The sequence below is a fragment of the Ruditapes philippinarum genome, unplaced genomic scaffold (genome assembly GCF_026571515.1).
Source record: "Ruditapes philippinarum isolate M1 unplaced genomic scaffold, ASM2657151v2 ctg89_1_1_1_1, whole genome shotgun sequence".
Taxonomy (NCBI): Eukaryota; Metazoa; Mollusca; class Bivalvia; order Venerida; family Veneridae; genus Ruditapes; species Ruditapes philippinarum.
In genome coordinates, this window is record NW_026856592.1 from 433,795 (window position 1) to 505,883 (window position 72,089).

The window sequence follows — 72,089 nt, forward strand, 5'->3', positions numbered from 1 at the left end:
CTGGCCCGCCAGCCCGCTCAGTTCACACAGCTAGCCCGTTACACTGTTAGCCCGCCCACTTCACACTGCTAGGTAATTTATCATAACGTTTTCATGTCGAATCAGTTAAGTTTTAGTGTTTAGCCCGCTGGCCCGCCAGCCAGCCCAGTTCACACTGCTAGGCCGCTACACTGTTAGCCCGCCCACTTCACACTGCTAGGATATGTATCGTTTAATCTGTAAAGATTTAGAGTTTAGTCCGCTAGACTGCTAGCCCGCCCAGTTCACACTGTTAGCCCGCTAGACTGCTAGCCCGCCCAGTTCACACTGTTAGCCCGCTAGACTGCTAGTCCGCTCAGTTCACACTGTTAGCCCGCTAGACTGGTAGCCCGTTAGCCCGCGTACTTCACGGACATGTTCTAAGTCACTTTTGACAATGTGGACAAGCACTAGAACATTCAGGATGTTTTAGTTTATTGCTGTCCTTCAACCAGCAAGTTCCACAAATATGTGAAGCCAATCTTTGTCTTCCCTTTACAACCATTAGATGAGAAGTAGATTTATTAAGATATTTTTTCTTCTGATATAACGGACTAAACCAGACTTTTTCGTCAGCAACTACATCTTCCTTAACTTAAAAACACATTCATTTAGAAAAATTGTTGATTTTTTCCAAGAATTTCTGGCTAAAACGCTGGGTTCTACATAATGAAAGTCACCCCCCCACACACACACACACCTTTTGTGTCCTAACTCAATTTCTCTCAAAATAGCTGCGTATAAAGATTTTAAAATAGAAAACTCATATGAACTGTTTAACCCTTTCACTCCAATAAGGACGGCATAAGCCGTCCCTATTACTTTCGGCGTATTTGCCATATTGACGGCTTTTGCCGTTTCTATAATAATAATAATAATAATAATAATAAGAACAATATATAGAGATAATAATACCATCGACAATAATTATTATTATTATACTAGCAGATTTGGAAATATATATAATTATTAGCTCACCAGAGCCGAAGGCTCAGGGTGAGCTATTAGTATCAAAGGGGGATACCCCGGCGTCCATCGTCCGTCGTCATGCGTCAACAATCATCTTCTTCTCTGAAACCGCTGGACAGATTTACTTCAAATTTGGTCTGTAGCATCCTTGTGACAGTCACATCTAAATTTGCTCATATGATTTTAATTGGCCCTTTTTAGGGTCAAAAAAGCTAAAAATAGAGAAACCTTTAGACATCTCCTTGTACAGAACCAATTAGTGGATGATCACCAAACTAGGTCTGTAGCATTCTTAGGTAGTATTTTATCATATTTGCTCATATTAATTTGATTGGCCCCATTTAGTAGTCTCTAGACCTAAAAATAGAAAATCCTTTAGACATCTACTACAGAACCAATTGATGGATGATCAGCTAACTTTGTTTGTAGCATTCTTAGGTGTGTGTGTGTGTGTGTGTGTGTGTGTTGGTGTGTGTGTGTGCGTGTGCGTGTGTGTGTGTGTTGTGTGTGTTGGTGGGTGTGTGTGTTGGTGTGTGTGCGCGTGTGTGTGTGTGTGTGTGTGTGTGTGTGTGTGTGTGTGTGTGTGTGTGTGCGTGTGCGTGTGTGTGCGCGTGTGTGTGCGCGTGTGTGTGTGCGTTGGTGCGTGTGTGTGTGTTTGTGTGTGTGTGTTTCATTTTACGCCTTTTTCCAACAGTATTTCAGTCATATAGGCGGGTAGTTTCCTAACCATCGTTCATGGAGAGTTACACCAGTACAAGACTACCTTCCTCCGCATTTTTAGGTAGTCTTTTATCAAATTTGCTCATATTAATTTGATAGGCCCCTTTTAGGGCTCAAGGGAGCTCAAAATAATATAAACCTTTAGACAGCTTTTTCTACAGAACTAATTGATGGATGATCACCAAACTTTGTTATTAGCATTATTATAGTAATCTTTTATAACAATTGCTCATATTTATTTGATTGGCCCTTTTAAGGACTGCTAAATACCCAAGACCATGTCATTCTTCAAATTATATTATTGCATTTGACGTGGTAATAGTATAGCCGTACGTTAAATAGCATTAATTTCATCAGCTGATCGGTCACATGATTTATCTTAGACGCTTTAGCGATTATTACATGTTAAAAGCGCTCAGACGCTTCAGATTGTGACGTCATTATCCGGGTAAATTCACAATAAATGCTTTGAAAAAAAAACAGCGAAGATTGACTTCATTCTTCAATTAAGACAATTTTAACGTTGATGGGGCAACAGAATCTACCGTAAACATCTCTGAGCCTATACAAAATGAGGTTTCCCAACCAAATCAATCGACGAATGCTGAAACAACTGAGAAATCCAAGCAAAATGATAATGCTCCGAAGCGAGTTTGAGTTTTTCGTACCGAGTGGCTTGGGTGAAAGCAATTTTTTGTTGCGGTATGACTTGCACAGTTTGTATAACTGAAAATAGAGACAATCCATTCGCATCGGGATGCACAAACTTTAGTTTTGTAGTACCGTATGGTACTGGTTACGGAAGTTAGCAGAAGGTTCCGGACCAAACGGAACTAGCGTATTAGGTTTTGACGTTGGGCTAAATTAGTGTAATTTATAACTAGAAGAAGTAGGCAATTCCTAGCTTGCCTACGATTCAGACGTGGAAGGTAGGTCGATTGTTTGTATTGTCAATCTCTTTATAATCAATCGCGACAGTTCTATATTGGTGGCAGCGGTAATTTTTACGAATTCCGTTCCGAAAGATAGACGCTACCGAAGCTCCATAATTTTACCGCTTGTGCACGAATTTGCCCTCAAATAAAAAGTTTGTTGTCCCATACTGTAAACACCTTACATATTTTGCATGTGACATTTTGTGTATTCATTCACAAAAGTTATAAAGAAAAAATGTTCCATCAAAATTAACCCTGCTGTAGTGGTCATTTATTCTGCATTATTTTATTCTACATAGTCTCATGGGAACATAGTCCTATAACATAAGACGTTTCCGTTAGTACTACGTACACTCCAATGTCTTTTCGACTTCTTTATAAGTTCCTTTAGCAAAACGCGCCCACATGTATACAGGTAATATGGCCAAATGTTTATATAAATTGTATTGGATTGGATTTATTTACATTCGAAGGTGAGTCATTTATTTTTTTTGCTGCACATTGATGCAAAAATGTTTAAATTTACTGTCTGCATATCTTTTGTCTCAAAATATTGTTTTTGTAGAAAATTACGATGGTTTATATAGCGCTTCAAAATCGCTGCGCGTTTTGCTAAAGGAACTTATGAAGAAGTCGATAAGACGTTGGAGTGTACGCAGTACTAACGGAAACGTGTTATGTTATAGGACTAATGGGAACACACTTGCAACATAGATATTTTTAACAAAGCATCCAAAATATTAGGGCAATATATTTCAAAAACTAGAAGGGCAAGTAAAAGTTGAGCTGGACTGGTCTTTCAGGAAGTACATTTGAAAAATAACACTGAAAAACAGTTGTTTCTGGTGAGCGAGTAAGGGCCATCATGACCCTCTTGTTTATATTCTTATTTATTATATTTATATTATATTAATATTATAATATAGTAATTTCTTAGAAAACACTCTGGCAAATAATAGGTGATCAATAAATCAATAGCCCTCTGGCAGCGAAAGGGTATACATTCAACGTTTCAATAATTTTAATCTTGCTTTGTTTTCTTTCTTTTTTGATGTTGATTGAGAAATGATATCCAATCCTCCTGCCACAAATACATTCATTTTTAATGACTCAAAATCAACACTTGAAGTTACATGCTCATATCTCAAAAGAGCATGAGGAATGTTTGATGAAATTTAACATAATCCGAAGATTTGGATGAAATACCAGACTTTTTGGAGTATGAATTCTTCTGAAGACTGTAATCTGAAGTATTAGAATCTGTAGAACCATCATAATCATTATACAGTCTGGATGTTTTACCAGATTTCTCTTTTTTCAATTTGTAGCTTTGTTCAGAATCTGAGCTTGAACTTTCGGACTCAGAATCTGACGAAAATTCTAAAAGGCCAGCTTTCTGTCATTCTTCCCTTGCTTTGAACTTTAAATTCTTATTCTTTCTTAAATCTTGTTACGCACAGGACGTTTATTCAGGAGAAAGATCGAAATTCTAACCTCTGAGTTCATTTATGACTTATCTTTTTCTTCACCTTATTTATCCTGGCCTCGTTCTGTTATCATTCTTCGTCCCCTACCAAAGACTCGTACTCTTTTCGAAGTAAAAGAAGTGTTTCGTCACTTTGGCTGGGTTTTCTCTTGAAGAGTGACATCCCTCTTTCGCGTCACAACCAACAACAACCTCCTTGTCCGAAGGGAGTTCTGACTGCTCAAACCGAAACCCTCAGAATTGATCTTACTATAATCATGCCGAAGCGTTCCTCTCCTTGACTTTTTCTCCGACAGTTTTATTTATTATTTATTCAAACAAAAAGTTACCAAAGTTACAAAAAGTAAATACAAAAACTGTTTCAAATATAAGAAAACAGTTTCAAATCCGAAAATCCTTTAACAAAAACTGCATTTTGTTTCAAAAAATAAATAAGCCGAAATGCAATGGAACGAAGGAATTCTGTTTTCGAAACTTCCAAAAAAGACTTGAAACGTGATTACGACTATAAAATAAGTAACAGAATGGCGAGCAAGAGAAAAATAACCTTTATTTAGGTAGTTAAAAAACCTATCAAATTCAATAACACAAATTCAGAAGTCTAAAAATAAACTGTTGGCCAACGAGATAAGCAGATATAACCAGGGGTCAACTTTTTTTCAAATAAAAACTTTATCACTCACATGAATTAATCGATTTTATTTTTTTGTTTGTTTGTTTCATTTTACGCCTTTTTCAACAGTATTTCAGTCATATAGGCGGGTAGTTTCCTAACCATCGTTCCTGGAGAGTTACACCAGTACTAGACTACCTTCCTCCGCGCTAAACTACCAAAGCATCTCCCGGGGATCGAACCCACGCCAGAGAGGTACCTGGATTAGAAGTCATCGACTCTAACCCCTCGACCACGGAGGCGGTTATTTTAATAGGTGTATCAAAATACGCTAGATGTCATATTACAGACATGACACTTTAATATACCTAAATAGCCAACAAAATTATGATGGTAAAAACGGCTTATTTTTCCTTATAGCCTACATTGAACGAGGTTATAAAATGCATATTGCTAATAAAATATGAGAGTACCTTATCAAATAGTACTTTTGAAAAATGAATGCATATAAAAATTGATTCAAGAAGGACATTTAATTCTCTGATTACGTTATTTCATCACAAAATGTCCATTTTGATTATTATACGGAAAAGAATTCCAAATTATAAGACGAGAAAAGATTAATTGCAGCATTGCAATAAAATATCAGCGAAAATAAACATGATGATTTATATTTTTAGAGCTGACGATTGGCAACTGATTAAAAGGGATTTAAATGGAAGTTTGTTGAGTTAGTCTGTACTAAATATCATGTCAAAACATTTTTTAGCGGGAATTGAAATGGTCAGAAACTGAAACGTACAGATCAAAAATGGAATAATAATAACGGTTGTTCTTATACATCGAATTGATATTTGTTCATTTAATTAGGTTTTACTTATCAAATTTTTACAAGAGTAGTGGCTAAGTTCTTAATGTGATTCCCTCTCAAGTCTAGTATATACTGAGGCCAGACTCTGTTCCCTCATATGACACCAGGACTGGTTAGTTAGTTTCAGAGAGTGTGTCTGAGATTGTGCATGTAAGCTATAACCTTTCTCCACAAACCAACTATTATAACTATATGTATGTCAAAATTTTTATGTGTCAAGGAAAGGGTTAGAAGAGACACATAAAGTTTTACATTGTGAACATCAGAATTACAGTAATTTAATTGTTTTCAATCTCCATTGTATTATCATGCAATATTTAAGCGACATTCAACGCATACTTCGTTTTCTGGTACAATTTAATTTCAGTTAGTCCCGGGGAGCGCATGAATTATTTGTTAAATTTCTTGAGGAAAATTAAAGAAAAAACTAAATTCGAATAATTCAATATAATATTCAATAATTTGATCAGCATAATTAAAGAAGCAGCCTCGCAGCAATGAACAGCAACCATGAAGAAATTGTGATTAAAGCTATTTGTTGAAGTATACAGCGCTGACGTTGTCAAACATGAAGCATCGACGTATGAGAGTAGATTGCCTGATATATACCAAATTTGAGAATATTGTTATGTAATGCTATAAAGGATAGGATATAAGAGGCACGAGAAAATAATACCATTATAAACAACGCGATGACGATAAAAACAGTAAAAAAATTACAGGGTAATTTACACATTTGATTATGGATGCACTTGCAGCACAACCTCTTGATTTCATTTTCCAATTATATACTTGGCGTTACTCGTTGTGGAGGCACCAAATAATAATGCAACGAATCTCATGTGTGCATGTATCAATGATGCTTGAATAAACAGAAGTTCCCTTCAAAGTGTTGCCATCTTTAGTCAGATGATCTGATGAAATTCACATTTTTGTCGCCGTAACACAGTATAGGTTATATGGTGACTTGACTTTCCAACTTACTGAATTGTGGAAAACATAACGTTCTCTCCCATGCAAATACGAACAGGCGCCTGAGTAGGAACACCGACGTTCCGTAGGCTAGTTGGAAAACAAAACTGAACAAACTGATACATTGCTAGGTTTTAACCGTCTGAGATTATGACTGGTATATAAATTACATAAGTAAATGATTGAGGTAGCATAAAATGTGACACCGTTATAAAATATATCGTTGAAAGTGTATCATTATTGACATGCGTTCAAAAAATGGACTTTCACTCAACACCTCGAAATATCTTCTTTTTGCCCCAAGGAAGTTTTGTTTCCAGATTTTTTATCTTTACGTCATAATTCGGTGCGTCATTCATAAATGTGCACCATCAGTATTTATGGTTGTTACCCAGTGATTACGGATCAAAAATATTTTGATACTACTATCTGTACAACGTTGTCTAATTTTTCACAAGAAACCTGTTTCATGAACTTTATGCCCCTTTTTGCTCCCCCAATATTGTATTTCTTTTTTTACTTTTCCTATGGATTTACTTCTGTAAACAATAGTTTAATCGGTATTGGATACCAACTGAGACATGAAAGTAAACTATGGTTATTTAACTGTTTTGTAATCATTTATCCTTCTGTATCATTTATGACAATATTTCAGTTAGATATATTTTTGCATATACAGAATATGCATAATTTATACAATAAAAGCAAGAGAAGAATATACACAAACATTTATTATAATAAAAAGAATGTATTGTTCAAAATGTATATATAGTACATACATGTATATGAAAAACAAATGTAAATAAAATTTTACTGTAAAGCACAAGAACAGTTCTCTTTAATTAACACTCTGATTTATTTTCACATGTGTCCATTGCAGTGAAGTTCTTTATTATTTACATGTGAATGCAACATTTTTTCTTGCCTGATCAGTATTCGCTCGTAAACCCTTAAGGTGTTAGACCAAAAAGAGCTATAATGCTATTTACGTTTGACAATTTTAGCTCGCCATAATGTATTACTTCTTTTATGTGCTTATGTTTCATGCATTCGAGTAAGTTATCATATGATATCTATTGATATGGAATACCATAAAAATTGATAATATAATAAACAGCATTTTCCATAAGAGAAACTGATAAATATTAACACACTGGTATATTTACGTGCATTTGTAGACTAAAATGTGTTAATTGATAACAGAAGAGTTCCTTCATGATTAGATTTACATATGGTAAACTTTTATTGTGATAACAAATGTATTCAAGATTTATAACTTGATGATATGCGTCTGCTGTGTATTAAATATATCTAATTTACAATAAAAATACTAGAGATAGAGAAAAGTTAAATGTCTAGGCTTCTGTGGTTTTATATTTATTCATAACAACCTTTTGATCTAGACATCAGTGGGGTCTATTTTTATCTATATGGACATTTGTGTTCGAAATCACAGTATTAAAGTAATGCATTGGATTCATAAGTAATTGAATAGCAACAACCATATTATAATTTGAATTCTAGCGCTAAAAGTAATATTTGGTACAAAATGTCCGCATATTGTATTATTTAACATTGTGTTTTTAAGACCTCTATGTCCAAGAGTCAACGCTACAGATGTTATTCTCCCGGTTAAAGTAATCATTTGAACATTGTGCATGCTTTCAGGTATGAGCGAGCGACTTGCTGTGTGGCAGCTGTAAACCACATACTTCAAATCAGTGTTGTTATATTTTTTCTGGTCCTTCGGGATAATTGATTCCGGTACTTTTTAGTGTTGAAAAATTAAATCAAGAGGTTGCGTTGCTAGTGCACACTTACTCAAATTTGTACAGTGATGTATTAAAATGTCTTTTGATCGTCTCGCCGTTGTTTCAAAAGGTATTATTTTCGCGTGCCTCTAGTACCCTATCCTTTATTGCATAACATAATCATATTCTCAAATTTAGTATATATCAGGCAATCTTTTCTCAAACGTCGATGCACAAAGTTTGACAACATTAGCCCTTTATACTTCAACAAATGCATATCAAAATGTCTTGACGGTTGCTGTTCGTCGTTGCAAGACCGCTTCCTAACTTATACTGATCAAATGATCTTATCTTAAGCTATTCGAATTAAGTTTTTTCTTTAATTTCCCTCAAGCAATTTAACAAATAATTCATGCACTCCCCGGCACTTGAAATTAAATTCTATCAGGAAACGAAGAAACAATGCATTATTCATCGAACTGTGCTTAAATATTGCATTATAATACAATGGCAATGGTGATTGAAAACAAATGGATTTCTGTAACTTCATGTTCACGTGAAAAACATTTCATGTTTCGTTCAGCTTTGAAATCATGTTTCTTTTGAGTGATATCCGGTTTTTTTTTCACTAAAGTTGATAAAAAGTTTTTCCTTCACACTTTTAACACTCAGCACATTTTTGATTAAGTGTTGAGAATTGATTACCGCTTAAGTCGGTGCTAGGGGCGTGAGGGATGTTGCACTTTTTCATTACCCTCATGTACAGAGTCAATTAAATGAGTCTACAATTTTCATGTTTTTTTGTTGTGATTATTGCTTCCGAGGGATCACTTTGTTTCCAGATTTTCATACTTCACAACAGCCGGTGTCAAGTGATGTGTGGCAGATGTAAAAGATTGCCCTGTACTTCACTTTGGTGTTGTTATATTTTTCTGGTCCTTTGGTATCATTGATTCCACTACTATTAAGTGTGCGGCATTGTGTTTAGCTCAAGCCGGTGCTAGGGGCGAGCGGGATGTTGCACGTTTTCATTATCCCTAATGTAAAGACTCAATCAAACCGATTCTGCAATTTTGTTGTGATTAATGCTTCTGAGGGATCACACTTTTTCCAGATTTTTTACTAGAACCAGTCTCAATATATAAGCTTACTTTTAAGTTAAAAACAATAGAGACGAACGGAATCCTTAAAGAACGCCCAAAAATATTGCAGTTTCTGTTTGACTAGCACTGTTCATTGGCAGTAGTTGTAAATGCAAAATGACAAAAATCCGCAGCAACTATAGCGACAACTGATTGTTTAGTCTTTTAGTGTTACTTTCAGTCATATGTAAGATTTTTAATAAGAAACTTTTCTTGTCTTAATCATTACAAATAAAATGTACAGTATTTTACTGAAATTTATTGTAAAGATGTGCACAATCAAATTTGGTCTTTCTTATTGATTGGTTTTAAAGTTGATGCTCAACCAAAAACGTATCCTTGTACTAATAAATGCTTAACGTCATTCGAACTCGAAAACTAAATGGGAGCCGACCTTTTAACTGAACTGATTTCTGACTCATACCATTATGTCGGTTAATTAGCTGAGATGAAGCTTCAATCATCTCCAATGGAATATCATTACTTTAAATGTATAGTCAGGGGATTATTACATTATTACAGTCATTTCAGAATCGCTTTATGTCGTGATAAAGACTATGTTCAGCGTAAATGTATAAAGATGATATAGAGAACTAGAATTTGTTGGATACATATAAAGAAAGGGAAATTAAAATCAGCAAAGGTTGCCCTTAAATAAATGTATCATTAATTCCACAAATATTCTTCAGTAAAGTGCCATATACATACACTGAGACCGTTTAGTTGAAATATTTATCAAATGTTTACCCTTTACCTATATGAGTCACTGAGCTAACCTGTTAAACCTCAAAGAAAGTTAAGTTGTACAAATATTATGTTTACATGGTGTTAAATAAACAATGGTTTGACTTAAATAAAGACACTTAATATTTTGTTTTTGTTGTTGTCGTTGTTGTTTTTGCTGTTTTATTGTTTCTAAGAATTAATTGAATGTGGACGAAAACTTGCTGTACAGAACATATAATCTTTTACTTGAGACTAAGACCAAAACAACTAAAATTTTATAATAACAAAAATAGTTTACAACATTGTCATACAAAACACAACAAAAAGGATAGTATAATTCCCTTATAACACCTCGTCTCCAAAAACAACAACAATCAATAACAAATTTAAATTTAGTGTTTAATTTGTTCAGAGCGCTTGAGAGAGCAAAACAAACTATATATTCATATATAAATGAAATCAATATACATTTCACATTCACATATCACGATGACAAATCATATATTTAAGCATATAATTAATCAAAATGTTTGAAGTATTTAATCACATGGTACTGTTTCAAAATATTTAATTTACAACTATTCCAAATTATACATGCTATTGTTCATAATCAAAACGAACTGGAAATAATTAAATTTGAAAATAAATTTACGTGTTAACTGGTAGGCTCTCTCAACGCTGAATGACTACTATAACCCGCCAAACTGAGAATCCCGTGCAAAATCATACTCCCCCTAGCGGAGACTTATCAATATACAAGGGAAAATAATTCTCTACTAATTCATACTTCAAACGTAGAAAATTATATTTTCCTTATAACACCTCGTCTCCAAAAACAACAACAATCAATAACACATTTAAATTTAGTGTTTAATTTGTTCAGAGCGCTTGAGAGAGCAAAACAAACTATGAAAGTTAAAAGAACGGGACAAATTATCATAAAATTATTTCCAATTCATTTTATTATTCAATTATACGATATTACCAAACATTTACTTAATATGTTTATATTAATAAAATATCTATAGTCCTAATGATTGAGAAACCAATAATCTTTCATTTAAATCATCTTTAATATATCCATCTTTTGCTCTATCACTTAACCAGCGTCCATGACGCTTAAAAAGTCTGTCCTTAACTCCAGTGTTAGCGGCAGCTGAAGCGCCACCTGAACGCAATGAATGTAAACAAAACTTCTCAATGTTATCAACATGAGGTTTCAAAGCATTTTCTAAACAAATCTCTTTAAAGTGGAATACGACATAGGTTTTATTCCGATTTCGTGGCTTAAACCCTTTTGACGTACTACTTAAATTACAAAATATGTAATCATCATCTGCAAAATTGCCCCAATCTATATATTTGTGTAAATTAATAACAGGACACAAAATTGTATCAGTCTTAGAAATCACAATCCAGGCTCCATCTCTATACTTATCAGTCTTACTACTTTCAATAAATATACTCATATACATAATATCAAATTTCACATCAGAACATTTAATGCTTAGTAATTCCGAACTCCTAAGAAAACCGGCAAAAGATAATAAAATTGCGCATAAAATACGTTGATTTTTCAAATTTCAATTTTCATAGAGACGAGAATAAATAGCACAAAAGCATGTCAGGAGTGACAGGTTCTTTCTTTATAATCGGTTTAGAAAGTTTTCGCTTGCCTGCTCAAAAAACATTTTTTAACTAAACTAGAAACTGTGGGAGAAATAAATCCATTTATTTCGTGCATCCATTGAATACTATAGAAAGCAGTACTAACTGACTAGGACTATTTGCACTTTGAATAATAGATGCGAAATACAACGCAACCGGAAAGATTTTGGCGGGTAAAATGTCTCCACTCCCCCAAAACCATTACTTAGAGCCCACCGTTTCCACCTTAAAAAATCCATTATTATACTTAGTAGCCGATGCTTGTCGCCCTTGACTCCTGTAACAGCTCGGAAGAAGAGCCACCTTTCCCGTCAAAACCTCCGGCAACTTGTCAATATCATCCTGATGTGACTGAAAAAACAAATGTGTAAAACACAATTTTAATTTTAAACGTCTGAAACATGCTTGTCCAATAAAGTTAAAATACATTCCTGTAACATTTACTATAGAAGTGCATTGTATATATAAAAATAACATTGCCGAATTTCTATTACATATTCGATAATATGTTACACAAATACAGTCATCATACAACAATCGTGCTACAGTGCCACAAATGTTTAACATTCTTTTCCAGGAATTCATATCCTACGCAGATCTACAACAGACATTTGAAAAAGTTACACCAGGAATTAAAATTCCTGCGCAGATCTAACAAATACTTGAGACAATATAAATCCCAGGAATAAAATTCCTGCGCTGTTTACTTATTTTACTTAAAACAAATGTTAAGAGCCAACATTCTGAATTTTAGATTTTCTACCCCAAATATTCCTGAACCATTTTTACAGCATGAGTAAAAAATTCTTTTCAGTTGGTAAATAAATCCAATCCTTAACACCACTACACATTTCTCCATCTGGACACAATAATGGCCAGAAAACAGCTGATTCCCAATGTGGCACAATAACACACCACAGATTTATCTTCTCTCATTTTATTAAAAACGCTATTTACTAAGCTAATTGGAGGTACAAACAAACCCCTTTTATCTGACCATTTAAATGAAAATGCATCTACACCAGAACATGTTCTGTTCCAAAATTTTGAATAAAAAACAGGAAGTTTAGCATTATGTTCAGAAGCAAACCAATCAACCTCTAATTTTCCCCATCGCCTACAAATTATCTTCAGGATTCAAAAGAAATTCCCCAATCATCTCTCTCTTTTATCTTAGACAAATAATCAGCCCGTTCGTTTTTCTTTTCTAGGTATCCATTCAACTGTCAATGAAATAGAATGCCTCATGCAAAACTAAAAATTGACAAGCAATATACTGTAAATCGGGTTCATAGATCCTTTGTGTACTATCGTAGCTACACTTTGATTGTCTGTAAACCATTTAACATTGTGATTCTCTAAAATATGAACTAAAGAGGACATAACTCTGTTCACTTGCCTGAAGCTCTCTCCAGGCAGAGGATTTTGAAACTTCCTCCCCAGTCCATATCCATGAGAAACTCCATTAAGAGTATTAACTTCATACCCAGCGTAACCACTGGAACTTGCATCGCTGTACACAATGCGTGAAAATGTTTGAGATTCGAAAAGTTTTCTCAAATTTAAAGAATCAATGTTTTGCTCCCAAAATTTTAAACTGGTCCAAACTGCCTAAAGAAAGCTTAATATGATGATCCCATGAAACTGCACTTAAAATATCTAAAACTGCAATTATTTCGTCATAATTAAAGCTATGTCACCTATCACAATTTTCATGGAAATAATTTGACCAATTAAACTAGCTAATTTCCGGACAGGGACCCTTCTATGAAGTTTTAAACTATCCCTTAAAGTACTTAAAGTTTGTTTCATTTTAACTAACCTTTGATCGGGTATACAAATAAAACCTTGAGCTGAATTTATTTCAACCCCCAAAAACGATATATTTTGAACTGGTACCCAAAACGTTTTTTCAGCTTTAGGTACAAAACCAGATTTTTAAAAGATCTTCTTTGATATCCGCTGCCATAACAGAGGTATTGTCAAAATTTGTATTACACCCAAAGCCATCATCAAGGAACATAAGTACCATTTTACCCTCTCCCCTCCACTTCTTAACCAAAGTTCTGGTTACCTTAACAAAAATGTAAGGGGCAGTACTCAGACCAAAAGGGAAAACTAAAAATTTGTAAAACTTTGTATTGCCTTGATTATCTTCCCATGAAAACCCTAAATATTCGGATGTGCCTCAAAAATATCAATAAAATGATAAGCACTTGTGATGTCAAATTTTATCATGAAAAATCCATGTTTCAAAAATGAAAGTGCTATTTTTAAATCATCATATTTTATCGACTGTTTCCACAAGTGTTTATTTACTGAACGAAGATCAAGGATCAATCGTTTCTTACCGTTACTTTGTATTGAAACACTCAATGGATTTACAACAATTGGACGTACTAAGCATGTTTGTATAAGCCCTCTATCTAACAAGTCACTAATAGCCTCACTAACAAAATCATGCTGATTTAATGCCGACTTGTTATTTTTCAAAATACATGACTCAGGAAGTGAATAAAAAGGTATCTATACCCGTTATAAATTGTATCTAACACAAAATCACTGGCATTTATATCTTGCCAAAACTGAAAATTTCTCTTTAATCGGCCTTTAACTAAAATGTTTTTATGCCCTTGTTCGTATTCGTAATAATCGTTTGTAAATTTATGATAATTACAGTCAAAAAACTCATCTTTTAAAGATAAATCAGTAGAATTACTTCTTTCCCTCGTCTGGCTGACTTGCGAAACTTCTCTGATTTGTGATGTACGGGCAGTTTCTCCTGAAGTGTGACATTTCTCCACATGCAAAGCAGGAACCAGGCCCCGTGTAGCTTGCTGGCGTAGAGAAACCTGATCTGTAATTCCCGTTGTAGCCACGAAAATTAGTTGACCTTGAAGACTGACCCTGATCTGGAATTCGAGCGGCACGACCTCCGACGAAACTGCTTCCCGGAAAGAAATTATTTCTGTAACTGCCAACAGCCCCAGAAGAAAAAGAAGAAGTCTTACTTTTATGCTTGAGTTTTTGCTTTTTAATAGCCCGGTTCTCAGCTTTGGATATTTTTGAGTCGTCCTCGGAGTAACTAGCAATCGGATTGGACTCATATTGACGAACTGTATCCCAACCCGCCTCCGACGAATCTGCAATTCTAATGAGTTTGTTACGTTTTCTAAGTTTCTCGGCCGCTTCTTGAAGTAACTCTTTGGCATACTCAACTTTCCCGTGCTCGAGTGCCCGCTGAACTTGATTGTTTATATCTTCTAAGGTAGAATTAAATTCAAATTGAATTCGGTTACCTATGTGTGTCCATTTAATTTCTTTTTCCTACTTGAATTTCTTCACCTCGCTAGAAACGTTGAAAGAATTGCCCTGTACTTCTTCTTTCAAAGCTTTCACCTCTTCTTTTTGACTGCGTATCTCATTTAACAGCAAATCTAACTGTGAATGTATAGCCACGTTGTCATTTTCCTCGCACATGTTTCAATGTAAATTTACGTGTTAACTGGTAGGCTCTCTCAACGCTGAATGACTACTATAACCCGCCAAACTGAAAATCCCGTGCAAAATCATACTCCCCCTAGCGGAGACTTATCAATATACAAGGGAAAATAATTCTCTACTAATTCATACTTCAAACGTAGAAAATTATAATGGATGGTGTTAACATCTTTGTTTGGTCACAAAATAAATTTGACAACTTTTAGAACTCATTAAAATTTATATTATATCGAATACTTTATTGTTATTGAATCTGCTTCTGATAGATAATGAGCATACAATACCTTTAACAACCCCTTGGTATCTATAAATGTATGAACTTGGTGACTAGCACCGAATATTTTAATGAGAAATGTTAATATTCATTTTTTTGTACATCAAACATTATACAGAGATGTTTTTATACATAGACAAGTTTATTCTCAATAGTAACGAAGTGTCTTAAGAACAAATCATCTTTATTTTTATAATAATTGATCATAAAAGTAAACGATTAAACATACAACACGATTAAGAATAATGTACATTTGCCTGCGATTTTGCTTTCATCAGTTCTGTTCATTCCTGACAAATTTAAAAGTATTACACGCATTTATTTTTTTACAAAAATACTTTTATCAATTATATTTTTAATCCGTTCAAATCATTAATTCGGGATTTTTACCATTTATTGTATTTCAAGTATAATTTGCTGAATCTTTATATGCTATATTTATATTACCAATTATAAGCATGTATACATACAATGCTGTTATAGACACACTTTTTCCATTTAATAAGGTTTATTTGGTGTGCAGTATATTGCCTTGTATTTTGAGAGAATCATCAGAAAGTAATTTTATAATTATGTCGACGATATGTTCTTGAAAATGTTCTATTTAAAATTACAAGTAAAGATTATGTTAACAGTTTGATATGTTTTGTTTCTATTATTCTAACTGCTATTTTAAACATTTACAAAAACTGATGTTGTAAGATAATAACAATTAAATATATCATTAAAATAAATTAATGTTGCTATGCATATTTCCTAGTACCTTCAATCTACCTTGATTATTACATACTAATATGAAACGGAATTGCTACCAAATTATCGGAAGGCTGGCTAAAAATTGTGTTTAATTGTGATAGAAATACAATCTAGATATATTAATTTCAAGCTTTAAAGCAGAATCATCTTATTTCGCTTAATATTAACATTAAATTTAATGTTAATTTTAACTGATGAGAGAAAAGCGGGACTCCGATCATTGTTCGTACCACTAATGTTTTACAAAAAAATCTAATTACAAATGTATTTCTCAACAGGTTTTTATAACAAGTGTGTTGTCAAATGAAGACTTTGTCTTCCACACTTATCGTGATTTGTAAGACTTTTTGTAATGTTTCGCATACATTTTGTTGTAAACTTTTAACTGTGGCATGAATGTGAATATTTCCTGTAGAAAGAAAATATGATTAACTGAATGAGGAAATGGAAGAAAATATTCAAATCGGCAGATTTCATTTAATGATAGGACAAAAATCAGTTTGCGCTGTCTTTTACAGATATGAGATTCCAGAACAACATAAGCTATGGTTACATAACACTTAATCCATAAACGCGAGATGTTGAACGCAATATAAAAACTCTGTGTTGGCACTTTGATATCTCTTGTGGTATGAGAGTTAAATAAGATGTCAAAAATGATATAAAAATAAATGAATTCATTTATTTACAAAACACAGTGGAATGCTCTCAAATTTGATGACCAAATGTTATCAATGTCTGTAATTAACATAAATAAACCGTCATTTAGATTATTCTTTTTTTATTTCCCTTTCTGACAGAAACACGAAAACAAAGGGGTTGGTTGGCAAATGGCAGCACAAACATAATTGTAATTAAAAATCCCGAGACGTATATGTATGCTTTATGTTTTTTAAACTTAAGTACTTTATTTCAAAAATCCTTCATGATCTGCGGGAGTAAACCCGTTTCATGCAAATAGTGAATATTGAATTATTTGAATGAATAATGATCTGTTGCTGAAAAAACACAAGCAGTGAAAACGTGCAATCAAGACAGTGAGTTTTGATTTAAACAAATTGAATGTTGGCGCTTGATAACACATTATATCTCTTTCATTTTAAGTAATTTACATAACACAGCGTCTGAGATTTGAAAGTGAAATCTCAAAAACTTTTGAAAAAATATATAGATTTGAAACTAAAATGAAAAAGAAAAACAACATCCGTTGCTCGTAATCTTCAAGACACATTTCAGAGAAACAACAACGTTTGAAGATAAATCTCTTTGGTCTAGATTTTGATTAACCATATTTCTTTCAGCTTTAATACCAGTGTTTGTGTTAAACAATATATTGTCGCATAAATCAAAATCATTACAATTAATAATAAGTCAATAAGACTATCACAGCATTGTAACACTACTTAATTTTATACCTAAAGAGTGCATAATCTTACACATTGTAAGAAAACGTAACAACGTAACATTCACGTTGAGGTACATAATTTGTAGTTAAATGAACGGAATGTATCGGTATTCACATAATAAATCAATAATGATTTCTTTTCAAATTTGAAATAAAATACAAAATATAAATGTACATAAATCTTTGTCACCCTCCTTCAACTGCTTTCATATTTAAATTGTCAGAATATTTGGCACAAAACATATAAATACTTTTGTGTAATATACATATTTACATTTAATGATAGAATAATTTACTAAAATGTGTTTTATGTAAATGTATCTCAGCTTGTAAGCGGTATGATCATAGTATTGTGAGGTGAAATAGTAGTTTTACGTCGCCAGTATTATTATCGTTAATATTTCGTATTAACGTATATTAACCGGCGGATGATAATGGAATATAAACATAAAATACATGAATATGGGAAACGGAAATAGCTTCTATAAATGTATTTGTAAATAAAGCTCGTCTTTGCTAATGTAAGCAACCTCATTCTCATCATATTTGTTCGTCTATATCCCAGTTATTTAAACAGTTATGATGGATAAACATGACATGTTTTGAAACATTTTATTTAGTTTAGCCGTACCATTTTATGCAAATCGATGTTCGAGTCTGTTAAATATTTAATATTTAGCTAATTTTTGCAGCCTTTAGCCTTTTGATACAAATCTGCTTTGAAGAAATAGAAATGATTAGAACATATTTTTACTTTTCTTTCTTTGTTTTCAAAACAACACCTTTTTGTTATATTTTAGATATGTTTCGTCAGTTTTATCACACTTATTTTACATCCGTGATCTTTGGTCTGTCCTGTTGACAGCCATGTTGCATGCAACTTCGTTATTACAAGACAGATTTTTAAAAAAAAACTGTAAACTTTGTAAGCTAATTAGCTTTTATAGGACACGTCTGAAGGGAACAAAACAAATTGCTGCGAGGACCAGATTTGGTATTGCGTGATAATACCTAAATTATATCAATTCACTTAAAAGATAACTTTATCTGTTTTTGTCCTGCATATGCATCTAATATGTCATAAAAAGAGTTTAAATCATACATGCTTTGCCATATAACATGATAACTTTCTTTTTTGCAGCACTAAATGTAAAACAGAACGTTTTCTGATTGTGATGTACAATATAACCTATGTTGTATGACGTAAACAAAATCGAATTGAAATAAATATATTGTATAGTGCACAATAAATGTGATACAAAGATTAGTTTAAAAGAAAAAATGAAGTTAAAAACGGAATTAAAGAGTTAAACATGAACATTTAAAATGCATGTAGACTACACTTATACTAAATTTTGCAAAATTACACAATACACGTTTGTAAAGTTGCTTTTCATAAGAGAATCCTGACATTTAAACAGTTTTATATACATGTCAACTGTCATTTATAGGATAAATGATTTAATCAAAGATGTTATATTTTCGATCCTTGAAGATCGTTCAGCACGACATAATTGTTGTGTATGTATACATGTTATATTCATGTATATGACAAACAGAAATTTGATTAACAGTTTTTGTAAAACACAACAGCAGCATTTTCATGTTTGCGGGAAGCAAATCAAAATTAATGGTAATCTAAACTATTTTTCACTTACTGTCATGAAAACCAAGTTAGGAATATTGAAATGGTAATTCAAATATTGACCTTTTTGAACCCACTTGCTTATATTTTTTTAATTTTCATTAAAAAAATGCATTCTTCTCTGTAGCAAAATCAATAAATTCATTTATTGTGTCATTGTTCTATCAATGATTTCAATTCGCATTTTAAAGTAACTGAAAATGTTTTCAATACACAATATCAATTCTATTTTGCAAAATTTGCTAAATAAACAGATTTATGGTAACATTTACTTAGAGAGACATACTTTGTTATGTGAAAATGAACGGGAGATGTCCATATGTGCTACAGCCAGCATAAAATCATGACACATCTCTAGTTTTGCATCGGTATTCACATAAAATCAATAATTAAATTTGAAATATACAATATAAATAAGCATATATATTTTCACCCTTCATCAACTGCAATCATATTTAAATTGCCAGAATAAAAGGCACAAAACATATTCATATTTCTATGTCATATACATATTTACATTTAATGATAAAATAATTTACTAAAGTGTTGTATATATAAATATCTGTCAGCTTGAAAGCGGAAAAGACACCGAAAAGATCATAGTGTTGTGGGGCTAACTTGTTAATTTACGTCGCAAGTATTATCATCTTTATTTCCTATTAATGTATATTGACCGTCTGATGATAATGGAACATTAACATAACGTATATGACTAAGGGAAACGGAAATAGCTTCTATAAATAAATTTGTAAATAAGGTCCATCTTTGTTAATGTTAGCAACGTCATTCTCATCACATTCGTTCGTCTTTAAACAGTTATGATGAATTCACATGACATGTTTTTTTAACATTTTATTTGGGTTAGCCATGCCTTTCTAAGCCATCTATGTTATCGCGATACAGACGCAATAATGAAAATTATAAGACATTATGATATAATAATATGCATATGAAATCTGATTTTATTGTGAATGTATCCGATACAATTTTATGTCATTATATACTGTAATGAACATTTCAGCTTTTTTTGTAATTGAAGAATTGAATGGTATGGTAGAGTCATATATTAACAACCAAGAACCTCCATATATTAAGTCGGTTGGTAAGCTTGTAAATGAGTATCAGCCTTTTGGTTCTATTTGTACTCATGTAACTGTAACAAGGTTGTTATAAAAATGTTAACTATAAACAAAGAAAGGCAGGATCCGCACGCGTATGTATATATGTTTTATAAATGTATATGACAAAAATGTAATTAACAGTTTACGGTTAAACACAACAGCAGTATTTCTATGTTCACGAGAAGCACATCAAATGGTACATTGAAATTCTTATTACTTCCTTTCATAAAAATCCCTGTTGGGAGACTTTAAATGGAAACTCAGATATTAACCTTTCTGAACCCACTGGCTAATAATTTTCTTTTTTTTTTCAAATGCAGTCTTCTCTGCAGCAATGTCAATAATTTCATTCTTTTCGAGAGTTATTGCTTTTGTCATTGTTCTTCCATTGTGATATCATTCTTATACGATATAATTCTAGTCCAATGATCTAAATATATGTTTTTTTTATTAACAATGTCATTAATACACAAAATTATTTCTTGTCTGCAAAATAGGCTTATTAAACAGAGTTACTATTTAAGATATTATGTAACGCAATACATTCTGAGATTTATACTAATTACAATTATCCCCGTTCACATTTAAAAATCATATTTACCAACATAATGGATTAGAAAAGATAGTACTTGTATTACAATTATGTTCCTTAAATCCGTTTTAGAATATTAAAATCGGAGCAAATAACCAAATAGAATAATAGAAAATAAATATTCTGTGCCATAATTAAACCTACAAATGATCACGAAGGGGCATATTCATTTAAATTTCTAGACAACATTGTTTTCTATTTAACAAAATGTTTATCTACAGCTGTTCCAACATGATTGGATTTGACTGATGGTATAGCGTAAAATATATGAATTAAAGATGTTTTACTATTATATCATAAGTGTCTGGTGTTTGTATTAGAGCTACTTACAATAATAAGTTTAGAAACAGAGGAAAATTAAATATCTGAACAAAACCCTTTTGATCTAGACTTCGTTGAGATCTTATTTATCTAGATTGTCTATCTAAGCGTTTGTGTTAAAATAAAAGTATCGAAGTAACGGAGTGAAATTCATAATTCTGTATCTAAATCGCTACAAATAAATATGCATATGATAATGATTCAAATAAAGTACATTGTATATAAAGCAGTCTTTTACTTAAATCAATAGTATAGATAAACACAATAAATTTTGCTCTTGTTCCCAAAACATATCTTCATATATTTCCAAAGGATTTATCTATCTTCTTTAAACTCAAGGAAATGGAAGCCGACCTTTTTTACTAAACTGGTTATTAATATCATATCATTATGTGGGGTTGAGCTGCAATATCCTGAAGTTAACGTCTCCGGTTGATATCATTACTTTAACTGTATAATAACAGGACAGTATTACAGTCATTTCAAATCGCTCTATGTCGTGAAAAAGGCTATGTTGAGCGTAAATGAATAAAAAAGGAAAATAGAACTAGAATGTGTTGAATACTAAAACAATAAGGAGAATTATAGTCAGTATAAGTTGTTCTTAATGTATTACGAAATTCACAATCTTCTTTATTTGGGTAGTATTCACTTATAATTAAAAAAAACTTACTCTCTTACTACATGGGCCACTCAGCAGACTTTTTCATCTTCATGGTTCCAGATGAGCCAAAATATCAAGGCAATCAAAACTGAGATAAGAAAAAAAAAGTAGAAAGGTTCCAAAATTCAAGTAATAATGTACACAGAACTTGCAATTAATGACTGATTTTGCAGTATTTACCACCATATTTCTTCAGCGTGACTAACTAAATTAGGGCTACTTTTGCATATCTTGACTTTTTTCGGTAATTTACATGGATTGTAAGTGCATAAATTACTTTTTGTTCACTTTATAATGTTTTACTTTAAAAAAAAATCAAATTTTTCATAAAAAATAGTATGAACATGGAAGCATGTTTCATTAAAGACATTTTAGTTGTGCAAATATAAAAATTACATGGAGTTTTATGAGGAAATTTACAAATTAATAAAGTAAGACAAATTATTTTTTTGTTTGTTTCTAAAAGTTTTTTTTTGGATATGAACGAAAATTTGCTGTAGAGAACACATCGTAATATTCCTTCGCTAGAGATAAATTCCACAACAAATAAATTTTGCGATAACAAATGGAATATATCTTACAATGCGTTTATACATAAAAACAGCATTCACATTTTTATGAGAAAGGATAGTGTGATCTCTATCTGCTTGTACGGAACAACTTTTTTACGGTCTCCACACGGCACAAAAAACGTGTCTTGTGATTGGTGTATTTTCCGAACACGTAATACAGATTTGGTTTTTATAGATAGACAAGATTATTATGAATAATTATTTAAGAAGTGTCTAAAGAACAAAACAACTTTATTCCCATAAAAATTCATCATTTATTTATACAATTTAACCATAAAAAATACAGCATGACTATGGAAAATAATGTAAATTTGTCTGTGATTTGCCTTCATAAGTAGAGCTCATTCGTGACAAGTTTACAGAGACGGCATGAATTGGTTGTTACTAAATTTTCTTATATCCAGCAAAACTTTATCATTACTTAATTTTTACCAGTCTTTGTTTCTGAAGTAAAATATCGTGAAACGTTTGTTTGTATTATCAAATTAAACACATGTGCATTAAAGGCTTTTGAAGGCCTTTTTAAAAAATCACTGTTGCTTTACAATCGGTAGTACATTTCTTTATATTTAATGTGAAACAAACGTTAGAAGTACTCGAAATATTTTTATTTAAATGTACACTATGTTTCAGAAACGAAAATTTGCTTCGTTAGAAAGGGCAAACATTAATTAAATAACCTTTTCTAAGCATGTTATATGTTTGAAGTCTGAAAAAATATCGCTTAATGTGAAATAATTTGTCATAAAAATAGCAGAATGTAAACAAAGTAGTATTTTGACTTTCATACAAACATCTGTATCACTTATAACTGTACTAGCTTTCAAACTGTGCAGACGTGTGTTTTTTGCTCTCACTATTCTTTCAAATAAAAATGGATTACCTTTAAAGAAATTGGATATATTTATATGACTCAATTTCCTTTGGGGAAATTCGCATCCTTTTATTTAAAATTAAAAAAATGTTTTTTTGTTTTAAATTCCGGGAAATTTCCCCCCTTTTTTTTTTTGGAAAAAATTGGGGAAAATTTTTCAGTTTCCCCCTGTGTTTTTTTTCATTTTTTTTAATATAAAAGAATATTAATAAATTTTCATTCAAAAAACCTGAAAAATTCCCACTTATCTTGCAAACAAAAGGTGCTTAAAAATGGCTTTTTAAAATTTTTAATTTTACTAAAGTGTTAACAAAAAATTTTGTGATAATTGGGGTCTAATTAATTTAAACAAGGGTATGGAAGGGTTTTTAAGGTTTCAAACTTTTGGTCTGAAAAAAAACAGTTTTATAAACTATTTGATCATTTTCAGGGCCCCAAAAAGTGAAAAAATTTTTAAATTTCATTTTTTTAAAAATAAAAAACATCAAAAAGCATCAAATTTTAAAGTCTATGCATCAATTAAAACCTGCAAAGGACAATACTGGGCTAACAACAACAATAACTCTATCAAACAAGAAAGTTGTTATTACATTATATAACAAGACAATGAAAATGTAGATCCAAAGAACTGGATGCAGAGTATGGTAGGACACTATCCTTGAGCATATAAGATGTTACTTAAAACAGTCTGAATGTAACAATGCAACTACCGATCGAAAAATGCAACCCTTCATGCATCAAACGCCAACAATCTTCAACACCGAATGTAAAGGGCTCAAAACAGCACCATTCACTTCCTCTGACACCATCTCCTATCAGTAGTCCTAATCTGACACCTCAAAAGAACCTCACCAAATCAAAGTCAACTGGTATTTTAAGTTCTGTATCTAGAGCAATCTTTGGTCCATCTATAAACGTGGGGTGCTAAAAATTGGAAAAGATTGAAAAAGGGTAGAAAAAATGGGGAAAAAGGGGGGGGGGAGAAAGGTTTTATACCCAAAATTTTTAAAAGCAATTTTAAATTTTCATCAAGAAAACTGGCAAGGAAAATGAAAAAAAAAGCTTACCCCAAAATTGGGCATCAAAAAGGGGAAAAACACCAATGAAAAACAGAAAACTTAAAAAAAAACAAAAAAAAAGCAGTAAAAAACCCCTCCGTCTTATTTTAATAAAAATTTACTTTTTATTAATAAAAAATTTATTTTCTGTGCAGGTGAATTTCAAAAAACTTAAAAAATAAAAAGCAGGGAAATGTTTTCACAGAAAATAACCCTTTCTCAAAAATGAAAATCAGAATTTAAATCGCCCAAAAAAACTTAAAAAAATTCAAAATGACCAAAATAAAAAATTTACTTCTTGAAGAAGAAATTATGAAACAAAGACAGACAAATCAGTCCTTAAAACAGAAAAATAAAGTATTACGAGAAAAGGCTTCTATAAAACAGCAACAACCAGATACTATTGACACACTTCAGTCAAATTTTGTTTCCATGAAAGAGCAATTTGAGGAATTTGCAAACTCACTTGAACTGGTTAAAAGAAGAACAGAAAACGTTGCAGCTAAATCTGACATATACTCTCTTAAGCATGAGATACAACTTCTAAAAAGTAAAAGTATAACTTAAGGTCATCAGAATGAAACCCAAAATGCAAATCCTGTAAATGAAAACACCTGTCTACCAACACAGAAACCCATGTCACCAACACAGAATATCAGTTGTATAGATAAAAGGAAACAATCTCTTTCAGAAACATGCAGAAGTCCTAATAACACAGAATTATCTACTCCAGACAGAAGTGTGAGCCCAGCGAAGAAAAAACATGAAGTACTCATTCTGGGAGATTCAGTCACTAAAGGACTAATAAGAAAAAAATGAGTACTAATCAGATAAATGTCACCATAAAATCAACTAGTGGTGCAACTGTTCAGGATCTCAAGAAAAAAATTGAAGATGATAGATCACATCAAAAATTAACAGAAGAAGCTGACCTAATCATCTTGCATACAGGCATAAACAATATCTCCAATGCCAACTCTCCGCATACTATCTGTGAAGACTTCAACGAAATAGTTAATTTACTACAGACAGTCCACCAAAAAGTGAGAATTGGAATATCATTTATTCTGCCAAAAAAGAGAGATCTGCTGTCAAGGAAAAACATTGCTGAAACAAATAGTCTAATAGAAGAGCTCTGCAATACCAATGGGTTCCTTTTTATTGACAATTCTAGTGCATTTCTGAAAAATGGTAAGACTGATCAAAGTCTCCATTACGATGAAGTTCATCTCAATAGAAAAGGTTCGACTGTACTAGGAAAACAACTCAATCCAGGAATATGAAAAATCCTTGGCATCGAAAACAACAGTTCCAGACAACAAGTAAGCAACTCTTCCAGACACCATGTAAATTTTCGACATGCCAACAGCAGACAGAAAAATGCTCGGAGAATTCCAAATCCTCATCCTAGGTTCGGAGTTTATCGTGGAGTATGGAATCCCTGGCCAACATGGATGGTTCCGCACCGTCATTAGAGAATGACCTAGATGAATGTTTGATAAACGTTACTGACCAAAATAAAAAAGTGAACAACACTCCAGGAACAATATCCGAGAACTCATCTTCATTAGAATGTGATGAAGGAGTTGATATACTTCCCTCTTTGAATGAAATAACATTTGATAAGAAAGGACTAAATTTTTTCCACTTAAACATTCACTATCTTTACACCAAACTTTACGATATCAAATATTTAGTAGACAAATATCCTAACATTGATGTATTAGGACTTCAAGAAACTTTTTAAGTGATGTTTTTCTTGATTCAGAGTTAATTTTAAATAATTATCAACTCTTTAGGCGTGACAGGAAATCAAATAGTGGGGGAATTGTTTTATATGTGAAGTCTTCATTGCCATGTGAACTAAGAGTTGACCTACAGTCTGAGGAAATTGAGTCAATATTGCTTGAAATGAAACTTGACAAGCAAAAGCCTTTATTGTTAGGATACATTTACAGGCCACCTTCATCATTAACTTCGTGGAATTATAAAACTGAGGAGGTCCTTGATAAAATATTTACTGAAGACAAAGAAGTTATTCTTTTTGGAGATCTTAACTACAATTTTGGTGCTTCAGGCTCAAATAATTCAACATGGAACAATAGTATCAATACTTTTAATCTTTCTCAACTTAATAAACAACCTACTAGAGTTACACCAGCATCATCAACTATTATTGACCATATCTTTAGTAACCAACCACAAAATATATCATATACTGCAGTACCTGTACTTTCAATTAGTGATAATTTTCCAATAATTTTTACTAGACGAACAAATAAAAATGTTAAAAAGGGTCCAACGCATGATATAATCAAATACAGGTACTTAAAGAACTTTAATGCTGATACATTCCTAAATGATCTGTCAAAGCAACCATGGTCCCTTATTGATATGTTTAATGATCCAGATGATGCTTTAGACATTTTTTAGAAACTCTTAAGATACATGCTCCTTATAAACAAAAAAGAGTTAAACATAAAAATCAAGCTGATTGGTTCAATGAAGATATAGCTAATGCAATACATAGTAGGGACTATGCAAAAAAGAAAAATAATGTTGATGACTTCAAGTACTGGAAGACACAAGTGAAAAAACTCATCCATATAGCAAAAACGGACTTTTTTAACCATGAGATAAATTCAAATAAGAAAAATCCTAAAAAACTTTGGAAAAACTTGAAAAGTCTATCAGGAAAAACAGATGGTCAACAGACATCCTATATAAATGATGAAAATGGTTTGCCAATAACTGATCAAAAGTTAACAGCAGAAACATTTAACACATTTTTTGCAAATGTATTTTAAAAAGCTGAAAATATAACTGAGTTATCACATAAAATGAAAATTGCTCTTCAATAATCTTTTAAATCTGAAAGCACCAATCAACCAAATAAATTTGAAATCCCCTATGTTGAACTAAGTTATGTAAAACAAAAACTGAACAGTCTCGATATTACGAAAGCAACAGGCTTAGATGGCATTAGGGCAAAATTTCTAAAAACGGCAGCAAGTGTCATAGACAAACCCCTTTGTACCCTAATAAACTTAAGTATTAAAAATGGAAAATTTCCTACACAGTTAAAACAATCAAAGGTAACACCAATCTACAAGAAAGGCCTCAAATCTGACAAAAACAACTATAGACCAATTTCAGTTCTCCCACTGATCTCAAAAATATTGAAAAAACATGTTTCTGACCACTTGAAGCTATTTTTAGAAACAAACAATTCCCTCTAAACAGCCTAATCAGGCTTCAGGGCATACCATTCATGTGAAACAGCACTTACAAATTTAATTGATAATTGGATAAATGCGCTTAATGATGGCAAAATTGTTGGAACTGTTTTTCTGGACTTATCTAAGGCCTTTGATTTAGTTAATCACAAAATTCTTATTAAAAAACTACCCTTCTATCATCTTTCCTCACACACTATTACTTGGATTACATCATATCTGTCAGACAGGTCACAAAAAGTAAATGTGTCTGGTGTTTTGTCAGAATCTGCTGAAATTGTCTCCGGAGTACCCAAGGGCTCAGTTCTTGAGCCCCTACTATTCTTAATTTACATAAATGACATACATCTTCATATAAAAAAGTCAAATACTGATATGTTTGCAGATGACACTTCTCTAACTTCAACTGGAAATACTGTAAGGGAAGTAGAAGAAATCTTCAATCAGATCTTGATAGTATAAGAATGGTGTGTACAAAATTCAATGATACTAAATGCACAAAAAACTAAGCTAGCTATGAATTTCTCAATAAAGCATTCAAAATCTGAGCATCTTAAACACCTTCTCTTAACCTTCACAATCAAGAAATAGAATTTACTGACATTGAAAAAGTACTAGGAGTCTATGTTGACAAAAATCTAAAATGGAAAACACACATTCAAAAAATTATTAAAAAAATGCAATTTCACAGCTCTATTTGATTCTTAAATTAAACGATATCTTGATCTCATGCTAGAAAACGTTTCTTCAATGCATATATACTGCCACATTTGGACTGACTGCTGCACTATTTGGGGAAACTGTGATTTACTCTCACAAATAATCAAATTTCAAAAAAGAGCTGCTAGAATAATTTTGGACAAAAAAATTGATGCCCCATCAAATGCACTATTTAAAGAACTAAATTGGATGTCCTTTGACCAAAGAATCAGATACAAAAAGGCAATTCTAATGTATAAGTCAATAAATGAACCATCCTTTCCTAAGTATCTGGAAAAAAATTCAAACAGTAAATGATAGACACAACTTTAATTTGAGATCTGTCCAAAATGAAAAACTAATTGTACCTAAACCAAAAACGGAGTGTTTTAGGAAAACACTTAATTACTCTGGGCCTACTTGTTTGTTTGTTTGTTTGTTTGGATTTTTACGGCACGTCAACACATAACTGGCCATAGGCGTGGCCGAATGCTATAATAGGCTTAAAATTATTTATGTAAAACATTGTTAAATGACAATAGAAATGAAGCCAATTTAGATCCTAGAATACAAGTTTATCTCTTTTAAATAATCAATTATGTTTTTTTGATGGAATATTGTATTAAAAAAGTTCTTTGAGTAATTTACAGAAAAAATCTATTACGGGCCTGTGAAAAATCATGACATTTCAAGAAGAAAATGCTTGACAGTTTAAAAATTTTCATTACAACCTACACAGAAAGGGGCATACAATATGAAATAGCATTCCAATACATGTTAGAAATTCTGAAACTTTAAAAAAATTTCAAGCCAACTATATTCATTGGCAATTTTCCATTTAAATTATATATGTCAATTTTTCCATTTTTATTGTGTACATAGCTTACCAATAGTTTTTTTTTTTGTTTTTTTTTCTTTTATTTATTTTTACTTTGCTTGTATTTTCAATATTGAAGTTTTTGAAAATGCCACAAAGTGTAAAAAAAAATAACAGTTTATTTCTTAAAAGATGTTTTGTCAAGATGTTGAACTTAGGCGACGAAAGATTTTTCCTGTGCTACGTAAATACAAGGGCAAAAGAGATCAATATACAGTGCATTTTAAGAATGACACGCTGAATGTTAACGGACTCACATACGATCCTGATACCGAGGCATGGTTTGATACACGACCCCCTAAACCAAAAGAAGCCAGCATCACTCAATCATCCTGCTCGAACCCCCTTTTGCAGGCTAGGAATACAAATTTAGATACCATATCCTCCAGAAATGGTTCCCCAAAATCGAATCCAATAAACAATAGAAAGGTTTATCGTGCTCAAAATTCTAGATCGTATACGTCTGCCAAGCAAAATGTAAACTTTGTGACTCCTACCAGCAATCGTTTTGATCCTCTGCGTCAACACGAGCAGCAGAATAAACACAAAGCAAACTCGCCATTAGAAGACACGGAATTAAAACGTTTTTGCGATAATGAACCAAACTTGAGTTTTATCGCCGACAATTCCATTTCAAATAATACCAGTGAAAGTGTAGCTATAAACATGATTAGTTTGCCAGGGCCTCAATTAACCGGCGCGACAGTCAGTCACGTGACCACCAGTGGCAAAATCTAGGACAGGTCGGGAGATTTAACCGTACAAATTGACACTTCAGTTACCGATACTTATTGTGAATGTGTATTACAAAATGATTTATGTAGTTGTGATAAGAACGTTTTGGATGAGCAGTCATTACACAATAACAATATATGCTATTTGAAAATACTTAATTTGAATGTATGCGGTTTATTATGTAAACAAAATTGTCCTGATTTTTGTGAATTTATTGATAAATATGACATTGTATGTTTTGAGGAAACCAAACTTGATTCTTTATGTAGTGTGAATTTTGAAAACTTTAAATTGCATTTTAAAAATCGCAAGGATGTAATGAAAAGACGGTCAGGCTGCCTTTGTCTAGGGATTAAAAATTACCTTACACCGTTTGTGCGCATTATTGAATCAGAAAGTAAACTTATTCTATGGTTTGTACTGTCCAAACAAGTAACAAAAAGTAATGATATTTTATATGGTGTCGTGTATGTGCCACCTGAATCGTCTGATTTTTCTACAGGCGACCCTTTTGCAGAAATTCAAGGTGAACTTGATTCATTCAGTAATAAATATTCTTCTGTCTGTCTGTTAGGAGATTGGAACTCAAGAATAAGAAATATGAAAGATTATATAGAACCAGATTTTGACCTCTTTCATGAAAATGGTTTAGACGATTTGTATTATGAATTTCAATCAGACATGGAATGTTTTAAAGATACAAATATTAATCTTGAACGAGTCAGTCAAGATAAAAGCTGTAATAATTTTGGTTATAAATTCATAGAATTACTGCAATTCAATAATTTTTTAATACTAAATGGCAGGACGAAAGATGATTTAATGGGGAAAAATACCTGTAAGTCGAGTAGTACCGTGGATTATGCTGTTTGTTCCAAAAAACTTACTTAAACGCGTTGAATCTTTAGAAGTTTTAGAATTTTGTCCTCTTTTGTCTGATGTCCATAACCCTATATGCCTAACGTTTAATTGGACTATTTGCCCAGTAAATGATAAAAGTAACAAAACTTCAGGTATTAAACTATGGAAACAAGAAAATCAAGGTGCGTTTATAGCAAATCTAGATACAGAAAATGTAGATTATATTTATCAGCGTCTCTGTTTGATGGAATCAAATAATAACATCGTTGAATCAGAATTGCAAAATATTGTAAATGATATATCTACTGTCTTTATTGAAAGTGCTAAAGAAAGTTTTGGCTATACAACAAGAAATAAAACATATCCCTACGAAAATAGAAATAATACACCGAAATGGTTTAATTCAGAATGTAAAAATGCCCGAAAAAATTTTCATAGATCAAAATTTACGTATAAGATACATAAAACAGAAAGAAATAGACAAACTTTAAACGAAAACAGTAAACATTATAAGAAAATTCTAAACAAATCAAATAAAGCATTTAAAGACGAAATATTGCAAAAATTAAAAATCTAAAAAAATAAACATCCCAAGCAATACTGGAAGGCACTATTAGGGGGGAAGAAAATAAACGTTAAAGCGGAACTAGATACGCTCTATAACCATTTTAAAAATGTAAACTCGCAAAATACTGATGAAGAATTTTTTGAAATTCCAAACGATATGACAGAAAACTTAAATAGGGATCTAAATGGAGATATCACAGCCGAAGAAATAGAATTAGCGGTAAAACATTTAAAAAATAATAAAGCTGGGGGATTTGACCAAATCTTAAATGAACACATTAAAATATGAAAAACAAGATCAACAAGGAAAGGCGGCGTTCAATGAACGCAACCCCCATATGACCCAGCAACAAGAACCAATGGCAAGGAGCCCAGGCGGACCCCAAACATAAAAAGGACAGGGCAACGACACGTTAATCATTAAATGATAAATAATTTGTAACTGATTAGGAATTCAAAGAAAATAATAATAGACCCACAAAGGGGAAGGGGACAGGAGACCGTGGGAAGGGGGGGGGGTTAATCAAAGAAATAAAAACTAGAGGCAATGGGGAAGATACTTACTCGATGCCCATTATGAAAGATATTTACGTCAAGCTTTTTAATATTGATTTTAAAAGTGGAATTATTCCCAATTCTTGGACAGTGGGTGTCATTCATCCAATTTTTAAAAATAAAGGGTCTCCAATGAATGCTTCAAATTACCGTCCTATTACTTTGTTAAGCTGTATGGGCAAACTTTTTACTGCTATCTTAAATTCGCGATTACAAAAGTTTTCTGACAAAAATGACTTAATCAACCAGTTTCAGGCTGGATTTAGGAAGAATTTTTCAACAGTCGATAATATGTTTGTTCTTTCTTGTCTTATCGAGTATCTTAAAAGCTGTAAAAAAACTCTATATTGTGCTTTTGTCGATCTTAAGGCCGCCTTTGATACGGTATGGCGAAATGGGCTTTGGGCAAAGTTACTGATGAATAATATTAAAGGCAACTTTCTTAATGTCATTAAAAGAATGTATGACAATGCAAAGTCGTGCGTTTCTGTAAATGGTATGAAATCCGACTTTTTATATGCAATATAGGCGTTAGACAAGGGGAAAAATTATCTCCCTTGCTGTTCTTATTCTATTTAAATGACCTACATGATTTTTTCAACTCTAGCAACTTTGTTAATGGTGTAACCTGCAATAAACATGGTCAAGATGATTTATTTCTTAACTATTTAAAATGTTTGTAATTTTATACGCCGATGATACTGTTATACTTGCTGAATCAGCACCTGATTTACAAAGATCTTTGGAGTCATATAAGAAATATTGTGATGTTTGGAAACTGAAGGAAAATATTTCAAAACCAAATACTGTTGTTTTTTCTAAAGGTAGAAAGAGACATTTTGCATTTACTTTTCTATGGTGAAAACATTGAAACGATTACAAATATTTGGGTATTTTATTAAGTGAAAGTGGTTCGTTTTAAATGCAAAATCTGCTATAGCACAACAAGCTACACGAGCAACGTATCCACTCATAAGGAAGGTAAGAGATTAATTAATGCGAATAAATCTGCAAATACAACTCTTTATGAAAATTATTACGCCAATTTTGTAATCTGGATGCGAAATATTGGGATATGGAAATTTGGACATGACCGAATTAGTATAATTAAAATTTCTGAAACTTGTTTAAAATGTTAAAACATGCACACCTAACAGCATTATATATGGTGAAACAGGGGTTCAACCATTGATTATTGACATTAAAACAAGAATGATTGCTTTTTTGTCAAATTATATTTACCCCAAAACAAATAAATTGTCAACAACATTGTATTGTTTATTACTTAGTCAATTTAACAATTCAAATACTGTACAAAAGAATAAATTTTTATGGTTAACTAATATCAAAAACATTTTAATTACATGCGGCTTAAGTGGTATTTGGACGCACCACGAGTTTCCAAACACCAAATGGTTAACAACTACTGTAAAACAGAAACTTTCTGATCTTTTCTTGAATGATTGGTACTCAAATATTGAAAATTCGAGCAAATGTGCAAATTATAAACTTTTTAAAACAAAATTTGAATTTGAGAAATACTTAATAAATACACCACCTAAATACTTAAGATATATGATTAACTTCCGAACAAGAAGCCATAGACTCCCTGTAGAAACTGGATCTTGGCATAGAATCCCATTAAATCTTAGAATTTGTACGAAATGCAACAATGGTATTGGCGATGAATTCCACTATCTTTTCGAATGTTCTTTTTTGTTAGGCACTCGTAAGCGCTTGTTAAAAGCAAAATATTACAACAGACCGAATATGATTATTTATAAAGAATTAATGGAAAACAAGTGTTTTAAAAAAAGTGGAATATAGAAAATTTTGTGAATTGGTTAAAGAAATAATTTGTTTATATAGTAACTGAAAAAAAAATATTGGGTTAAACAATTTTGGTTATTCTCCCGTTGTTACTATTGGTGAGAAATATCCTGAGAAATATCATGAATCATTGACATCCCGTTGTTTTCACTAGGCTTTCTTTTCAAATAATTCTTTTAAATACTTCTCAAAATTTATAAATGATTTTTTGATAATTAAGGACTATGTATTTTGTGCGTTAAGTAGACTGTCTATCATAATAATTCTGTTTTGTAAGACTCTTTCTTTTGTTTGGTATATATTGTTAACTATTATATGTATGTAAATATATTTTGAGATATATATATTTTTAAGTAAATGGGGAAATGAAATAAAATACATCAACAGATTAGATCAGTGAAATGGATAGATCTACATTGGGCACGATTCCCATGTTTTTAAACATAGATATATCATTTAAAGTTATGCTTTTAAAAAGTACATTATTTTAGCAATTCATTTGAAGACGATTATAGGATCTGCGGAGTAAAATATGATTAATCGTCAATTTATTTGAATGAAATTTATTTGAATGAATAATCATGTGTTGCTGCAAAAACACTAGCAGTGAAAATGTGCAATCAAGAGCGTGAATTTTGATTTAAACAAATTGAATCTTGACGCGTGATCACACATTATATCTCTTCGTGTTCTAAAATAACGTAAAAATTTTACATTACACAGCGTCTTGAAAGTGGAATCTAAACAGGTTTTGAAAATATACATATAATTATAAGAATATCTCTCAGTCTATAAGCGGAATAGATTCCGAAACAATCATAGTTTTTTTATGGTTAGATTATTGTTTTATATCGCTAGTATTATTATCGTTTTTAGTAATAGAAAGAGCATCGAAACACGAGGCTATCTGATTTGTACGAGGGGGCGTAGCCGAGTGTTTTGATGTTCTTTCTCTTTTGTATCATAGTCGAAAATAAAAGCACGTTCCCTGGTGTCACAATATGAAACCCCAGATAAAAAATAACCAGTGAACGAGCATCTGAATATGATATTTCTATCGCTATCCCTTTCTCTATCGTCCCAATATGTAAACCCCAGACAAAATGAACCAATCAATGGGCATGCTCTGGAGTGCGGGTAACTAATACCCGCACTCCAGTTAACGCACTGTGCATACGATTTAACTCTGACACATTTTCAACAGAAAGGTTCCCAAACTATGATACAATTTCCTTTTAATGTATATTGGCCGCCTGTTGATAATAGAGCATAACAGAAGAAGAACTTTTCTTTGTACTAAAGACCTACGCAGAGCCATTGACAAAACATCAATATATCTATACAAATGACAGTAAGTGACAAGACAAAGAGATGACATGTGCATATATAAATACCAAGGAAAGCTGGTTAGATTGTAAAACAGCAATGTCAGCAGTTAGGTGTTATTAGTACTTAATTAACATACAAAGTAATTAAAGAAAGGAAGACTCGATCAGCACATTTTCATGTTCTAGAGTTCTTGTGTTTTTCGATTAAAATAATGTAGCATTATCACGATACAACAAATTAAGTGTGCAGTTATGATAGTGCTGTATCGTATATTTGTTTTACCAAGAATATGATTTAAATCATCATCAACAATAAAAGGTATAATTTTATACTCATCAAATCCTTTTAAAGTAAATGCGAGGATAACATTCTCAACTAATGTAGCAAATAAACAATTCTAACACACACTTTCTGTTTTACCATTCAGTAAATAATTCATAATGACCTCATTGTGATGTATTAATTGCGTGAAAATAGTGGAATAAAATCGTGTTTATTGATATATTTAAACAAACACACTTAATCACTCGTACTAGATTCATAAATGAATCACATAAATCTTTCAAAAAGGCATAAAACTATAAATATATCAATGTAATGTGTTACAGCTAAAATAATGTGTTACAGCTTTTAACATTGTCCTTAATTAGACACATAAAGGTTTCTGAACTACATGCGTATAAACGACCACTTAGTTTTCTCTTGCAAATATGTTCTGAAGTCAAAAGCCAACATTTCGTTTCTATCATACATGTATATCAAAACGAGCAGCAACTTTCTTGCAATTGTTGGTGACGATTTTCCTAAATTTCCATATGCAAAACGACAAACTGTTGTGGACTTTTATGTAGACTTTTTTCGTTTGAACTCCAGCAAGCCTGCGGAACGTCGGTGGTCCTGCTCTTTACTACGTTGGTGCGATGTAAAATCCGACCAAAATTGAAAAAAAAAAATCGATAAACACAATGTTTATACATTGACATGATAAAAAATACAATGTTTTTTATCAAAAGTTAACTTTATGTTTAGAATTTATCGCGCGCTCATCCTATTATTTTTCTATTTTTATCATCTAAATAATTATATCACTTTCTAAGTAAAGTTCTGCATCACTTAAAACTTTGATCAAAGTTTCCATGAGTCATATCAATTTTTGAATAGATACATGAATCTCAATGGTCATTTGTTTTGTTATATTTTTATATAACTTTATGTTTTACTTTCAAAGATATGAGTAATTGTATTTTCAACTCACATAGACGTTTCTATACAATTCATACAATTCTCCTATAATTTATAAGCAAAGACCGAAGACGCAACTACGTAAAAAACACTGACTCTAATATTTCTATTCGTACGCAACAATTTCGCTTCAATTCAGTTTTATCTTCGTGTTTAATGTTTTTAGATTTTGAACGTCGCTTTCGACTGAAACAGAATTGATTTTTTATTGCTTTTTTCTTATTGTGTTTAAAACAAACCTTCAAATTTAAAGAAGACATTGGCATCGAACTAAATGTAGATTATTTATTTCAATATTAAGAAATGGTTCTGTTATGAAAATGTATTGACAATTAATTGCAAACATTTTACTAATAGAATGCATGTTTGCAAATATGACATTATTTTGGAGTTTTATGCCTTCAGTTTATTTGTACAATTAGCGAATGCAGGATTTTCAAAGTGTTGCTATAATCACGCAAAATGCCTTTATGGAAAAGAAATAGAAAAGAAAGTATTAAGAAACATTTCTATGTGCATGTGAGAAATAATAATATTTAAAAAATTGTTAAAACGTTCGCTGTTTTGACAAATTTGCAAAAGATATTAGTTTCAAGCAGCAATAATAAATTATTTTAACTATAAAAAAGAAAGCAAACGATGTCGAGAACATGTATGTCAAAATTTATAATGAAATTATCCCATGTGCAATAATCAAGCAGTTAAAAAGTATGCATTTGATTCCGTTTAATGTGGTCCCTAACCAATTTTGTCTCTCTGGCAAAATACCTGCACATGGACGTGCTACAGAAACACTGTCTCTCTATAACTCTCGTACACATGCAAAATATAACAAAGAAATAGGTGTTTCTCCCAGAAGGTTTACTGCTATTGCTTACAATGTGTTACCCTGTAAAAGTACTTGTTTTTACCGAGCATGTTGTTGACATCGATTATCAACAGCATGTGAAGTCTGGCCATGTTTTCGAATGTGCCAGTGATCATATTGGAATTCTTAACAGAATCAAATTTCAGTTTGAAGTCAACCAGTCATTTAAATACAGAAAAGTCACTATATTCAAGAAATCCTCCCTGGTGGCTTCACTTAGTGTGGTGTCCTACGAAATGATGGAGCACCATGCATTGAAAAATTTTATTTGGACTTTACTACAAATTTATGCTTATTTCAACAAATAAAATAAAAACAATGTGTTATGTGTATAGGCTTTATTTTAAATGTATTTAGTATCTGTTTCTTGAATTGCTCAGTAGGTAGAGCGCAGGACTGATAATCGCGATATTCTGGGTTCGATACCTACTCATGCCACTATCATTTTTAATAATTTTATTTATTTGATGTTTATATAATCATCTCCTTTCAAGGAAGTTCAGTTCATGTTTATTCTGAAATATTCTTTCTCTAAGTAGCTTAGTATTCAAGATTGTTCATTGATACTATATATTTGATGAATGATTGTACTTCGAAGTGTGTGTGCTAATTTGTGATATTATGTGTGATATACTGATTGTGTGCTATTTTACTTATAATATCTAGACATAGGAATATATAAGTTTGGGTTCTGTTATTCTGTGTGGGAAGTATTTTGGATATTCTGCAGTGGACATTGATTAAATTTGAGTTGTGGACAATTGAATTTCGAACTGGAGTTAAAGCCGCAAAAATCCCTGCCCTGGTGGGGAGAATTTTGTAGGCGTGTTTATCAGATAAATCATGCAAAGGACGCTGCGTCGTACCTGTGCTAAAATTAGCTGATGTAAACAAACACTATAGCAGACGATTACTGATCAGCAGCTCCCTTCCTAGAGTAATATTTCAAGTTTCTACTGGAAAGTTAACACTGCCACGTGTATTTGTTTACAACCTGCAGTTCATGACCCCATTAACTCCGCCCCGGGATTTTCAAATTTTTGACAGTTAACTGATTTTTTTTTCACAAAGTACATTTAAGTGAATCTTTTGTGATATTTTCTCTGCCATTTTATTTCAAATTTTGCAAAGAAGTTATACAAAATGTTTTTAGGCAAAATACTTCTTGGTTATTTTACTATTTCAAAAAAGGGCTGTTAGATGTGAAGCATGTCAAAAATACCATGAAAATCTGCCCCAGCGCCATCTAGTGGCTTAAATAGTCAAGTTGCAGGTTTAAACTTTAGGACATTTGTTAAATTTGAGGTTTTGGATAACAGTGAGTTAAATTTTATTTTCATACTTTTTATATTATTGTAAATAACTGTTTTCCTTTAATTACAATTGTAAAATTTGTTGCTGCTTTACCTTCTCTGTTGCGTTTAGCTCGTAATAAATGCCAGAAATGGTTTGCTTTTCTTTATCTATGCCTAAAATGAACCATATTGTTAATCCCATTTTCAGCGCTCCGTGAGCTTTTTACAGTACATGTAGAAAAAAGACTATTCCCAATGTAAAGCGTACACAATCTGTGTTTAATACCACCTATACAACTAGTATGCACACAAATATGCTTATGTCACATGATATGAAAGAAATATTCAACAAATAGCCATAAAGTTTAAGAATAAATGCTTCATGTGACTCAAAGGCGCAAAATACATGTATGTCAGATTATGTTTCTGTCAGACACTTAAATAGTCTATGTTTTATTTCAGTCTTACACAGTAGAAGGTCCATTTGGCATGAACAATTTTCATATAGAATTCATGTCAAAATCAAAAGACAAAGCACTTATAAGGGCCTTCTGAGCATTGTTAACCCCATAATGTTGGTCCTTTAGTGAATTAAAATTCACAAGGCGAGACCTCAAAAAAACAAACTTTTCGACCATTAAATAGTGTGCGCTCAACTTTGAAATTATCACAATCTTACCCGAAAACCTTAATTTTACATCATCCATTTTCCCGTTAAAATAATTTCTAGCAAATGGTTTACTCCATGCGATGATTTTGCATCATTCGGAACAATCCTGAGGGCCATATTTTACATCTACTGAAATTCATTGAATGCATACCTATTCCCTTAGATAAAGTAAAGAAAATTAGGAAAACATCACATAATTAGCGCTATACGTGAAAATCAGCATCTTCCCATAGCTGTCTCTCCTTAAACAACTAGAGTTATCACTAAATGTGATTAATACCCCCACAAGACTGCTTCAGAAATGAGGAAATTTCTAGTATCATAATACCTTGCAAAAGAACTGAAATAAAGTTATAGATGTGGGCAATAAAAGATAGTTGAGGTTCTTGTATGTTGAATTTCCTTTCAATGTATTATTGATGAAGTTTTATTGAATTACTCTTTAATAAGTCCAAAACGAGTTACGCTTCTTGAGCACTGCACTTTCTCTCATTGCGCTTGACCATTGAATGAAGTTTCATTGAATTCAAACAATTGTTTTTAAGTTATGCATCTGACAAGGAAAAGGAACAAAGGGCAAAAACTCTACAGATACTGAAGATGGAGTTATGATTATTGAACAATGCACTTCCTCTCATTGCACTTGACCATTGTATGAAGTTGTATTGAATTCCAAACACTAGTTTTCAGGTTATGCACTGGACAAAAAAGTAACAAGGGCTATAACTGTAATAAGTCCAAATAGAGTTATGGTTCTTCTGCACAGCACTTTATCTTACTGCCCTTACCATTGTATGAAGTTTCTTTAAATTCCAACCATTAATTTATGCACTTGACAATTAAAGTAACGCAGGGCAAGAACTTTTAAATGAGTCAAGAAATGGTTTCTGTGCACTGCGCTTTCTCTCAATATACTTGACTATTGTATGAAATTGTATTAAATTCCAACTGGTAGTTTTCAAATTCTGCTCTGGACAAAAAAGCAATGGAAATGTAACAAAGGGCAATAACTCTAAAATTACTCAGAACATAGTTATGGTTCTTGTTCACTGCACTTCCTCTTATTGTGCTTGACCATTGTATGAAGTTCGCATGAATTCTAACCAGTACTTTACAAGTTATGCTCCGGACAAGGAAAAGTATCAAAGGGCAATAACTCTGTAATTTGTCAAAATGGTGTTATCGTTCTTGTGCACAGCAATTCCTCTTAATGTGCTTGACGATTGTATGAATAGAAAACATAAGAATCCCTAAAGAAAGTCCAACACAACAAAATAGAAAATGTTGCAGGCTCGGTTTGATTGAGGTTGTTCATGGACGGTACTGTCAAGTGCAAACTACCGTCCACGACCCCAAGCACCGGCTTAAGCAGAATTCAACATTTAACATGAATCGGTACATTTTTGAATTTTGAAACATCCACAAATGTGTTCAGACGGCGGTTATCATGGAACCTTCAATGTGACACGTAAGTGCCATTCCATGAAACGCGGTATATGGTCCCCAAGTTAAAAAATGTGTGTGCCCAATGGGCGGAACTAAATAAAATGAAATTATGAAAGGGGATCAGAGGTTATGAAACCTGCATATCACAGATAACACGTCAAAAGACGAATTTAAAAAGCAGGCCTTATATCAAAAGGGTGATTCAACAATATTTAAGTGAGGAATACTGGAACCACCCAACAAGAAAAAAGCCGAAAAGAAAGAACTAAATTACCACAAGCACGACAATAATGTCGTGCTGAACGATCTTTAAGGATCGGAAATATAACATCCCAGATTGAATGTACGGGGCGACTTTTTACAGCATCCACACGGCACAAACAACGCTGATGTGTTGTATTGTATTCCAACTAGTAGTTTTAAAGTTATGCTCCGGACAAGGAAAAATAATAAAGGGCAATAAATCTGTAATGTGTCAAAATGGTGTTTTTGTCTTGTGCACTGCCATTCCTATTAATGTCCTTGACGATTATATGAAATTGTATTGAATTGCAAACATTCGTTTCAAGTTATTCTCCGGACATGAAAAAGCAATGGAAAAATAACAAAGAACAAAAACTCTGTAATTACTTTAGATATAGTTATGGTTCTTATGCACTGCAATTCCTCTTAAGGTGCTTGACCAGGGTATGAAGTTGTTTTGAATTCCAACTAGTAGTTTTCAAGTTATGCTCCCGACAAGTAAAAGGAACAAAGGGCACTGCACTTTTCCTTATTGTTTGACCATTGTATGAAGTTGTTTAGAATTCCAACAAGTATTTTTCAAGTTATGCTCCGGACAAGGAAAAGTAACAAAGGGCAATAACTCTGTAATTAGTGAAGATGATGTTATAGTTCTTGTGCACTGCACTTCCTCTCAATTCGCTTGACCATTGTATGAAGTTAAGGAAAATGCAACGGACGGCTGTACCGACCGACCACCGAGCGAGTCCTTTATAACACCCCCCCCCCCCAAAAAAAAACGAAAAAAAAACTACGCTTCGGGGGTATAACTAGGCATTATGAATGAAGGTAAAAAACAGACACAGCAACTTTGATACATTTCACAAAGAATTTAATGTATTTGAGTACCTCCCGTTTTTAAAGTTAATTATAGTGTCGTCAGTGTGTTTTATAGAGCCTATACACAAAGAGTACTGAAAAAAAAAATTATGAAAAAAAAATTATTAATCCCCGAGGTAGCACAAGGTGGAACTCCTCGCAAACTTTGAAGTTCCTCCGTCAATTTCCTACAAGCAATAGGTCTGATAATTCTGATCCCAAACTACACAACCTGGAAAAAGGATCTTTTTGATTTTTTTTGCGAATGTCATAACATTGCAAATCAATAATGAAATTATCCAATGTGCAATATGCAAGCAGTTAAAAGAAGTTGCAATTCATTTCGTTGAAGCCAAAAATCTGCTCTAGTCCGAGTCCACAAACAACTCGTCACTCTGGCAAAAATACTTGTAAATATACGGGCTAAAGATACAGCACCTCTGCTTCAGCAAGTCACAATACGTGCAAAATATCACAAAGAAAAGGGTGTTTTGCCTTGTTTCTAAGAGTTTGCTATCCCCCCCCCCCACCCGTAAAATTAGTTGTTTTTGCCAAGCATGCCGTTTAAAAACATGTTTTCAATAATATGGCGGCCCCGACAACTATAATCAACTGCATGTGATTTTGGCCATGTTTTTAACGACAACATGACCACACCGTATTACCGGCGCCAGTGATAATAGATAGCTGAAATTTACCGCTCGTTACAGGTAGGTTATAAATTTGGTTGGTATTATTATATTACACAAATACGGCCCATTTCATTGCTATGAAACTATTGTCCATTGACTGGAGATACTATTAGGTAATTTTGGACTCGTTCTTTCCTTGTAATTAGACTATTTTGACTATATTAACTATCTTCATGTTAATTGCTCTATTTATTATGAAATTTGATCGTACTGAATCATGACATTGTGTATTGAAACTGCGTGTTGCTAAAAAGTTTTTTCGATGCACATTCCGCATTAATAACTTTTCAATATTGAGAATATATTAGAAATGATAGTTTAACGTCTCAATTCCGACTAAAATGACGCAAATAATAGAGGAATTGATAAAATTGATAAAAGATTGACCTTGATTTTCTGTCAGAATGTTAATAGTATCTCCAGTCAATGTACAATATAACCTACCTGTACCGAGCGGGAACTTCAGCTATCTGCCATCACTGCAGTGATCTGACATCACTGGCGCCGGTGTGATGACTACCGCAATAGCTTTTTTATTGTTCGAAAACGACGAGCTAAAATCATATTCAGTATTCCGAGTAAATTCTTATGTTCATAAATTTTACACAAAAACTAAAGCAAGCCAGGTTGTAAATCATTAAGTAACCATTTATCATACAAATGCCTTTATAGACAATGTTATATATAATATAATAAATCACTTACAAACCAAATATGTCATATATTACAGAGCCAAATGTTTGTTATTATGCCCACGACAACATTTATTTAATCATTTATCTTATAACTAGAATGTCACAGACAAATTGACATTTAACTTCCTTGCCTATAAATATTCATTTGAAAACATAAATCATGCATTTATCAACAGCTGAATAAAGAACAGTATAACATTTTTTAGACAACACACACAGCGAGATGGAAAATTTAAGAATATATATGTATTACAACTTATATTTAAGCTGGAATAGTGTTTGCATTTATTTATTCTTAATCTTATATTACTAAGTCAGCATAGGAGTGTTATTATAACATGTTTATAACCTCAGATCCCCTGTCGAAATTCCATTTATTTAGTTCCGCCTATTGTTTTCTCGTTTAGTGCACACGCATTCTTTTACTTGGGGACCATACGCCGCTTTTCATGGAATGGCACTACTGTGTCACATTGAAGGTTCCATGATAATCGCCGTATGAACACATATGCAGATGTCTCTCAATTCATAATTCCACCGTTTTTCGTGTTTAAATGTTGAATTCTAATTAAGCCGATGCTAGGGGGCGTGGGCGGTAGTTTGCACTTAACAGTACCGTACATGAACAGGCTCAATCAAACCAAGCCTGCAACATTTTTAATTTTGTCGTGTTGGGCTTTCTTTGGGGATTCTGTATTTCTCTGTTTTATTATGATTTCGGAAACATAGCACGTCTATTTTATTTCTCTGACTTTTAAACTAATGTTTTTACGATACATATATCAAATTGATTTAGATACAACGGCGCCTACAAATTGTTTAGATTGTGCTAGAACAATTTTATCTTTTCATGAGAGTATTTTTCATCCATGTTTTTTTTCATCCAATAAATTAATACGATTCTGTGAAAGATATACTGTTCAATCAATTCGATCTCATACGCAACAGTATTCATGTATCATATGTATATTTATCTGTTGAAAAATTTTCAGAGTTAAATCACATACACATACATGCACAGTGCTTAAACTTGAGTGCATGCATTACTTTCTCGCACACCAAGGCGTGCACATTGATTGGCTTATTGTTACTGTGACGACGGAGAAGGGGGTAACGATAGAAACAGTCATATTCAGATGCTCGGGCATTGGTTACTTTTTTCTTGAATTTCATATTGTGATAGCGCGGATCAAACAAGTATGATGCAAAGGAGGAAGAAATACTCGTACAATCAGATAGCCTCGTGTTTCGATGTTCTTTCTATTACTTAGTCGGCAACACTGGAATACCCTAACATCTAAAAACTAGAATTTGCTTTGGTTTAACTTACCAACTCAACAAAAATTAAAAAGTAATTCTTATAGTCAGCTAACAATTTAGATTTAATAATATATGTTTTCGGTAATCACATATGCCTTCGTTTACTTACATTTCGTAAGTTATTCGTATTATCCTAACTTGACGCTAAATTTAAACTTACGTTAATATTCAACTTTGTGCGTTTCGCAAGATTTTTTTTTTTTAAATTAAGTTACAAATGTATTTGGACATTTATAGAACTCTTAAATAGAGAAGGTGCTGCGCGAAACCCGGAATATCTGTCTAAACATGTAAATGCAGTTTGGCAAAGGAAAACTTTCGAGAAAACAAAACTGGGTCCCTTTAGAAGTAAATGCACTAAATTCCTACCTGAAATTTCGTGCTGTCATTGACGGACGTCTTAGTTTCTCCCTAACATATTCAATAAAAGAACAAACGTGGTTTGATATCTAAGAAAGATAGGCCTATGCTATATCGATGAAAACAATTGCTGTAGACCATGTAAATAATATGCTTCTTCGTAGATGAAGATGCCTGCTATATTAATTCATTTATTGCTGCATTTCATTTTTTTTTTCCGGTACAGTAATGATCATGTCAATCCCTACTTTTGTAACCTAAACATACGCTTTCAGTCTTACCGGTTTGTTACCTTGATGTCCTTACTAGTAATTACAACAGCGAGCACTGTAAGTCAACAGAGAATCTCACCATCAGTAGGGTGTATACTAACAACCTCAAAATCTGCATTTTACTCGAACCTATACAGCAGACTACTCTTCATCTTATCATCTAGAATACTTTTCATAAAATATGATAAACAAGATCAACAAGGAAAGGCGGCGTTCAATGAACGCAAGTTCAAAGTTTGTCAATGGGAACAGCGAGTTTTGTTACAAATTTCTGAAGAGAATATATTACTACATACTGAAACTCGGACCTGACATGAATAATTATATAGATTCTTACATTGTTTATATGCAACAACTGGTTTGTAATTACTGTGCACATATTTCACGACAGAAATTTATAGTTCCGAAATATCTAGACACAACCAGTGACACCAGCAGGACACCCATAAGGCACCGAACTTATAACTGGGAGAAGACACAATAGTGGCGAAAGGAGGGAAGGGACATGTAATGTAATAACTAAAACGACAAGAACAAAAGCCAACATTGGAATTAAGGGACAAGGGATTGAACGGGAAAATGAGGGGATTGGGTAGGGGAAAAAACGGGATGTGAGGGGTAATGGGAAAAATATACTTACCGTTAACGACTTTCTTACCAGAAAGGACATCACAAAACATGCAAACATTAAAACATTTAACAAAACATACAAGTGAAGGAACTAAGAGGGGTTCCGCATTGGAACGGTTAGTAGTATTTTTTTATAAATCATCTTTAAGTCCTTTAACTTATATTAATTATGTATTTATTTATTGAAATCTGGAAACAAAGTGATCCTTCGGAAGCATTAATCACAACAAAATTACATGATAATTGCAGACTCGGTTTGATTAAGTCTTCACATGAGTGATAACGAATAAGTGCAATATCCCTCACGCCCTCTAGCACCGGCTTGAATGGTACTCAATTAACTGAGGAAGTCTTATTCATGTATAACTGAGGAAGTCTTATTCATGTACATACATTATTCAAATTCATCATTGAATCTAACAAATTAAATGTTTAAATGTAAAATGATTATACAGTATACATTATTTATCTCATGATAATGATTGAAATTAAATATTTAAAACTTAATAAGTATGTGATTCGCTGTGACTATTTACTTTATTGACATACAGGTATATTTCCTTATAGATGTAATGTATATATTTTATATATTTCTGCCTTCAAAATAAATTTTCATATCTAAATGCTTTCAAATACATCCATCATTTGACGCTTACATTTATTCACCGTAACAACAGAAGAACTGACAAATGTAATGTTATCAAACAACGTATACACACTGTATTATTATCATGTTTCAAACTGTCTTTGCTTCAATATCAGAAATAGAAAGAGTTGGCATACGATACTTAGATGAATCATTTTTAATGTCAGAAGCAAAAACTATTCAAATAAAACAAAATCCTCAGTTGCTTTTTTATCGAAACCTTTCTTTCTTAATAGTCCAGGCCCCAAACGACTTCCTCAGTCAAATACCCACGTCCACTTTTCACTCAGACTGATTTAATATTCCAATAAAGCTGTACAGACAAACAGCAGTAAATTTGATACAATAATTACGGTATTACATTTTGCAGACAAAACAAACACAGTACAAGAACACAAGGAAAAAACAACATTTTATTAACGTTTTTAAGTTCATGTTCATTGAATTCCTGATATTTCTGGTATTATTTACTGTATATCAGCCGTATACATCTTAAAATTAGATTCGATCACAAAATATGACAAACAAGATCAACATGGTAAGGCGGCGTTCAATGAACACTTCTTTAAACAATCTTAAAAATAAACTTTCATAAAATTTAGTCCTGACCTATCTTTTTTTGTTTCATTTTAGTATAGATTTATGTTGTCGTTTCTCCTATAGCATGACGTAAATGCATATTTGATCCTTTTGTATTCCTAAGTTTCCAAAGATAAATATCAAATATTAATGTACTAAATATCAGTTCTCTTCATATTTTTAGATAATAACTTTTATTAAACATACCAAATTCTGAGTTATTATACATTAGTCTCAGAAACGTAATGAATTTGAATTCGTTATAACTGGCAATTATGAATTTGATATTTGTTTAATTAAAAAAAACACATAGATTAAAAAATATTTATGATGCTTCTTAACTGAGGAATGTACCGCTAAATGTTGAATACTTTGATTCCATAGAAGTAGCAAATGTAAAGAAATTAACATTTTTTACACTTACTTGCAATAAGATAACATTATCTTTGATCCATGTATATTTTGAAACTTTATTGATTATATTTCAAGAGTCACATCCGTAATAAATTTATTTCTTTTATATTTTCTTAAAGATTTTATAATATTTAAGCATCACCTAATGTGAGACAAGACCACACGTAATTTTTCTGTTTTTAGAAATAAATCGGATGGTGATTTAAAGAGATAATATTTTTTATCATCATAATTGTGGTTTTGTTGTTAGTCCCCAACCGGTTTAACCTTCATTCCGTCCGACCACAAAACTGGATCCCGATATTTTGCAAAATGTACTGATTTATTTTACAAAATTGATATAGGGATAGATGTCAGTCTTGAGATTATGTACGTCTTTTTCTGTTCTTCCTATGTTGAAAACTGTGATTATTGTAGCAACAAATAGACTGAAAATATTGCAAATTTAATACATAAATTGGATCTAGTGATAGCGCAAGTACTGAAAATATTTTTTATGAAACTTGATATATAGACGGGTGGCAGTCTGGAGATTATGCATGACTTTTTTCCTTCTTTTATTAAAGAAATCGGTTGCTATGGCAACAAATAGGCTTAAAATATGGCAAATATAACAAAATTGTTATTACAAAAAAAGTACCGAAGACACTTTTATGAAACTAAAGTTTGGAAAGGTGGCAGTATGGAGATTATAGCCAGTATTTTAATCTTGAATATATGGAGTATATTAAGAGCTGTCCTACTCACCGTGCGTCGACGACCTTTTCTAGTTTTTCGTCTTTTCACTATAAATTCTTTATTTCTGAAGGTATTCACTTTCTGACCCAAAACATATGTTTCTGATCATCAACCACATAGTATGTGACAAGTTGTCAACACTAGTACAAAATTATCAGAGTTTTTATGAAAATATGTTGTTTTCTTTGGTGTCCATGGGTATATTCATTTTAAACTAGAAATGTATTTGAATGATCTTTATTTCTTCTTCGATATACAATAAATGGTTTCTTCTTTAAACTTATGATAATTGGTCTTTGTACACTCATATCATGTATGGCAATATTCATAAGTCTAACACCTTTATTTCAAGAGTTATCTTTTGGTAATAATCAGGGATGTTTGAGGATTCACCTTAAAAGTGTATTTCAGTCCGTCTGTCTGTCCGACCCTAAACACTGTTTCCTGAGATCTTTTTAAAAGAACTTGGAACATTTCCAACGAATGTACTTGAAAAAGAGCAAAGACACTAAATATTCATCCTGATAAAATTAGATCTTTTGATTCTTTGTTGTAGAAACATAATTCCTTAATATGTGAGGGTACTTAACACATTACTATGCTACAGACAAACTATGAACACAAAAGATTTAAACTTCACTCATTCATTCATTCATTCAATGGTATAATGAATGGCCAATGTACCTTCAGAATGTTACATGGGTTCTTACCGGTAGAGGACTTATGGATCGCTGGCAAAACTATGATAATTGCTTGTTTATTTTAGTTCGATTATGTAGAATTAAAACGCCTATAGACAAACAGGAACTTACCATTACTACGCAATAAGTATCCAAATGAAATAAAGGGTTCAAACACACAATGCCAACAAAGATAAGCTTTCTAGCCCAACACGTTAACACAACTACAACATTGATATGAATCACTGGCCTTCATTTTCGTAGGCGTTGAATTTTTCTTTAATGGACACAAATTTCTAGACTGAACGTTTTCAAGTTAATTGCATAATTAGTCCCTGCAAAATAAGATATAGACTGCCAAAATGATGATAACTTTTTAGCACCATTACTGGATGCATGGCATGTGTATCATCAATTTATATTCTCCGATGAAAGATTTCAGGATATAACCCTACATATATCAAAATGTTTCAGACAAACAGCGCTTGCAAGTCTACAATTTGACAACATAGATTAAAAAAGACATGCAAATGAATATTGTGAGAAAGATTTAATATTTTCATTACAGAATTTTTATATTTATTCGTCCGATGAATATTAACAATTTTTATCAAATGGCCTGTGAAATATAAAAGCATTTGAACTTTCGTTTTACTTTTTGGTAATATATATTACTAGCTTTAAGTTCAGTTTTTGTAAGTGATATTTAAATTATAACTTGAATTTAATCAGATTTTGCAGTAATTGTTAGAATTAAATTTCAACAAATCTTAATTTAAAATGTTATATCTAAAATTACAATATTTTAAACGTGACTCGCATATCTAATAAGATAGTATGTGACGCAATACAAACTAGATATAACTATGTTTTCCTTTTCATCAGATCGCTGCCAAATTGATTGTCAATCTTTAGGATTTAATTGGCAAATGATTAATAGGTAACAGATAGAATTTTTGTGACCTAGTATTGCGAGTAAATTTGCCAATGTCTTTTAGCAAGTTTAAGCGAGGTACTACATCACTTACAGTTTTTAGGCTAATTGATGCATTTGATAGTTAATGAATTCATCAATACTGATTCAAATATCTTGGGATAAAATTGTTGTGTTGTGTTTAACAAAGAAACGAGATGAATTTTATTCTGTCTTACGTTTTACTCCCATAGACTGTACAGAAATCCTTATTAAAGAGGTTCACGGAATTTCGTCAGTTTTGATAACGGCAAAGAGGAGAATTGTATCTATCGAACAGAATTATCTACAAAAATATATATTTATTACTTTTATACCATTTATTTGTTTTAAATTACAATCATAATAAGAGAGGAAATTTTTGAATTTTGAAAACAGCAGCATTTCATCTGTTATATACTTGTCAAGATTCAGCAAAAGTGAAAAACACAAGTCCTTAAGAAATCCCAAAACGGCAAAATTGTAAAATGTTGCAGGCTCGGTTTCATTGAGACTGTTCATGGACGGAACTGGAAAGTTCAAGTTACCGTCCGCGCCCGCTAGCACCGGCTTAAGCAGAATTCTTATTTAAACACGGTGAAATTTTGAATTTAGAAACATCCGCAGATGTGTTCATACAGCGGTTATCAATACAGTTTCCATGGTTTAACGATGAATGTAAAAAAGCCGTTCGTATACGTAAAGCTTCACTTTGAACATCGCGCTACAACAATTTCAGAATATTTAGAGCCAAAGCTAGAAGATCAATTCGTCAATCTTAACACCAATCATGGCAATCATATGTTTCAAATATTAATTTAAATACTCTTATTAAAAAAGTCTGGGATGCAGTACGAAAATTAAGTGGTAAGTATACAAATAGTCCAACTGTCCACTTAAGACTGGTGATGGCCAATATGCTAAAACAAAATAAAGGATATTGCAGAAACTTTGGCTGAAACTTTTGAAAAGAACTCTTCTTCAAAAGATTATTCAAATGAATTTAACAACATACATGTAAAGCTGAGAAAGAGCATATTAATTTTACTTCAACAAACGATGAAGACTATAATTCCCTTTTCTCTATTGATGACTGAATTTATTCAAAGACAGTGCTGACGAAATTTACTACCAGTTTCTTAAACATTTACCACACCAATCTATTGACTTGCTTCTTGAAATTTCTAACAAAATTTGGGTTCCTGGTAAAGTTCCCAACACTTGGAAAAATGCGTTGGTTATTCCTATCCCTAAACCTGGAAAAGATACGACCGACCCCACAAATTATCATTCAATTTCACTAACAAGTTTCCTCTGCAAAACATTCGAGAAAATGATAAATAATCGCTTAGTTTGGTATCTAAAATATAATGGAATTATCACTAATTTCAGTCAGGTTTTCGTAAACAACGAAGTAAACACGATCATCTTTTACGACTTGAAACTTTTATTAGAGAAGCCTTTGAAAATAAAGAACACCTTGGTTCAATTTTCTTTGATCTTGAAGAGGCTTACGATACTACTTGGAAATATGGTATACTAAAAGATCTAAAGGACGCTGAACTTAAAGGCAGACGTCCTCTTTTCATTTCTGGATTTCTAGACGATATTGAAGTAAGACTTGGTTCAACTTTTCTTAGGACCACCAACAAGAACAAGGTGTTCCTCAAGGAAGCATACTTTCTGTTACACCTTAAAATAAACAATATTGCTAGCGTTCATATTTTTTATATGAAACCATAATAAAAATGTGTTACAGGATCTTTAAAAAAGTCATCAAATTCACCTGAACATTTCTAGACATTAAGGAAGAACATGAAGATTTTATACATATTTATACGGACAGTTCAAAGAAGGTTGCAAAGTAGGTGCAGCTGTGTTTGGAAATAATTTTACATCTAGTATGAGGTTACCAGATAATGCATCAATTTTTACCGCAGAAGCAACTAGAACTGCCACTATCATGGCGTGAATACCCCCGCATACCACTTTGTCAGAATCAACAGTGGCCATTTAGAGCTCAAGGACAACCTCCCTGCCAAATCTGAGGTTACTAAGCCAGTGCATTGCTAAGTTATGTATCCTACATGCTTCAAATGTGAAAATGTCACAATCAATACATTGCGGACAGGACATTCTTTAGCAATTAAGAAGAAAAGTTTTTTTGTCAAGGTCCCTGTGACCTTGACCTTTGACCCAGTGACCTCAAAATCAATAGGGGTCACCTTATAGTCATGATCAACATCCGTGCCAAATATGAAGACTGTGGGTCAAAGGAATCTTAAGTTAATGGGTGGACAAACTTTTTGAAGTCAAAGTCCCTGTGACCTTGACCTTTGACCTGGTGACCTCAAAATCAATAGGGGTCATATACTAATCATGACTAACCTCCATGCCAAATATGAAGACTGTGGGTCAAAGGAATCTTACGTTATTGGGCGGACAAGCTTTTTGAAGTCAAGGCCCCTGTGACTTTGACCTAGTGACCTCAAAGTCAATAGGGGTCATCTACTTATCATGACTAGCCTCCATGCCAAATATGAAGACTGTGGGTCAAAGGAATCTTAAGTTATTGGGCGGACAAGCTTTTTGAAGTCAAGGCCCCTGTGACCTTGACCTTTGACCTAGTGACCTAAAAATCAATAGGGGTCATCTACTTATTATGACTAACCTCCATGCCAAATATGACGACTGTAGGTCAAAGGAATCTTACGTTATTGGGCGGACAAGCTTTTTGAAGTCAAGGCCCCTGTTACCTTGACCTTTGACCTAGTGACCTCAAATTCAATAGGGGTCATCTACTAATCAAGACTAACCTCCATGCCAAATATAAAGACTAAGGGTCAAAGGAATCTTAAGTTATTGGGCGGACAAGAAAAAACCGACGGACGGCAGGACAGCCGGACGGCCGGACGGACGGACAAGCTGATTCCAGTATACCCCTCTTACAACTTTGTTGTGCGGGGGTATAAAAACTATAGATTTAGCATTGTCATACATAGTACAGCATACCCTATTTTCTGACTCGCTTTCTGTTTTAAAGCTACATTGAATAAAAATGTAAAAATATTTTCCGTCGGCCTAAAAATCAAACATACTACAGTTTCATTAACCTGTTTAACGGTATTGTTGTAAATCTCATCAAATATTGTTCATAAATTAGGATTTTAAACGGAGAACCCCACGGTAACACTTAAGTTCTTATAAGAATTTTAACATGCAAATGAAGACTTTAATTAGCTCGTGTATGTGCTACGTCACAGTTTATAGTTGCTATCCGGAACACAGCAAATATGATATTTTTCTTGTGCAAACACACTTTAACCGGTTTAGCTTCACGGTGCACTAAGCCTGGGGTTCAGTGAAAGTAATCATCTCGTAAAAAGATAAAATTTGTATGAAAACATCCGTAACAATGCGGAAATATACCGTTAAATTAGGACTGCTACTTATTGTCATGTTTGTTGATTCAATATTGATGTACGGATGACCCGAAGGCAGAGTTTCTCATGCAAACAGAAATTATACTTCCCATTTCGCCACAAGGAGGTTACCCATTTGAAGGCTAATATAACTCATTTTAGTTGTCTGTACACCAAAATAAGACCTGGAGTCGATATAAAACTCAATTAATTAATGAAATTTTGCTGTTTAGTTTTTTTATGAAATTTATTAAATGTAGCTTTAATATCCATTTTTTTTAAAGAATCTGACGATATCATGATTTAGAAACTTCTTTTACGATTTTATGATGTACTTAAAACAAAATCTGTTTCCAAGTCATGTAGGTATACGAGGAAATGAAAAAGTAGATGCTTTAGCTAAACAATCATTAATTTTCAATAAACTGACTTATTGTTACCTGCTTGTGATTTTATATGTGCGGCTATAAGCAAACTCATCATCTGAATGGAAAGCAAATTGGTTCAATGCCGTTTTTAATAAACTTAACGACATAAACCCATCCCTTGATGTGTCACCATCTCTATCTCTGTCAAACCGCCATGATCAAATAGTTCTTCGATGCCGAATTGGACACACTAAAATTACGCCCCTTTCTATGTAGCTTGTAATGAATGTTTTACTGTCGGAACATTTTCTTCTTGAATGTCGTGATTTTTCACAGGCCCGTAATAGATTTTATCATGTAAACTCACTCAAAGAACTCTTTAAAACGATTCCATAAAAAATCATCATTGATTATTTGAAAGATATTAACTTTAGGATCTAATTGACTCATTTTTATTGTCATTTACAAAACATTGCATAACATTTTAAGCCTATTATAACATTCGGCACATGTGTTGACGTGTCCCACCGCATTGTTAAAGTGTATGTGCATGACATATTAATGTGTTTTCAATTAAATTTATTTGTCTGCTATTTGTTTTAGCGCCCTCAAGAGAACTCCCTTTTGATATTTTTAAACATAAAATAGCAGGTATGAAATTTTATGTGAAAGTTGTCCGGTACAACAACAATTTTCTTTTCCTTCGAGATAATTTCAACATTCCAAAATTAAAACTAAATAAAAGATATATGAACCTGTTAGTGTAACTTCATTTATCTACATACAAAGCTATTTCAAATCAGTTTTACATAGCCTCTTAACATATTGAAAACGATTTTGTTATAACCCTAAAACTATTAATTGGTGTCTGTGATGGTTCCAGGCTTAATTTGTAAGAATTATATTGGACATTCACATCGCATGATATCAAATTAAAATCAGACATCTATAATGAATGTAAGGTTAGATACGTAACGTCTATCATTCTTATATTATTTGGCAGATGAAATGAAGCTGTGTATTGAATTATTTTCTGCATGTCGGTAAGTGTCGTTTCCAACATTATACGTTATCATAAATGAAACATTAATATAAATAGTTAGTCAGTTACAATATAAGTATCAGTTACGAGTGCATATCTAAGTTTTCCATTTATGATACCTTTTTTATCTCGTATACAATTCTACATTATATAAATGTTCTCTAGACAACCTATTATTATCTATTCTTTCATTTTCGAGATGACACTTTGAGATATAATATGAATTCAGACTAAGTGAACTTTCTGACAATGAAAAACCATGTGAATTAATTAAGATATGAAATTTTAAAGAAGCAGAAAGAATTTAAACAGTTACAGAAATTTGTTGACTCTGAATGAAACTTAGTCTAATTACAATTCATAAAAAGATCATTTTCTGTGAGAAATGTTACAAAATCGTGATGAAGCAGCGGCATTGAAGAGGAAAACCTTGTATGAAGCAAAAGATCAAATATGAGTTTAGTAGAAAAAAGTGGATCTACTTGCCAAAAGGAATTCTGAATTGAAAGATATGGTGGCAACATTACAACGCATGTCTAATTCAATGGGAAAAAAATGTTCAAATAAGTTAAAATGAAACAAAAAAGAACGCCAATGCTCAGAAATCAGTAATTATTGTAATGCACTAAAAAGGGCTAAAAATGACAAGACAATTGAAACATGTCAGAACTTTTGAAAAAGACAAAGAAATTGATAGTGTTTATCACAACAAAATACAAACTAGAGGCGATGACGGTCTTTTTAACACAGACATGCTTCTTTGTGTTATGTCACTCTTTAGTCTTATAATTGGTGTGGCCAACATTTCAAAAGCTTTTAAAGCAGTTTCTTAACATTTGTTCAAATGTTATCTTAAAAAAGCAGATCTACCAAGTAAGTGAACAACACAAAATATTGTTGATGAAAGCCAATACTTGACCAAAGTTATGATAGCGGACAAAATTGTTTCTTGCTCACATTTTGGTGTAAGTCGCGATGGCACATCCAGGAAAAACAGCATATTTTAGATACCTCAGTTACATTAGATTTTGGTGAAGTTTAAAGTTAAGGATTCACAAAAAAAGCTAGACAAACAGCTAAAACCGTCAATTAGGTTACAAAATCCACATCAATGAACTTTCTCAGACCTTTGCAACTTCTGATGCAAAATCAAATGAAGATTTTACCAAACGTTTACTACAAAAACTTTCATTCACAATGAGCGACTGTGCCTCAAAAGGTAGCCTACAAATTGCTTGTTGAATGGCGTTCGAAAACACTTAAAAGTTAAATAATGAAATTGATAATGTGTTCAGTTTCAATTGCATGGCCCGTGTTTTGCTTAGGTTTCATAGGTACATTTGTTCAGAGATGAAAACTATGAAGAAAGAGTTTAAAGGAAACAAGTGCAAATATGTAGTGATGCTCTTCAAATGTTTAAAATGTAGTTCAAAAGAGAAACAGTGGTGGGGAGGGCGCCAAAACTACTTCCGACATCTTTAGTCCTGATGGGGATCACCTTGGTTTACGGGATGCCTCGGAAGCCTATTTTGCTGCAAATGGAATTAGGTAATATATGAATAGAATAAAAATTCGTTTTACATAAAAAATAAAGTATATGAGGAATCTATCAAACTAGTTTACGGAAGGCCGGTCGTTCTGGTCAGGTTCTCGCTCTTGTCAAAGGATTATTATACAGTAAAGCAGGAATGTTTTCACATGACCTTAATATCGATGAACAAAAACTAACCACACTTTTTAAATACTTAAAATAAGTTTTAAGGTTGCAGTATTTCTCACTTGGTTACTGTTAATCACCCTTAGGGTATATTTCCTGCTTTTTAATTGTGTCTTTTGGCAGCTTATTTGTGGTATGCAGGCTTCATAACCTCCGATCCCCTTTCAAAAATTCTATTTTATTTAGTTTCACCCATTAGTGTTCTCGTTTAGGGCATACGCAATTTTTAATCTTTGGGACAATATGCCGCTTATGAAATGGCACTAATGTGTCACAATGGGGGTACCATGATAGCCGCCATAAGAACACATCTACAGATGTTAAAATAATTCTTACGTTTACCAGTTCATGTTAAATTCTGCTTAGGCTGGTGCTAGGAGGCGTGGACGGTAGCTTGCAGTTATGAACAGGTTTAAACCTGCCACATTTCAAACACAGTTCGTGTATCCATTATTTTTATGAAATAATTCATACCTTTATATTTAATATATTCTTGAAAGGTTGTATTACTTTTTTCTTCAGCAGAAAAGTTATAGTTTGCTATTTTCCTTACTTAAAGTTTCAGATTGAGACTTTTTGCAGAATAAGTCATGTCCTTAGTAAGGACTGTTTTCACGACAACAACAGTAACTTTTATCGAATTGTATTGAGAGAAGAAAGATTATTGCTTGATTGCATTACACATTATAATAATGCCTATTAGTAATAAAATAGAGAAAAAAGAATCCTTAACAGAAGTCCAACACGGAAAATATGAAAATGTTGCAGGGTCAGTTTGATTATTGTTCATGGACGGTAGTGGTAACTGCAAGCTACCGTCCACGCCTCCTAGCACCGGCTTCAGCAGAATTCACATTAAACATGAACTGGTACACTTTAGATTTTTTAACATCTGTGGATGTGTTCATATGGCGGTTATCGTGGAACCTTCAATGTGACACGTTATTGCCATTCTATGAAAAGCGGCATATTACTCCCAGGTTAAAAATTTCGTGTGCCCTAAACGAGAATACAATGAGTGAAACTAAATAAAATGAAATGTTGAGAGGGGATCGCAGGTTATGAAGCCTACATACCATAGATAAGCTGTCAAAAGACACAATTAACAAGCAGGCAATACCCTAAGAATGATTAAACAGTATTTAAGTGAGCAATATTTCAACCTTAAATTTTATTTTAAGTTGGAATTTCCATCTACCAGTGTCCACAATGTATTTTGTAAGTATTTAAAAGGGTTTGTTACGTTTGGCTTTCTTGGATTTTAAGTTTCAACGACACTGAGGTCATGTGAAAACATTCCTGCTTTAGTGTAAAGAAAGACCCCAGAATCCCTTTGTGAAACATTTCAGACACGAGTGGGCACCTGACTAGAACCACCGACCTTCCGTAAATTAGCTTGATAGATTCCTCACATACAAAGAATCCAAAGTCATGATTGGATTTCAACTACAGCAGTAAATGAAAGATACATGTAATTTGAAGTCGAAGGCCTTATCCCGACTCTGCCACTTTTATGTATCTCCATCAGACTCAATAGAGAAGATATTGTAATTGTCTGACCTTAATTTATACTCTATACCTTTCAATGTTATTTTCTTTTTCAAAAACATGAAAACTGCTATACAGAATGTCTGAAATAAGAAAAAACGACTTTTCATTTTATAATGACAAAATAATCGTAAATTCAACAAAGAAAGATTCGAAATGACGCCATGATCATGATTTGATTTGAATGCTTTTGGTTCGAGACGTGTAGGGTCTTTAAATATTGCCTTTTTTCAAAATCTATAATTTGGGTTTTCGTATCATCGATTGCAACCGAAACGATTTGAACAGCTAATTGGTAGAAAGTCATGTAAATTTCATCACATTTAGTCAAGTGGTTACTGAGCGGATGAGATTGAACACACATTTGTACGACAGACGGACGAATAGCCATCGGGCCAATACGCTCACAGAGATTTAAAATTCTATGTAACATTCATACATTTTACCTAGTATATATAGAAATATCGAAGTCTAAACTGTAACCGAAATCTGAGTATAAACTGTAACAAAATCGGATAGAAATCGCTAGGTCTATGCTGTAACCCTGCACAAATCACCTCGCTCTATACTGTAACATTGTTTATTTTTTCAAACGCATTTAACGAACAGGAAAATAGGTTCAACTGGTCATTTACTTTTATAAACGTTTTCTAACATAAAGGACTAACGTTTTGCAGATTTACTTTTTCTAGGCATGCATAAATAATGTCGAAATTGGAGAAAAATGCGTTGGTCTCTCGATTCAAATTTTCAAACTGTCAAATCTGCATATTTATGAGACAATATAACGATAAATCTGGGGTGCAGAGTCTAAAGAAATCTATGACTTGATACCGGATTCTGTTCCTTACAAGCAAAGCACAAACCATCTTTAAGAAACTAAACTACTTGTAGTATGGACCGGAATAAAAATCACCTACCTGTCCTCCCAACAAATAATCTTCCATCTTTAAAATTCTATACTGTAACCGAAAAAGGCGATACTGTAACACGTTCCATACGGTGAGTAATATGGTTTAAAGTATTTTGTTCTTAGTTCTCTATATTTCGGGCATATTAATAAAAAATGGTACTCATTTTCGATCATGCGCATATTACATTCTTGGCAAATTCGAAGTTGTCGATCGACATTTGTGTATCTTCCAGTTTCGATAGCTAGTTGATGAGAAGACAATCTAAATTTAGATAATGCTATTTGGTATTTTCTTTCATTTATACATTCTAGATATTTTTCAAAATTAAAAGTATGTGTAAATAGACAGTATGAAGATAATATGTTAGAGTTGTTGATATTAGTGTACCAAGATTGTTTATAAATATCAAAGATTCTCTGTTTGATGAAATAATAAGGGATGACTATATTATTTTGATTAATCCTATTTCCTCTAGAATATGTTTGATCTGAGAAACCCAATTCATGTTGTTATATGTAATATTTTGATTAGCATCATTTGACAACATATCATAAACCTTTCTTATTTATACATTGGAAGATGTCAATATTTTAATCCAGTATCTAATCATTAATAGTTTTCTATATATTTTCATAGGTACTCTTCCAACCTCACCATATAGCACTTCTAGATTTGTAGATTTTTAACACCAAGCACCTTACGTAAAAATTTACAATGTATCAACTCAATAGCTGTTGATCCGTGATTTCCCTATATTGGTGCATTATAATTTAATTTAAATCCAACTAGGCTATCGAACAGATTACATTTATCTTTATTGGTTAATTCTACTTGATTGAAAATAATGAACAAGTTATGAAAAGCATATGATGCGTACTGTGCTATCCTGCTTTGCGTTCTGTACCCAGAACCATTTTTAAAAAGGTGTGTTCCTCAGTATTTGAAGGATTTAAAACCTCTAATTGTTGTTCACATAAAATAAAATTATGTTGTGTATGACGGCCCCTATCAAAAATCATTATTTTAGTTTTGTCGGTGTTTATTTTTAGGCCCCAAATATCACAATATGCTTCCAGTTTGTTAAGTAAATCTTGAAGTACATTTTGAGTGTTTGCAAAAAGTACCGAATCATCGGCAAACAGTAAAATGAACAGTTTTAGCTCGTCTAGAGTAAATATTCCTTTGATGTCTGTGATTAAATTTTCAACGATATCATTTATGAAGTATATAAACATTAGACAAGAACTTGGGTCTCCTTGTTTGACCCCAATATGAGATTCGAATAAGTCTGAGTATTGGTTTTTATATCGAATATATTGCTTAACTACACTATCTATTTTGTTAATCTATTTAGTTCTATCTATTTTGTTGATACATTTTTCATAATCTACAAAAGCTGTGTAAAGTTTTTTGCCACAACTGAATGATTTTGCGATGACTGAGTTTTGTAACTCTATTTAACAATACTTGCGAACATATTTTACCTAGTATATTTATAAGACATATACCCCTATATTTGTTTGGATCATCTATGTTCCCTCCTTTAAAGATTGGTACAATAATTCCCTTGCCCCATATTTCTGGGAACTCCCCTGTATTAAACAATCTGTTAAAAAGTGAGTGTAATACTAATGCAATCTTATTATATGAACATTTATAAATTTCAGCGCATATTTCATCTATTCCACTACTTGATAAAACAACAAACTTTATTTCATTATAGCTTATTTCTCCGTCCAAATAATCGTCATATATTTGATCATTATCAACATTAATCTGGTGTATTTCAGGTACTTCACCGTAAAAATTTTGGAAATGATTAAACAAATCATCTATATTTAGATTTTCGGACTCAGTAGGTTTTTTCTTGTATTGGCGTTTAATATTTTTCCAGAATTGCCTAGGTTTTTCTTTGGCCATTCTTTGTAACTCTATTTTTTCTTGTTTTTAATATGCATTTTGCTTTATTTTTAATCTTGTTATAATTACTTTTTGCACTTAAGAATATATGTTTATTTTCTAGAGTTTTTTTTTCGGAGAAACTTATTTCTATCAATTTTATATTGTTTACGTGCATTTAAACATTCGTGATTAAACCATTTTTGTTTATTACAATTCAGTTTTGTTTTATTGTGCAACGTTTTCGTTTTGCCAAACACGTCAAAAGTAATATGGTTTAATATGGTTTAAAGTATTTTGTTCTTAGTTCTCTATATTTCGGGCATATTAATAAAAAATGGTACTCATTTTCGATCATGCGCATATTACATTCTTGGCAAATTCGAAGTTGTCGATCGACATTTGTGTATCTTCCAGTTTCGATAGCTAGTTGATGAGAAGACAATCTAAATTTAGATAATGCTATTTGGTATTTTCTTTCATTTATACATTCTAGATATTTTTCAAAATTAAAAGTATGTGTAAATAGACAGTATGAAGATAATATGTTAGAGTTGTTGATATTAGTGTACCAAGATGTTTATAAATATCAAAGATTCTCTTTTGATGAAATAATAAGGGATGACTATATTATTTTGATTAATCCTATTTCCTCTAGAATATGTTTGATCTGAGAAACCCAATTCATGTTGTTAATTGTATTTTGATTAGCATCATTTGAAACATATCATAAACCTTTCTTATTTTATACATGGAAGATGTCAATATTTTAATCCAGTATCTAATCATTAATAGTTTTCTATATATTTTCATAGTACTCTTCCAACTCACCATATAGCACTTCTAGATTTGTAGATTTTTAACACCAAGCACCTTACGTAAAAATTTACAATGTATCAACTCAATAGCTGTTGATCCGTGATTTCCCTATATTGGTGCATTATAATTTAATTTAAATCCAACTAGGCTATCGAACAGATTACATTTATCTTTATTGGTTAATTCTACTTGATTGAAAATAATGAACAAGTTATGAAAAGCATATGATGCGTACTGTGCTATCCTGCTTTGCGTTCTGTACCCAGAACCATTTTTAAAAAGGTGTGTTCTCAGTATTTGAAGGATTTAAAACCTCTAATTGTTGTTCACATAAAATAAAATTATGTTGTGTATGACGGCCCTATCAAAAATCATTATTTTAGTTTTGTCGGTGTTTATTTTTAGGCCCAAATATCACAATATGCTTCCAGTTTGTTAAGTAAATCTTGAAGTACATTTTGAGTGTTTGCAAAAAGTACCGAATCATCGGCAAACAGTAAAATGAACATTTTAGCTCGTCTAGAGTAAATATTCCTTTGAATGTCTGTGATTAAATTTTCAACGATATCATTTATGAAGTATATAAACATTAGACAAGAACTTGGGTCTCCTTGTTTGACCCCAATATGAGATTCGAATAAGTCTGAGTATTGGTTTTTATATCGAATATATTGCTTAACTACACTATCTATTTTGTTAATCTATTTAGTTCTATCTATTTTGTTGATACATTTTTCATAATCTACAAAAGCTGTGTAAAGTTTTTTGCCACAACTGAATGATTTGCGATGACTGAGTTTTGTAACTCTATTTAACAATACTTGCGAACATATTTTTACCTAGTATATTTATAAGACATATACCCCTATATTTGTTTGGATCATCTATGTTCCCTCCTTTAAAGATTGGTACAATAATTCCCTTGCCCATATTTCTGGGAACTCCCCTGTATTAAACAATCTGTTAAAAAGTGAGTGTAATACTAATGCAATCTTATTATATGAACATTTATAAATTTCAGCGCATATTTCATCTATTCCACTACTTGATAAAACAACAAACTTTATTTCATTATAGCTTATTTCTCCGTCCAAATAATCGTCATATATTTGATCATTATCAACATTAATCTGGTGTATTTCAGGTACTTCACCGTAAAAATTTTGGAAATGATTAAACAAATCATCTATATTTAGATTTTCGGACTCAGTAGGTTTTTTCTTGTATTGGCGTTTAATATTTTTCCAGAATTGCCTAGGTTTTTCTTTGGCCATTCTTTGTAACTCTATTTTTTCTTGTTTTTAATATGCATTTTGCTTTATTTTTAATCTTGTTATAATTACTTTTTGCACTTAAGAATATATGTTTATTTTCTAGAGTTTTTTTTTCGGAGAAACTTATTTCTATCAATTTTATATTGTTTACGTGCATTTAAACATTCGTGATTAAACCATTTTTGTTTATTACAATTCAGTTTTGTTTTATTGTGCAACGTTTTCGTTTTGCCAAACACGTCAAAAGAATGCTTACGTATTATATCAACTTTTTGACAACATTATCTATATTAGTTTCTTCATTTTCAGTTAACGATATTACATTTTGTAGATGTTGTTCATCTAGCCTATTTAAGAAATCATCCACATTTGCAGGATCCCATTTTATATATTGCTTATTTGAAGTATCATCATACGAGGATGTATTTGAAATTTGTTTAGACATTAAAGTAGACATACATTGTAGAACAGAATGGTCAGAAAATTCGTTCGGTTCAGCTATTTCAAAATGTGATATAAGATTAAAGTCTTGTTTATCAAGCAAAAGGTAATCAACAGTGCTAGAGCCATTTAATGAATGAAAGGTATAGTCTCCTTGAGTATCAAAGTGCATCTGGCCATTACCTATGACCAAAGATGTATTTTTACATAAATCAATAACACGTCGCCCTTGGGCGTCAATGACGTGGTCACAGTTATTACGAGTTTGAATGTCAAAAACATAATCAAAAGTATCAAAATTATCAAAATTTAGATATCTATCAAAATCTAACAAATCATAAAAGCTGGCGGGTCGATAACCTTGTTGTTCATGTAGCCTTATATGTATTAGAGTTAAGGAAACAATGGGTTTTAAAGCAAGATGCGCTTGTATAAAACATGAGTAACTAGCAGCTGGCAACAGTTTTAAGGTAAAACCACTAAGTCAAAGGCCATGTAAAAAAGAATAAGTGGATTTATTAATAGAAAAGTGGTTATTGAAATGATGCAGAGGAAGTGTTTGCAATATTTGCATTGTATATGCACAGACCAATTCGAAATGTAAACAATGTGAACCAGTCACAAGTAAAAGTGCTAAACTCGATCATGTTGTAATTATAAGATAAATGACGAGGAAATAGATAAAAGTGGTATAATCAATTTGGCAAAAGTTTTATGTCAGTCTCAAGATTAATTTATTATTAACGAAAGCAAAGAGTGTACAAACAATTGTTCAAGTGATTTAGTTGGAAATGATATTAAAACTCAAATACGTAACTGCAATTCTGTTTTGAGAGCATTTTGACAAGGTATAACCGGGAATGAAGATTTTCACATTGAACAAAAAATGCAGACTAGTGACCTAACTTGCCGCAATGAATTGAACTTATGCAGCCTCTAAGAATAGAACCGTCACTGTATTATCTTTTACCATATAAAAAGTTTCTTTGTCACTGACAACAATTTCTTATGTTATCTATTATTTGCAATTTTCCCGTCAGGTTCCTTTTCTTTACTTTATAACTGGTTCAGCAAAAATAAAGGAATTATGTGTAAGCCACCGAGTAAAACTGATCTAATTACATACTTTGACAACAATCAGGTCATGGCCAGAAATTGGAAGATAAGATTTGACTCTAAAGCAATGTTTAATGTAATTACATCTGTTATGCATATTAAACTCGGGACTATTTCACATTTTCAATATCAAGCTGAGCTAGACCATCATATGATGTCTGTTTGGTACAAAAGCAACTAACTTAGAAATTGTTAATACAATGAACGATATGATTCTATTATGTTCTAAAAATTCAATATCTATAGAGATAAATCTATTGCAATGGAATTACAAAACGTTTACAGTGATCATGTTTTAGGAATGGGCTCAATTGACAAGCTTATTGAACAATATAATATGGAATTCATAAAACATAACATAGGTGACTATTCCTTCATTGAATCTAAAAATAATGTTAACAAACCAGAAACAACTCTAGGCGAACCTTGTATGGTTAATCCATGTTCATACACCTGTTGAAAAGTACTTTATCATTTGTGTAGTCTCCTGTTTGTTTGTTTGATTCGGTTTTACGTCACATCGACACAGTATAGGTCATATCGCGACGTTCCAGCTTTACTGGTGGAGGAAGACCTCCATCATCCTGGGATAGAAACGGAAAGGAAATGAACAACAATAGGATGTGATAGGTCATTTATGTACTGGTGACCTCCAGAATAATTGAAAAATATCCAAAATACCAGCACTTTTTAATTGAGCCTGGTTTAGGAGATATATAAATAAACATTGTGGAATGCATATTCAAATTGTAATGAAAGTTATACTGAAACAAATAGCCCATTTTTATCTGGGCGCAAACAATAAAAGAATTAATGTAACCATTTATAAAAGATTGTTTTAGAAATGGAAATAACCAGTCACTTTTTAAAGAGACTAAGAAACAACAGTTTTAGCACCAGAAAAGATCAAGAAATTCATGTGCAAGAATCAATGACTCTGGAAACATTTCGAAAGCAGGTGGAGATTTCCTTTTAGAATCAAAGACCATTGTATCACCGAAAAGGCCGAGAAATTTATATTTAACACTTAGTCCAACACATTTATCATGATACTATTTTTCACATGTTTTCTATTTGAAAGTTTATAATCACATCCTACCCATACTTCATTGTCTACTTCACCATATGTTTTCATGCACGCTTTACAATTATAACTTGCAGATTTACTGCTCAGGGCACGTGTCTTGTGAAAAGGTTACATTACCTCCCCGTCCTTCCTTCACTGTGGTTCTGAAAGTCATCAGTGGGGAAAATAGCATACCTTCACCAGTGTCTGTACTGAAATCTTGCATTTATATTGCGTACCCATATCTTTAGTTTGTGCTACAAAAATGAATTTAAATTATGATATTGAAAGTATATATGTACATATAAACTTTAATTTAGTTAAATGCATATATGGCATAAAATATTTCTTTTATTAAAAAGGTCTATGAACATAGTGTGTGTAATTAAAAATTGGCAGTAATTGTTAATAAGATATGTGAAAAATATATCAATATATTTTAAAAATAATTTATTTTGGGAAAATTATGTTGTTTGGTTTTTATGTTGTTGTTTTTTTTAAGGGAGATAGATATTAAAAGAAATTCAAATTATAATTCATGTATACTATTGAAAATATATATCTAACTTTTGTCATTCTTTGGGGTCCCTATAGTACACTTTTTTGTTATAGAATAAACTCCCTGTTGCACTCTGTTTTGAAATGACAGAAGACCTCTGATTTTGTCAATGTTTACAACTCGTTAATCTAAAAATAATCATACATTTTAGATTCGCAAATCACTAGAACATATTGTCGGTATTGAAGAAGAGCACCAGGAATATACTCGAAATCTCGACGATTTGTTTAATTTTACGCCTTTTCCCTACAGAATTTCAGTCATATAGGCGTGTATTTTCCATACCATCGTTCCTGGAGAGTTACACCAGTACTAGACTACCTTCCTCCGTGCTAAATTACCAAAGCATCTCCCGGGGATCGAACCCACGCCAGGGAGGTAACTGGATTAGAAGTCATCGACTCTAACCCCTCGACCACGGATGTGGTCAAATATCGACCAATATCGAAAAAATACACTCTTGGCGTGTTTACTTCAGAAAAATTCATTTTAATGAAAACACACACATCAATTGATGGAACAGAACTGAATGAAGACTTAGTGAACTTCTCAGGACATTGTAAAGGTAACTGAATTCTTACATTTATCAACATATATTAATTTCCTAAACATTTAATATCGCATTGTTCACTTTGATAAATGAGTTTTTAATTAAGTAATTCTATTACGTCATACACTACTCTCGTGCTCATATGAGATGCACGCAAACCGTGACCATGATTATTCAGTGCGCTTAATGATTTCGTCCTGTGCAGACGAATCTTTTTATTTACAGGTGCTGTAGAAATTTTTCGTGACCGTAAACTTTTATAGTCTCTAAGCCTAAACAAGTGTGCTTATTTCCTTTTATATACAACGTGGTTGTATTTTACATTTAAATTTTAGGCAACGAGGTTGCTTAAATATTGCTTGGTATTTTGAAATTTAAATTTGTTTGCAATTTATTTGGTATCAAATATATAAGCCCAAGTGTTTGGGTTTGATAATATATTTTTGTCAATCAGCTGTTCAATATGGCGGAAAGCATGTTGCAAGGAAATTCAACACACTTGCCAAGCAAAGAAACAGACGGTGCTTCGTTGAAGCCAAGTACTTCTGGTGTAAAACAGACTAAATCATCTTCCTCTTAGAAAGAAAACATCAAACAAGTCTGAAAAACAGCCTGTGAAAGCATCTGGGTCGTCTGTAAAGTCTAAGACTAACGTTTCATGTGATACTGAAGAGGTAGAATTTTTGCAACAAATGAACTCTTACATCAATAAACAGGGTCAAGATTTGAAAAATTTATCAGACAGAGTAGATACTCTTTATGATGACTATTATAATGGTCCCCAAGATGCTCATGAATATGAGTCATATGATGATGATCATGATGATGGTAATTTTTGCACAGACAGGTATTATTATACATGTACAGGTGAAAATGATGAGGATGATGAAAATTGTCCAAGACAGCTTCAACCTTTACCTAAGAAACAGAAGACATTATTTGAGGGTCTTTCAGATAAGTTTCTTCTTGCAGACAAGGTTGACACAAAAGTAAATGAAGATGTTGCCGAGTTTGTTAACAGATCCTTTAGGAACGGTGTTCCTGAAGAGACGGGGCAAGAAATAATAAAGGGAATTGTGAGACCCCAAAACTGTGAATCCTTGACCAAAACAAGAGTTAATCCAGGTATGTGGAGATTGTTTTAGCCTCAAACTCAAACTGATGATACTTAGATGCAGTTAATTCAGAATTGTGTAATTAAAGCCTCCATTAACATTGTCAAATTGTTGCATAAACAGGGTGATACTGATTCTGAAGCATTCGAGTTGGGATCCAATGCCTTGGCGTTGCTGGGCAATTTTAACAAGCTTCATAACAAAAAACGAAAAGAATCCCACAAGAATGATTTTGATCCGAAAGTCTTTCCTCTGACGTCGCCCAGTTTACCATTTACAGATTTCCTGTATTGAAATGAAACTGACATTTACAAGAATGTCAAAGATATACAAGAAATGAGCCGAATTGGTAAAGTTGGTCAAGCTTCTCGTGGAAGAGGGTACAGAAATTTTCCACACCGTAAAGGTGGTCGCTCATTGAGACGTGGTTACAGAGGTAGAGGGTTTAAGCCTTCTGAAACTGCATCATGTTCGAGTACAGGTTATTTAAAAAACTTCAAGGAGGGGCAGAAGAAATAAAACAGGTTTGTAAAAAATTTGAAGCTAGTAGATTAAGATTTTGTGAAGAAAATTGGAGAAAAAATTACACAAGATGAAAATATTTTGGACATTGTGAAACATTGTCATATTGAGTTTTTGAATTCAGAAAATCCTATTCAAACACACTGTGTTTCATCAAAATTCAGTGAGAATGAGGCATTGATTGTAGATAATGAAATTCAAAAGTTATTTGAAATGAAAGTTATAAAAATGGTACTTCATCATTGTAATGAATTTATTTCTCCAATTTTTCTTGTACCGAAAAAAAATCCTGGTGAATACAGAATGATAATGAATTAAAAAAAATGAATAAAAGAATAACATATCATTTCAAGATGGATACATTTGAATCAGTATTATATTTGGTTAAACCTGGTTATTATATGGCATCAGTAGATCTTAAGGATGCCTATTATTCTGTATTCATTGCGGAAGAAGATCAGGTAAAATTGAGATTTGAGCATCGTGGTATATTGTATCAATACCAAGCATTGCCAAATGGTATTTCTTTTGCCCCAAGAATATTTACTAAACTCATGAAACCAATATATGCTTGGCTGCGTGTACGTGGATACAAAAATTCAGGTTATATAGATGATTCCTTTTTATCTGGTGATACATTCTCGGAATGTGAACAAAATGTCAAAAATTCAGTAAGTCTGATGACTGATGTTGGTTTCATGATAAAATATGATAAACAAGATCAACAAGGAAAGGCGGCGTTCAATGAACGCAACCCCCACACGACCCAGCAACAAGAACCAACGGGAAGGAGCCCAGGCGGACCCCAAACACAAAAAGGACAGGGCAAAGACAGGTTAATCATTAAATGATAAATAATTTGGAACTGACCAGGAATTCAAAGAAAATAATAATAGGCCCACAAAGGGGAAGGGGACAGGAGACCGGGGAAGGGGGGGGGGCAATCAAAGAAATAAAAACTAGAGGCGAAGGGGAAGATACTTACCGTAGACGAGAAAACAACAAGGGACACACGCAAAAGTGTCACCAAAACAGTATGAAACAACATAGACATACATCTGAGGAACACAGTGGGGCGCCGCCTTGGAACGGTCAGCAGCATAATAATGACTGCTTGGGAGTTTAAACCGGTTAATGGTGCACCAAACCTCGCTCTTAGCCCCACCATGTTCCTATAAACGAGACAGTGTAAATAAAATGAATCCCCGCCAAGTGAAATTCTAACAGTTGTCATGGTTACAAAAGGTTAAATAAGTAAAACACTAAAATGATCATGTAGAAACATATAAAAGTAAACCCAATGACCATAACAAAAGTACTCAATGTCCTAAAGGAAGACAGAGCAACACGAAAATCACCTACAAGGGCCCGACGAAGCAAGGCAGAAGACGAACATTAAGACAATTCAGTCCCAAAGGGCTTTACGAACTATCCATCATAGAGTCTTCCACTTGGTCCGTCAGATGCAATCAAAAGAGGAAAGCGTAGTGTCCAACTGTAAAAGGGTTGAACACTAAACATGCAGTATGTCTTAAAATAGTAGGGTCATGACCTCTTTTAATAAAACGTTTAATGATTTTAGTAAAAACAGCAGAAAAATTACCATGACCCATAATCTTACGAAGTTTGTAAATCACATCGCCATAAAAACCAGACTGGCTAATCCCTTGTCGCAGAAGTTTTTAAATCACTATTGAATTTAGAAATTAAATCAAAGTTACGATTGTAAAATTTAGTAAAATATTTCCGTAATTTATGATAGCGGTAGCCCTGTTTCAGAAGCTTGCTGGTAATAAAAATATTCCGCTCGTTGAAATCCTTTACGTTGCTACAAGCTCTAGCGAATCTAATTAACACTAAGAAATATGTTCTTGTTCCAACAAGAAAAAACACCTTTCTAGGTTTTGAAATCAATTCTGAAAAAAATGGTTGTAACCCTTCCTTGAACAAAAGTGTTAACACTTTTGCAAGAATGCAAATATCTATACAGAAAATATCAAGTTTCAATTCAAATTGTAGCTAGAATTCTAGGCCTGATGGTCTCAAGCTTTTCAGCTGTTGAGTATGGTCAACTTTTTTACAGAAAAATAGAAAAAGAGAAAATTCATGCATTAAAACTTTCGAAAGGTATGTAACAGATGAAATGAAAAGTGAACTGAAATGGTGGATATATAATTTGTGTTCCCAAGAAAGGGTTATTGATCATGGTAATGCAAATTTAGTCATTGTATCCGATGCCTCATCCTTAGGATGGGCTGGAATATGTGCGAATCAAGAAATAGGTGGTAGATGAACCACCACAGAGGCAGATCATCATATAAATTATTTAGAGTTCCTAGCAGCTTATCTATCTGTTACAGCTTTCTGTAAAGAAAAGTCTAACATACATGTCCAAGTACAGTCAGATAACACTTGCACAGTAGCTAACATACCAAATATGGGCAGTTGTAGATCTTTAGAATGTAAGACTTGGTGCACAAACTTTTGATTTGCATAGAGCGTTCAATTTGGTTGTCATCTACCCATATACCAGGAAAAAGCAATATTTTTGATTATGCATCAAGACATTTTAAAGAAAATGTTGAATGGAAACTAAATGAAAAAAAATCTTTAGGGATATAACAGATCTCTTGGGATTACCTGAGATAGATATGTTTGCATCAAGATTAAATCATCAATTGTTAAAATATGTTTCATGGCAACCAGATGCAGAAGCATGTTTCGTTGATGCATTTTCTTTAGATTGGTTCAAAATGTTCTTGTACATTTTCTGTCCTTTCAGTTTAGTGGGACGAGTTCTTCAGATGCTGAGGCACGTCCAAGCAGAATGCACTATGTTGGTGCTACTGTGGCCAACACAGAACTGGTGAAACAATTTTCTGGAACATTTGATAGAAATTCCTTACATAGTTCCAGTGACAGCGAAAGTACTACAGATTCCATTCACAGACAAAATTCATCCTCTGGTAGTAAAACTATACCTTGTTATTTCTCGGTTATCAGGCAATCGTTTGAAGGTAGAAACATTTCAGAGGAGGCTGTCAACATTATCATGTCCTCATGGAAATGTTCAACACAAAATCGATACTCAGTTTACATTAAAAAATTGTTTCAGTTCTGTGATGAAAAACAAATTAATCCAGTTCAAGTTACTGTAAATGTTATTTTAGATTTCTTGACGACATTATTTAAACCTGGACTGTCATATGAAAGTATTAATGCTGAAAGAAGTGCTTTATCAGCTCTAGGAATTGTGTTTGATGATTTTATTATCGGAAAACACCCACTTGTTATAAGATTTTGTAAATGTGTATTTAATATGCGTCCATCTAAAGCAAGATATAAAGAGACATGGGATGTAAGCAAGTCAATAGAGTATTTAAAATCTCTTTCTCCAGGTCAGGATTTATCATTGAATTGTTTAACTTTAAAACTAGCAATGTTAATTGCTTACTCACGCTTCCAGAGCTCAGTCTCTACAACTGTTGACAATTGAAAACATAAGGAAAGGGAATTCTATGTAGTCATACAGCTACTCGAAGCGATCATATGCCCTCCCTTTAAGAAATATGTATTTCCCTCCCTAAATTTATGCTGTAAGCTTTACGATATACATTTAATTTATACATGAAGTATTGGTTTGTTGTTTAGACCAAAATTTTGATCTTTGTGCTTTTAATACGGTCACGGTTTGCGCGCATCTCATATGATCCCTTCGAGTAGCTGTATGACTACATAGAATTCCAACCAAACATCAACTTCAGGTAAGTTTCG